The sequence below is a fragment of the Neolamprologus brichardi genome, chromosome 3 (assembly GCF_056152115.1).
Source record: "Neolamprologus brichardi isolate AB-2024 chromosome 3, ASM5615211v1, whole genome shotgun sequence".
NCBI lineage: Eukaryota > Metazoa > Chordata > Actinopteri > Cichliformes > Cichlidae > Neolamprologus > Neolamprologus brichardi.
In genome coordinates, this window is record NC_142106.1 from 35,529,989 (window position 1) to 35,601,251 (window position 71,263).

At 40.5% G+C, this 71,263-nt stretch overlaps 6 protein-coding genes and 1 pseudogene across 7 annotated transcripts in view; 4 read left to right on the forward strand and 3 right to left on the reverse strand.

Moving 5' to 3' along the window:
* Positions 1-50, reverse strand: part of zgc:194312 (odorant receptor 131-2) — a 3,314-nt gene extending 3,264 nt beyond the window's left edge. Inside the window, exon 1 of the mRNA XM_006801751.2 lies at positions 1-50. This exon is cut by the window's left edge and continues 995 nt beyond it. The gene's annotated coding sequence lies outside the window, so the exon portion shown is untranslated.
* A 17,438-nt stretch (positions 51-17,488) lies between these two features.
* Positions 17,489-27,230, forward strand: LOC148104267 (uncharacterized). 2 transcript variants are annotated; one of them, XM_087837079.1, is made up of 6 exons: positions 17,489-17,557; positions 19,003-19,191; positions 22,085-23,124; positions 23,329-23,484; positions 24,153-24,245; positions 26,360-27,230. In XM_087837079.1, the coding sequence occupies exons 3-6, from the start codon at positions 22,987-22,989 to the stop codon at positions 26,636-26,638; spliced, it is 666 nt and encodes a 221-aa protein (XP_087693205.1). In that variant the 5' UTR covers positions 17,489-17,557; positions 19,003-19,191; positions 22,085-22,986; the 3' UTR covers positions 26,639-27,230. The 2 variants fall into 2 exon arrangements, with proteins under 2 accessions (XP_087693205.1, XP_087693206.1); XM_087837080.1 differs by having other exon boundaries at positions 22,085-23,118.
* A 12,009-nt stretch (positions 27,231-39,239) lies between these two features.
* LOC148104268 (uncharacterized) lies at positions 39,240-41,352 on the reverse strand. The gene is made up of 4 exons (XM_087837081.1): positions 40,948-41,352; positions 40,558-40,809; positions 39,872-39,961; positions 39,240-39,697 (listed from the first exon to the last, which is right to left on the reverse strand). Exons 1-4 carry the CDS (start codon positions 41,069-41,071, stop codon positions 39,438-39,440), a joined length of 726 nt encoding a protein of 241 aa, XP_087693207.1. The 5' UTR covers positions 41,072-41,352; the 3' UTR covers positions 39,240-39,437.
* A 2,477-nt stretch (positions 41,353-43,829) lies between these two features.
* On the reverse strand, positions 43,830-46,149 carry LOC102796803 (cornifelin homolog B-like). Its single transcript, XM_006801752.3, has 4 exons — positions 46,048-46,149; positions 45,515-45,613; positions 44,512-44,657; positions 43,830-44,132 (listed from the first exon to the last, which is right to left on the reverse strand). Exons 2-4 carry the CDS (start codon positions 45,609-45,611, stop codon positions 44,037-44,039), a joined length of 339 nt encoding a protein of 112 aa, XP_006801815.2. The 5' UTR covers positions 45,612-45,613; positions 46,048-46,149; the 3' UTR covers positions 43,830-44,036.
* A 5,139-nt stretch (positions 46,150-51,288) lies between these two features.
* On the forward strand, positions 51,289-52,247 carry LOC102797090 (cornifelin homolog B-like; annotated as a pseudogene).
* Positions 52,248-64,142: 11,895 nt separating this feature from the next.
* Positions 64,143-69,185, forward strand: LOC102797676 (cornifelin homolog B-like). Its single transcript, XM_087837083.1, has 4 exons — positions 64,143-64,214; positions 66,029-66,136; positions 66,651-66,796; positions 68,189-69,185. The coding sequence occupies exons 2-4, from the start codon at positions 66,031-66,033 to the stop codon at positions 68,324-68,326; spliced, it is 390 nt and encodes a 129-aa protein (XP_087693209.1). The 5' UTR covers positions 64,143-64,214; positions 66,029-66,030; the 3' UTR covers positions 68,327-69,185.
* Positions 69,186-70,543: 1,358 nt separating this feature from the next.
* The window catches only part of LOC102797974 (placenta-specific gene 8 protein-like), a 7,370-nt gene continuing 6,650 nt past the window's right edge, over positions 70,544-71,263 (forward strand). The window contains exon 1 of the mRNA XM_006801755.2: positions 70,544-70,710. The gene's annotated coding sequence lies outside the window, so the exon portion shown is untranslated. The remainder of the gene's footprint in view (positions 70,711-71,263) is intronic.

The following is a 71,263-nucleotide window of genomic DNA, read 5'->3' on the forward strand; positions in this document are numbered from 1 at the left end:
GGGAAGACAGTTTGTCCGCCGCATGTTCCTCTCTGTCTGCTGCTCTGTCACTGTGGACCCAGACATCCGCTCTCTCTCTCTCTCCCTCTCTCTCTCCCTCTATCTGTCATAGGCAGGCCTACTTGTGTCACGTGTCTGTATGAGGTCCTTTGGTAAACAATAAATTCTCTATAGGCTTTATCAACCATCCTCACACCGGCCTCCTTTCTAACTCCAATCCCAGCCAAACCTCGACATCCACTCTTAACACCCCCGCAGTTTGCACGTGGCCTTTGGGAGAAGTTCAAATCTAACACAATTGCTGCACATTTACACCCCACGCAGTATTAATTACCAGTGATTAAGTTCAATTATATTAGTCCTCTTTGTCTTTTGAAACTACAGAAGAATTCAGTTTTAAAACGGATCTGCAAATTAATTTAAAAAGAGCTTTTGAAACATTTTGATATTCCAACATTTTGATATTTCCTTCGACAAAATTAACACGCGAGTTACACAGTTGCTTTCACGTACGAAGTTTCCTCGTGTCTGAAAGTGTGCAGTTTGTCATGTAAGCGCTGCAAGGAGGTGTCTGACAGCAGGCTGCCGCCACCTACTGCTGGGCTCCAAGCACACTGGCTTCATCTCATCATGTCGAATGTCCTATTGCTTTATACGAATTTTCCTCTTGTGAGTATAAAAGTCCCCAAAGTTCATAGGATAATTCTATCTGAGTTCTTACAGAGGGTTTTGTAAGTTTATATACGAGTTTATATGCCCTTCATTTAGAATTGAACCTTCTGTTAGTTTGAGCCAGCCCACTGTCTGGTGTTGTCATAAGGGTTAGTAAGGTGGGCACAGTAGCGGTTTTTGATATGGGCGACATGGGCGGTTGCTCACGGCGGCATCGTGGTAGGGGCGCGTCACGGGTTTCGGCAAAAAAAAAAAAAAAAAAAAAAAATTCTCGTTCTCATGCTGCACCGACTTCATGCCAGCGCATTTTGGGGATGGCATAGGCATCGGTTTTCTATCGCCCATTCGCTGGGAATAAGGGCGCCCTCCGAGGTGCGCCTGCTGCTTGCGGCACAGGGAGGAGAGGACGGGGCGGCGGGGGATTCTCTGGCTGGCTGGTCTAATAACCAACTCGCAAAATAAAACTAAGTAAAAACAAACCAACAAACACGAAAACACCAGGCATTATGATACAGACTTATAATTTGCAGCCCCCCCCCGAAATTCTATACACGAAAAGTGAGCGCCAGAGGCCTCGGTGCGCCTGCTTGCTGCTGAAGTAAAAGTAAACTTTATTGTCATCTCCGCTCAGTGATTCTTGAGATAAGGGACAAAACATGTCCGGCAGATAAAACCCAATTTTTTGGTTAAAAATATGCTTCCAAGTGTTAACCCAACTGCCTAAAAGACAAACCAAGGCAATGTTTATACAACAAAACTATGATTTTGCATTTGTTATTAAATATATATTTATTTGAAATGGTACTATATATTACCAGTACCTTAAAAATTCATTGTCCAGAAGCAGGTGTGATAATATTAAAATACAGAAAAAAAAAAAAAAAAGTAATGTAAAATTAAACATCATGGCTCTCGTCACTAAGTATTTAAGTCAATACCTTATATAATATCAAAATATGCAATTGATAATTTATTTTTAAATATTTTTTAAGTGATTAAAATCGTGTCCAGAGTTTTTGTCAACACCGTCAGATTTTTTTAAAAGTACAAAAAAATCAGGAATTATTGTGGGTAGCTTACACTCTGAGGACCCCTTTACCACTTCCTGTTTGATACACATGCCATGAGGTCACTGCCGTGATCATTTTTTTTGTTTTTATTTCATTTATTGCACAACTTTCTGATAAAACTCTGTGTCACAACCATAGTGCGTCAACACCAAAGTCGATGTAATCCAAGATTTAATTATTATTTCTTGTAAAAACAGCCTCATTTAGGTAGATTGTAGAGGCCATAAGTAAATGGTGAAAAACGAGATGGCTTCTGTCAGAAAAACAAGTGTTATGAGAGAAAGTCGGTTATTTTGTCAACACCATCAGGATTTTTGTCTGACGGTGTTGACCCTTTTTCTAATGGCGTTCACAAATGTCACAAAAGTGTGCTATTCACCATTTAAATTAAGTTATTTTTTTACTAATATTTCAGATATATTACTTCCTGTGTATTTTACTAATATTTCTGCTTCACAGATGTGTCAAATATTATCAAATTTGCCTTATCTTGAATCTCATTGTTTATGTATACATTATAAATCCTGTAGGAAAATGCTTAGTCCTCTGCATTTAACCCATTCACTCAGTGATGCAGTGGGCAGCTACCAATCCAGGATAGCCTCTGTTCGTTGGATTTGAATGCCCAACCTTTCGATCATGTGGTATCAACTGAGCTAACTGTGCCCCGAGAGCTCTTCTTTAAGTGATGATGTATGAATCTTGCTTCCGGGCCCAAACTACTCTGTGTTTATTAAGCCTGTTGTGCTGTTAAAATGTTTTAATGCCTTTTATCTTGTTCTATTACATCTGAACAAGCCCCTAAAAACAGCCAGTGATCACTGTCGGCCTAACCATCGGGAACCCTCACGTTAACCTTTATCAAGTGGAAAAAAGTTAGCATTCATCCTCTAGCTTCACTGTGTTTATGTTATGCTAACACAGCTGTGTCGCTAGCGATCACGTAGCACATCATTATATACCAGCTAGCCCAACTTCAGTAACCTGACAATAGTCACTGCTGTTTAGTTTTCTGTCTCCATTTATGTTGGAAGTGGTAGCAGAGCTGGTGTATCATGTTCAGGTGGAAACAAGCAATCTAACGTTAACTCTGTTAAATTTCATATATTCTGTTTTCATGGATGCCTGGATGTTACATCTGGTAGAGCCACACACTGATCATTTTATTAAAGATGAAAGAATTTAGACAGTTTGTAACTCTCAGTGATGCCGCAGAGTTCCTTTGACTTTGGGATCTGCAGCGGAGTTTGGACCTGGAAATGGCTAATAACATCAAACTGGATAGCATTTGTATTGCTTAATGCATAATTGTGTTGTGAATATTCATCCTTAATCTGTGAAAAAGCATAAGGTTCAGAAAAATTATAGTAATTACAAAATGGTACCTTTCAGGCTAGAATAGCAAAGGGGAACCTGTCAGTAGAGGAACGAAAGAGAAGGAACAGGGATGATCAAAAAAGAAAGAGAGAAAATTAACAGCCAGCCTGAGTTGAAGAAATAGTTTCTCATAAAAGAAAGGGAAAGATGGAGAAATAGAGTGAAAGAGGGAAAATAAAGAACACCAGTGATCTGAAAGGAAGAGAAAAAAGTCACAAGAGAAGGTTTTGGAAACAAGCACAGAGAGTCAAAAGGAGAGAAAGTCCAGCAGGGTCTAAACACACAACCACAGAGAACTTTAGGAATCAAGGATCAGTAGGCAGCTACTTGCTGGTGAACTATTAAGATGTAGAACTTGACATGTGCAAAAACAGAATTGTTATGATGTGTCTTATGATATTACAAAGGTTGTTAAGGTTTAATTGTCATTTTGAAAGAAATAATATCTTGTTTTCTTCTAGTGTGTCACCACCGTCAGCACCTTGTCAACTCCATAATATGGAGTTTTTGTTTATTTTTCTCCTTTGGAGTACCATATAGTTTCCTCCCTCATGATCTTCCAATAAAAATACGTGATTTTCTCAATAAATGTGTAATTTGCATGCTGCTTAATATGACTGTTTCTTATACAGATTAAATACAAGCTTCTGAAAATATGTATGACTGTAACTCTAATAATAAAAAGCCAAAACAATCTTACTTTTAAATGTGGTATAATTACTTTGAAAACATATGTGCATAAACAATAGAATACAGAAGCTGCTAATAGTCAAAATAGCTGAAACAACTTAATTTAAAATATATATTTTTGCATTTCTTTGTGTCTGACGGTGTTGACAAAAACCTTGCACTTCTCCAGCAAAAACATAAATTATTAAAAAAATGTTACACCTGGGAGATTGTACCAAACATGGTGAGACAGCCAAAACCTTGAGTAACAATTATATGTAAATATGTTTTTGAAAAATCAAAAAATATATTTTAGAAAATTAAAACCTGTTTTGTCCCTAATCTCAGGAATCACTGTGCTACATACAGTCCAGTATATAGAGACGAGACGACTCTATAAGAAGAGTAAGAAAATTTGTGTTCATACTGGAGTGCAAAATTAAAACCAATGGAAGATGGACAAGAAAAGATCAAAGCCATCAGATGCTCAGTTTAGAAAAAAGGAGAAATGAAGAGGAGAAACGAGCAAAAGATGCAGGTAAGCAGATGTGTCATTGGAAAATGGCAGATCATCCTGAAACAATCAGAATCAGAATCAGAATACTTTATTAATCCCTAAGGATAGTATGTGGGTTGCAGTTGGCCCAAGAAGAAATGATAAAAATAGTAACAGTAACAGACTAAACTGTAAACAATACATTATGTTACAGAGTTTACACATTTAGGAAATAGCACTAATATATACAGATCACTCAATTATAAATATCAAGGAATAACAGAGGTGATAATAAATATCAAGAAAATTGACAAGAATATCACAGAGTAGAAAAGAACATGTGTAAAAAGGGTGTAACCTGAGGGAGTGTTCGCCCAGTGCACCAAAGAGGGATGGACAGCCCCAGGGTGGGCAGTAGTGTGGGCTGAGCGGTGGATTGGTTTTGTGGGGTAGTACTGATTCCTGTGGGATAGGCTTTCACTTGTAAAGAGGCAGTGAATCAGAAAGGGTGTGAGAGACAAGACTCAGGACAAAGGATCAGCAATGACCTTCCTCCTGTGTGATGGCTGAACGGAAAGACGTGCAGAGTTGGACATAAATGCATCATTCATGTTTTGGATTTAAAAGAAAAGTTATTAACAATAGTAAGCAGACAATGGAGAATACACGATACAGAGAGACGGCCAAGTTCAGACTCTGACCATTCAGCTACCCTGGTTCACAGTCGCATTACAGAGTGAAGGACAAGCTTGGACTGTGTGCAGAAAAGAGAATATTAACATCTTCCACTCCGTGCTACACAAGGTGGCAGACCTGTGAGAGCCAAGACTTGGTCACAAACCAGCCGGGACCTGAAAAGAGAATATTAACATCTTCCACTCCGTGCTACATAAGGTGGCAGACCTGTGCAGCCGAAGTCTCAAACCCACCTGGAAAAGATCTACTCACCTTGTACAAGGACAACAATGCCTTACCCCAACATGTGGCTGAATGGAGTCGGTGACTGGGGGAGAACAGCTCTCTTTCACATGATGAGATCCATCTTGAGGCTGAGCAGCTTAGTCGTCTTCTGCATCTGTGGGCAAATTCTCCATTCAGTCATGCATAGGCTTCCACCTCTGACTCTGACCATTCAACTTCCCTGGTTCACTGTCACATTACAGAGCAATGGACAAGTTTGGACTCTGACCATTCAGTTTCCCTGGTTCACCGTCACATTACAGAGTGAAGGACAAGCTTGGACTCTGACCATTCAGCTGCCCTGGTTCACCGTCACATTACAGAGTGAAGGACAAGCTTGGACTCTGACCATTCAACTTCCCTGGTTCACTGTCACATTACAGAGCAATGGACAAGCTTGGACTCTGACCATTCAGTTTCCCTGGTTCACCGTCACATTACAGAGTGAAGGACAAGCTTGGACTCTGACCGTTCAGCTTCCCTGGTTCACCATCACAATACAGAGAGACGGCCAAGTTCAGACTCTGACCGTTCAGCTGCCCTGGTTCACCATCGCGTTACAGAGAGATGGACAAGTTCAGACTCTGACTATTCAGCTGGCCTTGTTCACAGTCACGATACAGAGAGACGGCCACGTTGGGTGGATCATCAATGACCTTCCTCCTGTGTGATGGGTGAACGGAAAGACGTGCTGAGTTGGACATCAATGCATCATTCATGTTTTGGGTTTAAAAGAAAAGTTATTCACAATAGTATGTAGACACTGGAGAAGCGGTGAACGGCCTTATTATTTTCTGTACTTTTTTCTCTTGTTTACTCAGTTAGGGAGTTAGGGGCAGCACTTGTCTTTTTTTGTTTTTTGTCTCACCCAGGGGTTAGGTAGCACTTCCCTTTTTGAAAGAAACTTGTGTTGTTTGTTATTTTGGCCTTTGTTAATCTTGGGGTTAAAGCTTTCAGTTTGGTAGCAATAAAATCACCTTAACTTGTAAACTGGCTTCTGGGTATGACTTTGGGGACCAGGGCGGGGTCACGTTCCTTTTAAACCCAGTGCAGTTCAGTGTAGTTGGTATATTTGCAAAAGTGTTTCAGGTTTTACCAGGACATTAGTACAATGACTGCCTAATGCACACTGCACCAATAAAGATTTCGTTTGATATACAAAGCGTTGTAGTTGATTGTGTTTCTTTTTAATTTTAGTTTTGATCAGATGTGATCAGGAAGCCGGTCAACAAAGCACAATATTCAGCAGCTACAGAGTCGGATATTTCTAAAAGGAATCATCAGGTTAAATAACAGAAGAAGAAGCAAGACAAAAGCTTGGCATCGACTCATGTTCCCGAACAAGACTCAAACTAAACGCTATCCTTTGTATGAATGTTTAAATGTTGACAGAAATGTTGAACTTATGAGGATAAAAGATGATATGAGTGTTTGCAGTGTCCGGTCAGTCCCAAAGCAGACGTTGAAAAAGACACGTGGAAACTATATTGTAAAAGCAGACGGTAGAGAAATATGAATGGTTTTTAGACGTATTTGTTCAGGAATACTGTATTAAATATGTGTGTGTGTGTGTGTGCGTGTGTGTGTGTGTGTGTGAACCGAAGAACAATCTGACACGCCAAGTTAGAGACCGTGAAATAAACGTCTTAAGCCCATGCCGCGCTGTCATAACATGGTGCGGAAGTTTAGCTCAGTGCGATAGATTGGCGACTGTAAAGGTGAAACTCGCTGGTTCCGATCCCCATTTGCCCTCTTACCATTTTGACTGCCTGACTTGGAGCTCACTTCAATGAAATGCCGTAGCACGTCGTCGCTGCTTACAATGTCAAGCTTGGGACAAATACAGGTGTGGACGTCTGCGAGACATTCCACAAAGTGGATTCTGCACATGGCGTAAACCCAACATTAAACTTACCGCAAACTTCACTACATAGAAAACCCACGGGGAGCACCACACTGACCACAGAAAAGCCAGCTACAGTAAAGAAATATTATCATCCTCCACTCCGTGCTACACAAGGTGGCAGACCTGTGAGAGCCAAGACTTGGTCACAAACCAGCCGGGACCTGAAAAGAGAATATTAACATCCTCCACTCCGTGCTACACAAAGTGGCAGACCTGTGAGAGCCAAGACTTGGTCACAAACCAGTCGGGACCTGAAAAGAGAATATTAACATCCTCCACTCCGTGCTACACAAGGTGGCAGACCTGTGAGAGCCAAGACTTGGTCACAAACCAGCCGGGACCTGAAAAGAGAATATTAACATCTTCCACTCCGTGCTACACAAGGTGGCAGACCTGTGAGAGCCAAGACTTGGTCACAAACCAGTCGGGACCTGAAAAGAGAATATTAACATCCTCCACTCCGTGCTACACAAGATTTGCAGACCTGTGAGAGCCAAGACTTGGTCACAAACCAGCCGGGACCTGAAAAGAGAATATTAACATCTTCCACTCCGTGCTACACAAGGTGGCAGACCTGTGAGAGCCAAGACTTGGTCACAAACCAGCCGGGACCTGAAAAGAGAATATTAACATCTTCCACTCTGTGCTACATAAGGTGGCAGACCTGTGAGAGCCAAGACTTGGTCACAAACCAGTCGGGACCTGAAAAGAGAATATTAACATCTTCCACTCCGTGCTACATAAGGTGGCAGACCTGTGAGAGCCAAGACTTGGTCACAAACCAGTCGGGACCTGAAAAGAGAATATTAACATCTTCCACTCCGTGCTACACAAGGTGGCAGACCTGTGAGAGCCAAGACTTGGTCACAAACCAGCCGGGACCTGAAAAGAGAATATTAACATCTTCCACTCCGTGCTACACAAGGTGGCAGATCTGTGCAGCCGAAGTCTCAAACCCACCTGGAAAAGATCTACTCACCTTGTACAAGGACAACAATGCCTTACCCCAACATGTGGCTGAATGGAGTCGGTGACTGGGGGAGAACAGCTCTCTTTCACATGATGAGATCCATCTTGAGGCTGAGCAGCTTAGTCGTCTTCTGCATCTGTGGGCAAATTCTCCATTCAGTCATGCATAGGCTTCCACCTCTGACTCTGACCATTCAACTTCCCTGGTTCACCATCACGATACAGAGAGACGGCCAAGTTCAGACTCTGACCGTTCAGCTTCCCTGGTTCACCATCGCGTTACAGAGAGATGGACAAGTTCAGACTCTGACCGTTCAGCTTCCCTGGTTCACCATCTCGATACAGAGAGATGGACAAGTTCAGACTCTGACTATTCTGCTGGTCTTGTTCACAGTCACGATACAGCGAGATGGCCACGTTGGGTGGATCATCAATGACCTTCCTCCTGTGTGATGGCTGAACGGAAAGACGTGCAGAGTTGGACATCAATGCATCATTCATGTTTTGGGTTTAAAAGAAAAGTTATTCACAATAGTATGTAGACACTGGAGAAGCGGTGAACCGCCTTATTATTTTCTGTACTTTTTTCTCTTGTTTACTCAGTTAGGGAGTTAGGGGCAGCACTTGTCTTTTTTTGTTTTTTGTCTCACCCAGGGGTTAGGTAGCACTTCCCTTTTTGAAAGAAACTTGTGTTGTTTGTTATTTTGGCCTTTGTTAATCTTGGGGTTAAAGCTTTCAGTTTGGTAGCAATAAAATCACCTTAACTTGTAAACTGGCTTCTGGGTATGACTTTGGGGACCAGGGCGGGGTCACGTTCCTTTTAAACCCAGTGCAGTTCAGTGTAGTTGGTATATTTGCAAAAGTGTTTCAGGTTTTACCAGGACATTAGTACAATGACTGCCTAATGCACACTGCACCAATAAAGATTTCGTTTGATATACAAAGCGTTGTAATTGATTGTGTTTCTTTTTAATTTTAGTTTTGATCAGATGTGATCAGGAAGCCGGTCAACAAAGCACAATATTCAGCAGCTACAGAGTCGGATATTTCTAAAAGGAATCATTAGGTTAAATAACAGAAGAAGAAGCAAGACAAAAGCTTGGCATCGACTCATGTTCCCGAACAAGACTTAAACTAAACGCTATCCTTTGTATGAATGTTTAAATGTTGACAGAAATGTTGAACTTATGAGGATAAAAGATGATATGAGTGTTTGCAGTGTCCGGTCAGTCCCAAAGCAGACGTTGAAAAAGACACGTGGAAACTATATTGTAAAAGCAGACGGTAGAGAAATATGAATGGTTTTTAGACGTATTTGTTCAGGAATACTGTATTAAACATGTGTGTGTGTGCGTGTGTGTGTGTGTGTGTGTGTGTGTGTGTGTGTGTGAACCGAAGAATAATCCGACACGCCAAGTCAGAGACCGTGAAATAAACGTCTTAAGGCCATGCCGCGATGACAGGAAATGGCGCGGAAGTTTAGCTCAGTGTGTTAGTGCGTTAGATTGCGACTGCGGAGTTGGAGGTCGGTGGTTCGAATCCACGTTTACCCGTTTCCCATTTTGACTGCTTGACTTGGAGCTCACTTCAATGAAATGCCGTAGCACGTCGTCGCTGCTTACAATGTCAAGCTTGGGACAAATACAGGTGTGGACGTCTGCGAGACATTCCACAAAGTGGATTCTGCACATGGCGTAAACCCAACATTAAACTTACCGCAAACTTCACTACATAGAAAAACCACGGGGAGCACCACACTGACCACAGAAAAGCCAGCTACAGTAAAGAAATATTATCATCCTCCACTCCGTGCTACACAAGGTGGCAGACCTGTGAGAGCCAAGACTTGGTCACAAACCAGCCGGGACCTGAAAAGAGAATATTAACATCCTCCACTCCATGCTACACAAGGTGGCAGACCTGTGAGAGCCAAGACTTGGTCACAAACCAGTCGGGACCTGAAAAGAGAATATTAACATCTTCCACTCCGTGCTACACAAGGTGGCAGACCTGTGAGAGCCAAGACTTGGTCACAAAACAGTCGGGACCTGAAAAGAGAATATTAACATCTTCCACTCCGTGCTACACAAGGTGGCAGACCTGTGAGAGCCAAGACTTGGTCACAAACCAGCCGGGACCTGAAAAGAGAATATTAACATCCTCCACTCCGTGCTACACAAGGTGGCAGACCTGTGAGAGCCAAGACTTGGTCACAAACCAGCCGGGACCTGAAAAGAGAGTATTAACATCTTCCACTGCGTGCTACACAAGATTTGCAGACCTGTGAGAGCCAAGACTTGGTCACAAACCAGCCGGGACCTGAAAAGAGAATATTAACATCTTCCACTCCGTGCTACACAAGGTGGCAGACCTGTGAGAGCCAAGACTTGGTCACAAACCAGCCGGGACCTGAAAAGAGAATATTAACATCCTCCACTCCGTGCTACACAAGGTGGCAGACCTGTGAGAGCCAAGACTTGGTCACAAACCAGTCGGGACCTGAAAAGAGAATATTAACATCTTCCACTCCGTGCTACACAAGGTGGCAGACCTGTGAGAGCCAAGACTTGGTCACAAACCAGCCGGGACCTGAAAAGAGAATATTAACATCTTCTACTCCGTGCTACACAAGGTGGCAGACCTGTGAGAGCCAAGACTTGGTCACAAACCAGTCGGGACCTGAAAAGAGAATATTAACATCTTCTACTCCGTGCTACACAAGGTGGCAGACCTGTGAGAGCCAAGACTTGGTCACAAACCAGCCGGGACCTGAAAAGAGAGTATTAACATCTTCCACTCCGTGCTACACAAGGTGGCAGACCTGTGCAGCCGAAGTCTCAAACCCACCTGGAAAAGATCTACTCACCTTGTACAAGGACAACAATGCCTTACCCCAACATGTGGCTGAATGGAGTCGGTGACTGGGGGAGAACAGCTCTCTTTCACATGATGAGATCCATCTTGAGGCTGAGCAGCTTAGTCGTCTTCTGCATCTGTGGGCAAATTCTCCATTCAGTCATGCATAGGCTTCCACCTCTGACTCTGACCATTCCACTTCCCTGGTTCACTGTCACATTACAGAGCAATGGACAAGTTTGGACTCTGACCATTCAGCTGCCCTGGTTCACCGTCGCATTACAGAGAGAAGGACAAGTTCAGACTCTGACCGTTCAGCTTCCCTGGTTCACCATCACGATACAGAGAGACGGCCAAGTTCAGACTCTGACCGTTCAGCTTCCCTGGTTCACCATCACGATACAGAGAGACGGCCAAGTTCAGACTCTGACCGTTCAGCTTCCCTGGTTCACCATCACGATACAGAGAGACGGCCAAGTTCAGACTCTGACCGTTCAGCTTCCCTGGTTCACCATCACGATACAGAGAGACGGCCAAGTTCAGACTCTTACTATTCAACTTCCCTGGTTCACCATCACGTTACAGAGAGATGGACAAGTTCAGACTCTGACTATTCTGCTGGCCTTGTTCACAGTCACCATACAGCGAGATGGCCACGTTGGGTGGATCATCAATGACCTTCCTCCTGTGTGATGGCTGAACGGAAAGACGTGCAGAGTTGGACATCAATGCATCATTCATGTTTTTGGTTTAAAAGAAAAGTTATTCACAATAGTATGTAGACACTGGAGAAGCGGTGAACCGCCTTATTATTTTCTGTACTTTTTTCTCTTGTTTACTCAGTTAGGGAGTTAGGGGCAGCACTTGTCTTTTTTTGTTTTTTGTCTCACCCAGGGGTTAGGTAGCACTTCCCTTTTTGAAAGAAACTTGTGTTGTTTGTTATTTTGGCCTTTGTTAATCTTGGGGTTAAAGCTTTCAGTTTGGTAGCAATAAAATCACCTTAACTTGTAAACTGGCTTCTGGGTATGACTTTGGGGACCAGGGCGGGGTCACGTTCCTTTTAAACCCAGTGCAGTTCAGTGTAGTTGGTATATTTGCAAAAGTGTTTCAGGTTTTACCAGGACATTAGTACAATGACTGCCTAACGCACACTGCACCAATAAAGATTTTGTTTGATATACAAAGCGTTGTAATTGATTGTGTTTCTTTTTAATTTTAGTTTTGATGAGATGTGATCAGGAAGCCGGTCAACAAAGCACAATATTCAGCAGCTACAGAGTCGGATATTTCTAAAAGGAATCATTAGGTTAAATAACAGAAGAAGAAGCAAGACAAAAGCTTGGCATCGACTCATGTTCCCGAACAAGACTTAAACTAAACGCTATCCTTTGTATGAATGTTTAAATGTTGACAGAAATGTTGAACTTATGAGGATAAAAGATGATATGAGTGTTTGCAGTGTCCGGTCAGTCCCAAAGCAGAGGTTGAAAAAGACACGTGGAAACTATATTGTAAAAGCAGACGGTAGAGAAATATGAATGGTTTTTAGACGTATTTGTTCAGGAATACTGTATTAAACATGTGTGTGTGTGTGTGTGTGTGTGTGTGTGTGTGTGTGTGTGTGTGAACCGAAGAATAATCTGACACGCCAAGTCAGAGACCGTGAAATAAACGTCTTAAGCCCATGCAGCACTGTGGAAAAACTGTTGCGGAAGTTTAGCTCAGTGTGTTAGGATTGCGACTGCGGAGGTGAAGGTCGGTGGTTCGATTCCCCATTTACCCGCTTCACGTTTTGACTGCGTGACTTGGAGCTCACTTCAATGAAATGCGGAGCACGTCGTCGCTGCTTACAATGTCAAGCTTGGGACAAATACAGATGTGGACGTCTGCGAGACATTCCACAAAGTGGATTCTGCACATGGCGTAAACGCAACATTAAACTTACAGCAAACTTCACTACATAGAAAACCCACGGGGAGCACCACACAGACCACAGACAAGCCAGCTACAGTAAAGAAATATTATCATCCTCCACTCCGTGCTACTCAAGGTGGCAGACCTGTGAGAGCCAAGACTTGGTCACAAACCAGCCGGGACCTGAAAAGAGAATATTATCACAAACCAGCCGGGACCTGAAAAGAGAATATTATCACAAACCAGTCGGGACCTGAAAAGAGAATATTAACATCCTCCACTCCGTGCTACATAAGGTGGCAGACCTGTGAGAGCCAAGACTTGGTCACAAACCAGTCGGGACCTGAAAAGAGAATATTAACATCCTCCACTCCGTGCTACTCAAGGTGGCAGACCTGTGAGAACCAAGACTTGGTCACAAACCAGCCGGGACCTGAAAAGAGAATATTATCACAAACCAGCCGGGACCTGAAAAGAGAATATTATCACAAACCAGTCGGGACCTGAAAAGAGAATATTAACATCCTCCACTCCGTGCTACATAAGGTGGCAGACCTGTGAGAGCCAAGACTTGGTCACAAACCAGCCGGGACCTGAAAAGAGAATATTATCACAAACCAGCCGGGACCTGAAAAGAGAATATTAACATCCTCCACTCCGTGCTACATAAGGTGGCAGACCTGTGCAGCCGAAGTCTCAAACCCACCTGGAAAAGATCTACTCACCTTGTACAAGGACAACAATGCCTTACCCCAACATGTGGCTGAATGCAGTCGGTGACTGGGGGAGAACAGCTCTCTTTCACATGATGAGATCCATCTTGAGGCTGAGCAGCTTAGTCGTCTTCTGCATCTGTGGGCAAATTCTCCATTCAGTCATGCATAGGCTTCCACCTCTGACTCTGACCATTCCACTTCCCTGGTTCACTGTCACATTACAGAGTGAAGGACAAGTTTGGACTCTGACCATTCAGCTTCCCTGCTTCACCATCACGATACAGCGAGATGGCCACGTTCAGACTCTGACTATTCAGCTTCCCTGGTTCACCATCACGATACAGCGAGATGGCCACGTTGGGCGGATCATCAATGACCTTCCTCCTGTGTGATGCCAGCGCATTTTGGGGATGGCATAGGCATCGGTTTTCTATCGCCCATTTGCTGGGAATTAGGGCGCCCTCCGAGGTTTGCCTGCTGCTTTCGGCACAGGGAGGAGAGGGCGAGGCGGCGGGGGATTCTCTGGCTGGCTGGTCTAATGACCAGCTCGCAAAATAAAACTAAATAAAAACAAACCAACAAACACGAAAACACCAGGCATTATACATTTCTTTGTGTCTGACTGTGTTGACAAAAACCTTGCACTTCTCCAGCAAAAACACAAGTTATTAAAAAATGTTACACCTGGGAGATTGTACCAAAACATGGTGAGACAGCCAAAACTTTGAGTAACAATTATATGTAAATATGTTTTTGAAAAATCAAAAAATATATTTTAGAAAATTAAAACCTGTTTTGTCCCTAATCTCAGGAATCACTGCACTACATACAGCCCAGTACATAGAGACGAGACGACTCTATAAGAAGAGTAAGAAAATAAATATACACTTTATACACTTTGTGTGTGTGAATGGGTGGATGACTGGATGTGTAAAGCGCTTTGGGGTCCTTGGGGACTAGTAAAAGCACTATACAAATACAGGCCATTCACTTTAGGGCTCGGGGTAAAGGGATCAATAACAATTTAAATGGTATAATTTCAAGTTTGATGATTTAAAGTCTCACACACAACCCGTCGAAAGGGGAGGGGGGCCGGCTGCTTCCAAATAGAGCACATTTCATTCATAATGTTGTAAATCCAAGCCCATTATGTATTCATGATTTGAAATAAATGATAGACAAAGCATATCTGTGAACTAAGGTGTAGGTATATTAGGTTATGTTGTGGTGATCATCGGGTTGGGAGATTTGTGTTCATACTGGAGTGCAAAATTAAAACCAATGGAAGATGGACAAGAAAAGATCAAAGCCATCAGGTGCTCAGTTTAGAAAAAAGGAGAAATGAAGAGGAGAAACGAGCAAAAGATGCAGGTAAGCAGATGTGTCATTGGAAAATGGCAGATCATCCTGAAACAATCAGAATCAGAATCAGAATAGTTTATTAATCCCTAAGGATAGTATGTGGGTTGCAGTTGGCCCAAGAAGAAATGATAAAAATAGTAACAGTAAAAGACTAAACTGTAAACAATACATTATGTTACAGAGTTTACACATTTAGGAAATAGCACTAATATATACAGATCACTCAATTATAAATATCAAGGAATAACAGAGGTGATAATAAATATCAAGAAAATTGACAAGAATATCACAGAGTAGAAAAGAACATGTGTAAAAAGGGTGTAACCTGAGGGAGTGTTCGCCCAGTGCACCAAAGAGGGATGGACAGCCACTGGGTGGGCAGTAGTGTGGGATGAGCGGTGGATTGGTTTTGTGGGGTAGTACTGATTCCTGTGGGATAGTCTTTCACTTGTAAAGAGGCAGTGAATCAGAAAGGGTGTGAGAGACAAGACTCAGGACAAAGGATCAGCAATGACCTTCCTCCTGTGTGATGGCTGAACGGAAAGACGTGCAGAGTTGGACATAAATGCATCATTCATGTTTTGGGTTTAAAAGAAAGGTTATTCACAATAGTAGGTAGACACTGGAGAATACACGATACAGAGAGACGGCCAAGTTCAGACTCTGACCATTCAGCTGCCCTGGTTCACCGTCGCATTACAGAGTGAAGGACAAGCTTGGACTCTGACCGTTCAGCTTCCCTGGTTCACCATCACGATACAGAGAGACGGCCAAGTTCAGACTCTTACTATTCAACTTCCCTGGTTCACCATCACGATACAGAGAGACGGCCAAGTTCAGACTCTGACCGTTCAGCTTCCCTGGTTTGCCGTCGCGTTACAGAGAGATGGACAAGTTCAGACTCTTACTATTCTGCTGGCCTTGTTCACAGTCACGATACAGCGAGATGGCCACGTTGGGTGGATCATCAATGACCTTCCTCCTGTGTGATGGCTGAACGGAAAGACGTGCAGAGTTGGACATCAATGCATCATTCATGTTTTGGGTTTAAAAGAAAAGTTATTCACAATAGTATGTAGACACTGGAGAAGCGGTGAACGGCCTTATTATTTTCTGTACTTTTTTCTCTTGTTTACTCAGTTAGGGAGTTAGGGGCAGCACTTGTCTTTTTTTGTTTTTTGTCTCACCCAGGGGTTAGGTAGCACTTCCCTTTTTGAAAGAAACTTGTGTTGTTTGTTAATTTGGCCTTTGTTAATCTTGGGGTTAAAGCTTTCAGTTTGGTAGCAATAAAATCACCTTAACTTGTAAACTGGCTTCTGGGTATGACTTTGGGGACCAGGGCGGGGTCACGTTCCTTTTAAACCCAGTGCAGTTCAGTGTAGTTGGTATATTTGCAAAAGTGTTTCAGGTTTTACCAGGACATTAGTACAATGACTGCCTAACGCACACTGCACCAATAAAGATTTCGTTTGATATACAAAGCGTTGTAGTTGATTGTGTTTCTTTTTAATTTTAGTTTTGACCAGATGTGATCAGGAAGCCGGTCAACAAAGCACAATATTCAGCAGCTACAGAGTCGGATATTTCTAAAAGGAATCATCAGGTTAAATAACAGAAGAAGAAGCAAGACAAAAGCTTGGCATCGACTCATGTTCCCGAACAAGACTTAAACTAAACGCTATCCTTTGTATGAATGTTTAAATGTTGACAGAAATGTTGAACTTATGAGGATAAAAGATGATATGAGTGTTTGCAGTGTCCGGTCAGTCCCAAAGCAGAGGTTGAAAAAGACACGTGGAAACTATATTGTAAAAGCAGACGGTAGAGAAATATGAATGGTTTTTAGACGTATTTGTTCAGGAATATTGTATTAAATATTTGTGTGTATGTGTGTTTGTGAACCGAAGAATAATCTGACACGCCAAGTCAGAGAATGTGAAATAATCGTCTTAAGCCCATGCCGCGCTGTCAAAGAATGGCGCGGAAGTTTCGCTCAGTGTGTTAGGATTGCGACTTCAAAGGTGAAAGTCGCTGGTTCCGATCTCCATTTGCCCTCTTCCCATTTTGACTGACTGACTTGGAGCTCACTTCAATGAAATGCCGGAGCACGTCGTCGCTGCTTACAATGTCAAGCTTGGGACAAATACAGGTGTGGACGTCTGCGAGACATTCCACAAAGTGGATTCTGCACATGGCGTAAACGCAAAATTAAACTTACCGCAAACTTCACTACATAGAAAACCTACACTCTAAAAAGTAATTAATGGGACCTTTAGTCATTACTTACATATATATGTTGTTGTGAAATGAAAAATCAAGTTCATAAATGCTGTTAGACTTCCTAATTAAAATTTTTATTTTATTGAGTTCGGGTGACACATAAATTATGCCTCTTTACTCAATATATAATTGTGATTTGTCTGAATTTAAAATCTTCTTTTAATCAAAAAACAATATAATTTTAAGTTCTGTCAATGTAAAATACAACTTGATGACGTGTAAACAGCTCACAGTTCCCTTCTTCTACTCAAGCGGACATATTCAACAGCACGTGTTCAAGGTTTATCAAGAGCTGTGTTCGTGGCGAACGGTGAGTAATTTTATGCGAAATTACACATATTTGCAGTCGCTCTGGATTTTGTTAGTTTACTTTAAAACAACGACGTAACATACATAACATACATCTTAGCTTGCCCCCGCGTTTGTGTGTTTTAATATACACACAGCAGCTAATTCCGCGATAGCATAAATTATTGGGCTCTTTTTGGAAAATTTAACACTGACGTTACTCTAATGCAGACCACTGTAATTGTCTTATAATTTTTAAAAGATAGCGGACGTTGTTAGCCCCGGCGCAAACTACTATGCTAACGTAGCTAGCCAAGCTAAGTTGTGTTCACTGTGATTTTATTTTTGAAATGTGAAATTTATTTTTTGAAGGGAAGCATTTTATGTTAGTAATTGTTAAGAAACACTTCTAAATTTTCGTAACGTTGCGGGGTGAAGTTCAACCCAATTGGCTTCTGTGCAAGAAGTGCGGTCGCCATTAGTCCGGTGTGTCTGTTGACCGCTAAGAGCGGTTCTTCACCGTCTGCTCGGCCTATTTTCACAGGTAAAAGACCAGACTTAAGTGCACTGTGCCGCATATGGTAGGGTAGTTAGCTGTCCCTAATTTTTGGGGACTTTCCGTGTTTTGTAGAGACGTAGAGGCGACGTGCATTGGCACTGGCTGTAACATTGATATGCCTCAATAAAGTTTGAAAGTAAGAAAAAATCAATAGCGGGCCGCCATCTTGGTTGGGTCCCCATTCGCCGCCAGTGCATTTTTTCTACTGAGGAATGTATTCACCCATGGTAAATAAGGAAAATGTTTAAATATTTTTCCAAACAGATAAGGCAAGAAAGGTCAATAATCCCACATATGGTTTCAGTAGTATGCCAGTTTTTGCAACACTAGGGTGCACAAAAATGACCATAGCTGCTGACTCAGCATTGATTCCAATTTGGTTTTGGAGAATGAAATGAAAACAGATCAAGTGGGATTATTGACATTGTAGCTTGTGTATAAAAAAGTTTTTTTGTTTTTTTTTCGTATTTACTGTCAGAAATGATTCTGTCCTGTCATGCCACACCTTATGTTTGCTTTTGTTGATAAAAAAAAAACTATATATATATATATATATATATATATATATATATAGTTTTTTTTTTTGTTTGTTTGTTTTGTTTTTTTGTTTTTTTTTGAGTTAACACATTCCTCAGTAGAAATACATGCACTGGGGGCGAGTGGAGACCCCTCCGAGATCGCAGTCGGTGGGGATACACGCTCCAACAGACTGGCCCAGTCCATGTCACCTCTATGTATATTTGATCTATGGAAAGCCACGTTAGGCTTTCCAGCACCCAGTGTATTCAGGTCTATGTAGTTTTGAATGTTTGGTTCTAGCTCACACAGCTTTGACAGGTGAAACGTATTCACTGTATTGAAGACTCACAGGTGAAGTTGAAAATACCATCTTTTGTATTTTTGTGCAGGCACGACTTTCTGGTGTTATACACTGTCCTGGCGTTGCAGATCTAGCGGTTCCAGTTAAGACGTGGTCAGCCTTCTAAAGAAAGTGGGAATCTCACCGAAATATTCAGTTACTTTGCTGTGTTTCTTGCCAGGACAAAGGCTCAAACCATCATCTTCTCCTGGTATCGAATACCAAGGGACCTTCTGAAGTAAGCTTTAACAAGTAAGCTTGAATTGAGTAATTCAGAATCATGAAGTATGGATTGGCCTTGCAAAATCTGTAAATTTGCAACCTCCACTAAGGAAGAGCTGATGAAACATTATAGGTTACGCCATATCCCCAGTGTACAGCCTCTGCCATGTCTTTACCTAGATTGTTTTTGTTCATTTAAGTCATGGGGTAGCCTAAAATCACACATATCAAGGAAACACTCAACTCACTCAACAGTGAGAACCTCTGAAATACTCAGTTTCTGTTGCCAGTTCTGTAATGTGGGCACATTTTCCACTGAAAAAGAGTATTTTGAACACCTTCGTCAACATTTGAAAAAGCAAGAAACTGTGTCCTGTGTTTTCAAAAATTGTAGTTTCAAAACTAACATTTATGGAACATTTGCGTCACATAAACATCGCAAGCACACTCCCCACTCTTTAGATGAGTTTAAAGAAGACGTTTTAAAGAGGTTTGAAAAGCCTTTACAAACAGATCAGTGCAGCGATGTAGTTAATCAGGAGGGTGAACAATCTGACATTGAGGAGTTTAGAGATGATGATGTGAATGTACTGCCAAAGTTGATTGAAAGAAGCTTGGCTCATTTGATGTTGAAATTAGAGAGTTCATTTCATGTTCCCAACCAATGCATTGATGAGCTTGTAGAGTCGTTGCATTTTATTTGTCATTCAGCTTCCGCTCCCATCATGAAAGACATTTTACAGTCCTGCTTGAAGAGACACAACTGTGAAGTTGATGAAGCCATTGTGTCTGAAATGGTGAACAACATATGTGTTGCTAACCCTGTTAGCGCTGCCCTTTGTGATGGTGGTCCTCTCTCTTCTGCCTTCAAAAGAAGAAAGTATTTTAATGAACACTTTTCTGTCGTGGAGCCGAGTATATTCTTACTGGAGAGAGTAGCTTCCAGTATGTTCCCATTCTAAAGTCTTTACTTCAGGTTCTTAGCAGGAAAGATATACTAGACCTGATCTTGAGTGAAGCAGAGGCGCAGAGAACTGTGTACAACTCATTTCATGACGGCACCTTTTACAAAACCAACGAGTTGTTCTCAAAAAATGACCTTACAATTGCGCTAAATCTCTATGTGGATGACTTTGAGATTTGCAATCCTCTCGGTACATCCAGGAAAAAACACAAAATCACATCTGTATATTGGGTATTAGCTGATGTCCCTTCATTGCTCAGATCTGAGCTAAACTCAATCTTCTTAGCAATTCTTTGCAAGGCTGAGGATGTAAAGAGATTTGGTTACAGTGCTGTGTTAGAGCCACTGCTCAAAGATCTTGTGGTCTTAGAGGAGGAAGGACTGTATGTTCCATCACTGGGTAGAAGAGTCAAAGGCACAGTGTTTAGTGTAGTTGCAGACAACCTTGGTGCCCATTCTATGGGGGGATTTGTTGAGAGCTTTTCCAGTTCATATGTCTGTAGGTTTTGTCTTGGTGAAAAGTCACAATTTCAAGATGGTGAAGTGAGAAATAAGGCATTCCCACCCAGAACAGCGGAACAACACACACTGCATGTCCAGGCTTTACAGGAAAATAACAGTTTGATGCATGTTTATGGAGTGAAGAGACAGTGTGCACTGACGGCAAAACTTAAATATTTTCATGTTTTGTCTGGATATCCACCTGATGTGTTGCATGATCTCTTTGAAGGTGTAGTGCCCCTAGAAATAGCACTGTGCCTAAGACTATTCATTCACAACAAATACTTCACTCTTGAAGAGCTGAACAAATGCATCAAAGAGTTCCCCTATAAATGGTCGGACAAAACCAATGCACCACAGCTTGTTCCTGTGAACTTTGCCCAACGGAAAAGTGTGGGGGGCAATGCCCACGAGAACTGGGCTTTGCTTCGTCTCTTGCCACTCATGGTTGGATCAAAAATCCCTGAGGCTGACCCAGCATGGGAATTGCTTCTTGTCCTTCGAGACATTGTTGAGCTTGTTGTGAATCAAGTGCACACAGAGGAGACCATTTGCTTCCTGGACAGTAAGATATCTGAGCATAAACACAGGTTTCTCATGGTTTTTCCAGAGCAACGCCTCATTCCAAAACACCATTTCCTAGAACATTATCCAGAACTTATCAGGGCTTATGGTCCTCTGGTGTCACTGTGGACAATGCGGTTTGAGGCAAAGCACAGCTTTTTCAAGCGAGTTGTCAGACATACTCGTAGTTTTAGAAATATTCTGCTGTCACTGGCCATGAAGCATCAGTTGTTGCTTGCTTATAACCAACATGATTCCAGAGCTGTCAGACCATTACTACAGGCTACAACACTGTCTACAATGGATGTTAGTGTGCTGCGAGAGGATATCCAAGAAGCACTGCAGGCTAAGTTTCCTGGTGAGACATGTGTCCAGATAGCCAAAAGTGTGTGTTACAGAGGCACCAAGTACACTAGTGGAATGATCCTGGCTTATGGTTCCACTGGTGGTCTACCAGATTTTGGGGAGTTGATCCAGATTGTGGTTTTGAAAGGCAATGTGGGATTCATAGTGAAAGGTGTAACTGCTTGGTCAATTGAACATCTGAGGAGCTATGTGCTTGAGAAAACTGGTCCGGTGAAAGTCATAGAGGCAGCTGAGTTATCAGACACTGTCCCCTTGATTTCTTACATTTGTGGCGGAACAACCATTATGACTCTTAAGTGCAGCATTTATGTTCCATAAATGATTTCCATACTTTGTGTGGAGATTTTCAGCTGAAAAAAGACAAACCCAAATCTCAGTCTTTCTACTATTTTCAGAGATGGCATATAGTTAATTGGCTCCTAGTTTCCATACATGGAGATCAAATTTTATTATATTATGCACTATTTAGCTGTTACTAAGAATTACAGAAACATGTCAAAAATTTGGTCTACAGGTTACCTAATGTCACAACCGTCTCAACTTCGAGTGATCCTTGCAGATCATGATGTCCGTAAAGTTGTACTACCTTCTGGAATCCCAGAAACGGTGGATGACCTTTATTCAGCCATCCGTGATACCTTTTCCATTACAAGAGACTTCTGTCTTCACTATAAAGATGCTGATTTTGGTGATGAGTTTTTTACCCTTGTTTCGACAACTGACCTTAAGGACAAGGACACAATCAAGATTGTGTTTCTCCAGGACCAGGAGCCTACAATAACCTTGACCTTAAGTGATGTGACCAACGTGACTGATAATCCATCTGAGGAGGACTCTGTTGACACCTCATCTGTGTCAACTAATGACACTCTGATTCTTTCCGCATCTGAAGATAGTCCAGGGCACCGTTACCAGCGCTGGCCTGTTCAGTTTCAGATTCCCAGCTTTTCTGACCTCACAGAGATCCAAATTCGGTCAGCCAACGAGCGCTTCCAAAAAGATGGGACTCTTCTCCCTACAAAAGATTTAATTCCACTGCTTCCTGACATCCTTAGAAAACTAGCAGAAGCTATTTATAAGTATACTGCTTATCCATCCAGTCTGCAGATCAGTGAGGTTGCAGAGGTCCTGACTCTAAAGCATCCCTGCCTGAAAGAACCAGGGTCCTTCAATGGATGCTATGGGTGGGCGCAGCGTCTAAAGTACAAGATGAACAATTTCAGAAGCAAGCTTAGAGGTCTCGGCTGCCCTGAAGTTGAAGTAAACTCACTTAAGAGGAAAATGACATGTGACCAATACCCGGCAAAGAATGTCAAAAAACCAAAGAAGGCTGAGGTGAACTACCTACCCCCTCATGCTTAAGGTGAAACTAGTGAAAGTTTGGAAAAAGAGATAATCGAGCTACTGAGTGAAGTGATGAAAAGGGACAACTCCAGAGTGGTAGCTCAGAAAATGGACAAGACGTTCAGCCTTCGTCGGGAGGAAATAGTGAAAGAGGCCCCTGCCATCAGTGACTTCATGAAGCGCTGGCCTGCTCTTTTTAGCGAGGTACAGGTGAGATAAAATGTTTATTAAACCAGTGTTTTTGTGTTGTGGATTGATGAAATTACAAATTGAAGTCAGATAAATAAAAAATTTAGAAATGCATATATTTACACCTAATACATTTAAATGTTTACAAATGCACATTTGGATTTTCATTTATGAATTATTTATACTTATGTCTCTTGTTGTATTTTATTCTGGTGTGCCCTGCAGATATGTGAAGAATTTAAGAGGATAACAACAGTCAGCCTTGAATCAACCTTTCTGGCCAGGCTTGACCAATGCACCCCAAAACTGATGGCCTTGACCCTGTCAAAAGGAGGAGCTGCAGGTCTGAGAATGAGGCAGATTAAGGACATGCTTCTGCAGGTATAATGAATAACTTTATGAATAGACCTTTATTTGCATCTGCCTTACTTTTTTCATGTCAAATGTTGATATGGCTGCTTTGAACAAGGTCCATTGTATACTAACACTATTTTTTTCCAAAATTGTTCATATTTTGGTTACACTTGCATCTAGGGCAGGGCAAAAGAAGAAAATATGTCGTCTGTACAATATACACTGTTTATTATTTTTAAATAAAGCTCTATGATTTACATAAAGTGTTTCACACGCGCAAGCACGTTAACAATACATAACATGGAGGAAGACTGTATCTGTGCCAGTTACATTGTAATTGAATGAATGGATATTTATTGTTATTATACAAGTTCAGAGCACAAGTACAACAAAATGTATCTTTATTTTAGTTTTTTTACTTATGAAGAAGGAATGTCCAGGTGACAAGCGCAGCGTTTGTCAGATCTCCGCAGAGTGAGACAGCCATGCCCCCCACTGTGTGCGGAGTAAGCAGGTCCCAAACAATAAGAAACTCAGGAGAATAGCCAGATCACCTTTTCCACCTTATTCCAAATTAACTTTTTTATTATTTAATTTAAAAAATGCTATATCATTATGGATATCATTTTCAGTATATGAAGTAAGCTACTTACATCTGATTTTTTTTAACACATCTATTTTTTTCTATCAATCAGGACAACACAGTTGAAAAGCGCAGAGAAATTGCTATTCGCTGCCTCATAGTCTATCTTGGAGAGAAGGAGGAGGATCTTTTCAAACAATACAGCGTAAGTACTTGAGTTGGTTTTTAATTTTTTGTTTAGTTTTGAATGCATGTCTCTGTAGGGTCTTTGTGTTTTGTTCATTGGATTTTCTGTTCAGGGTTGAGTATTTAAGTCATTCAGTGCCATAGACGTCTTTAGACGTCAAAATGAATCCGAACGCTCAGTGCCATAGACGCCTCTTGAGCTTTTTATTGAATTGAGAAGGTGGTGGAGTTGATTACATGGATAAAATCCCACCAGCGTGACAGTCGGCTTTACTGAGAACGAGTATTGTGGCGCGATTTTTGATCCAGCTCGTCATTTCGAGCTTGAGATGTCTGCAGCCTGACGTCATGGTTTTTCTAGCAATTCCAGTGAACATGAACCGGATTTATCTGACCAGTATCTCCTGTTAGAAACTCACTTGTGCACATGCGGGAGTAACACACACACACAGACTCTTTGAATCATAAATCAGTCGCTTTTTTCTTATATATTTTTCAAATGTTGAAAGTGTCTATAAACAACTATTTTTATACACAAAATAATCTGCCAAAAGTCCATTTTTACAGGTGATTTTTTTACTTTCATAGTAGTAAAACATAGTTGAGATGTTGCATGAATCATTGAAACATGAAATATTTACATCAAAGTCACTGATCTGCTAGAAAAACCTATTTACACAAAGCGCTTTTGATCCAGAAACAGGTGTTTTGTCATGAAAGTTTCTCTTTTCTACTGCAGATTTCTAAATAACAGAGGTAGAAACATTTTTTTTTGCTGCTGAAAGAAGAGAGACTCATTTTTGTCATGGTGGTTTCAGAATTCACATAGTCATAGAACAAAATATTCTGTGAGCCTTCAAAATCAGTGAAAAAGCTAAATATCTCTGGCACTGAATGAGTTAAGGGACATTCCAACCCTAAATGAAGATATGTCTATTGCCATGTATAAGTGAGAAAAAAGCATTTCAGAATTACAATCCGAAGATGTTTATTGCCATTGTCATTGAACATAATTTGCTGAATAGAAACCTGTTTCCGTGATAAGGTGCAACATAAACACACAGGATAAAAAATTTTGTAGCCAGCGCAGTCGTTTTCCTGATCTGGTAGCAGCTTTAGCAGAGCATAAACAATGGAAGTGAATGGCAGGTACTAGCATTTTGTGTGCAAAAGTGATTAAAATCACTCAATAATGATACCAAGTATTCCTGGGGAGCTCAACAATCATGCTGACTGCAAATGAAAAGTATGAATTGACATGAAGGATTTTCAGGAGCCGATTTAGACTTGGGACTACATTATGACAAAGCACTGCTGTAAGCCTCCACATGGTTATAACACAGCAGTTGAAGCCACTGCCGACCAGTGTCTATAAACCAACATGCTATTTGTGCAATATTTCTTCAACAAATCAAAGACCCATCCATTGTTACTGCAGCTTACTATGCTTGTATAGTAGTGGCTGTGTGTGTTTGTTTATGGAAGCTGGAGGCTTTTTCAACTGTTGCGTTATATCCATGCACCATGCAGTGGATGTTTACAGCGGTGTTTGTCGTAACTGCAATGTAGTCTCAAGTCTAAATCAGCTTCTGCAAATCTTCCGTGTTACTTTTGCACTTTTCATTCGCCATGAACATGATTACTGAGCTCCCAAGAAATATTTGTTTTCATTACTGAGTCATTTTAATCACTTTTGCACACAACATGCTAGCACCTGCTATTCACTTCCATTGTTTATGCTCTGCTAAAGCAAATGGATTGCTTCCGGATCAGGAGAATTAGTGTGCTGTTTACAAAAGGCTTGTTTCTCACTTTCTAACTGTGGCAATATGGCAATAGATAAAATTTCACTTAGAAGTGGAATAACCCTTAAAAATGATTTATTAGATTTTCTTTTCAAAGTGGAAAAACAAAACTGTGAAAAACAAGACATTTTTTATTTTAAACGTTGGATTATGGTTTAATTTAGCTTTTAAAATTACAGAATAACAAAGTAAAATCACTGAAAAACACAAAAGACAACCTGTTTTAGCTTATTTTCCTACCTGTAGTAGTTCATTCCCTTATGCACGTCATCCTGAAGTGCTTGAGCTATGTATTTTATACATCCTAACATTTAATTTCTCCTACAAGGATGAGGAGGAGCTCAACGCAGACCTTGCAATGCAAATCATGAAGATTGCTATCATTGGTGATGGGCCTGCAACCATCATTGTTGAGGGATCCAAGATCCTGGAGAGGATTGATGTTGCCAGATCCTGTGCTTTGATGATGGGAGTAATCTACGCTCTGAACCTTACCTATCCCAAGCAGCTGAAATTTACCTTTGAGGTATTTCAAAAGCTATGCCTTGAGCTTGATGGACAAAAAGCCAGCTCTAAAGTAATGAATCTTAAGTTTGGTATTTTCTAGAGCAGACTTGATAGACCATTCGTGAGTGAGTTTCACAAAAACCTTATTCCTGCATTTCTGGCACTACTTCATTGTGTTTTACTAAATTTTAAAGTGCTGTTCTTAAGTCTTCTGAGTTAATGTTTTGCCGTGTCTTAAATGCTGTTATTTGCATATTTTTAAGGAATGCGTTTAATTTCTCCCATGACCTGTGTTCTGAGGGTACTGGTGTGTTTTAAAGTTTGTGTAATGCCCTCTTTAGCTGGCCTTAATCTTGAAGGTGAAAAGTCAAATATAGAAGAGAATCAAGAATACTTTGTAAGAGTGCTGACAAAGTTGAATGAAAGAAGCTTTGTTCATTTTATGTTTAAATTAGTGCATTTAATGTATAGCAGCCTGTCATCTTTTGTTTTGATTCACTGTCACATGTTAAAGTAAAAAAAAGAGGATTCAAGTAGTAGGTTGTATTACAATTTTAATACACAGTTCCTTAAGTTTCAGCGGGCAATTTGTGTTCTAGGAAACTGAAGCCCACAAATCTTGCACTTCGCACGCACGTTAAAGAATTGTGATGTTTGTTATTGTAATTAAATGGGTCTAACTCATTTGAATACATCTGTCTGAATTTCTATTCTTTCTGAGCACCAGGTACGAGTCCCTTAGCTGATGTCCAGGTATTTGGCATCACATCTGCCGCATTCAAACAAACACACACAACATCCATTTCTTTTTCTGAAGGTCATGACACAAGAGCACACACAGCGCATGTTAAGGCTGACCTTCGTTTGGGGAAAAAAGTGATCGACAAGTTTCTAAGGTCTTAGAACCTTGACTTCTTTGTGGGCAGGCACCACCATGCATGAGCCTGCCCACGCGGTAGTCATGGTTATAAGACACAGCCAAATGATCAAGGTTGTATTTTGGAGCGACTTAGCCTGCTGGGAAACAGGTAAATGCCCTTATAGAATCTCCTGTAGGACCAAAAAATTACTACACTGTAACCAAAATATCATATTTGACCAACATAAATACTATTTATGCCGACAGTTAAGTTCATTTTAATTATAAATGTGTTTTATTTTGATCAAAAAGTTACTTCACCATACATAAATATAATCTTGGATCAACTTAAATTCCTGTGTATTTGTTGACAATTATTAAGTTCATGTTACTCAGAATGTGGTTTTTTTTGTGGCCAAAAAGTAACTTCACTATACATAAAATTCACGTTGGATCAACTTAAATTTTTGTGTTCTAGTTGAAAATTATTAAGTTAATTTTACTTAAGAATGTGTTTAATTGTGGCCAAAAAAGCTACTTCACCATACTCAAAAATAATGCTTTGAATTAATGTTATTCTGCCAGAAGTTGGCTTAACTCAAAAATTCTAGTGGAAAACGTTAACATGTTTTTTTAATTTGAACCAATGTTTTATTTATTAGAGTGTACGTGGAGCACCACACAGACCACAGACAAGCCAGCTACAGTAAAGAAAATGTTATCGCTTGTCCAGGCCCAGGCTTTAACTTCTTCTGCCCAGGGCCGGACACTAATTTTAGGGGGTGTAGCGGCTATATTGTTTCTTCTTGGAGTTCTCTATTTTCTTATATCTAAAATAAGAGTCTGGATAGACAAGAGGCTTTTTTACGTGTCGGTTCGTGCAACAACGACGGTAAAACCATCGTGTCGCTCCGCCATTCACTTGTTTATTTCTCACCAACCTTTCACAACAAAAAACACCATATCCTTTTCAGGTTTTTCAAAATAAAACATGTAATTACTATAAATGGCGCTAACATTCCAGCCCCTAATTGTTACTGCTAAGGCATAACAATTACATATTAACACAATAAAGCGTCATTTAATATCAACACTCAGAATCTAACTTAACCAAACATTATATGAAACATAAGTCATATGTGTTGAACATAAATCTGTTACACATGAGGCTGAGATTTAAACTGTTGCCTCCATTTCAAGCAATAAACATAACTTGTCAATAGGCCTCTCCAAAACGCTAGTTTTGGTTTTGACAAACACACGTCTGACAAGTCCATGTGAGTCTGGAACTGTTCTCTCAACCTTTCCCATTAACCAGGAACTTCTTGGTGCACTGTCATCAACTATGAGAACATAGGTTGGTCTCAGATTCCTCCTAGTCACTAACCACTCCTGTCTTTCTTGTAGAAGCGGCAAATACGCTTTAGTCCAACGCTTCCAAAAAATGTCTGACAGGTACTGCACTGGTCTCCACCTTTTTTTTGCATACAAGTCCTCTCTTTGAAACAATCCAGGTGGCAGTACTGGCTGCCCTTTAAGAAGAAGTAGATGATTGGGTGTAAGTGCGTCTAAATCATTGGGGTCATTAGACACTCTTGTTATTGGCCTGCCGTTGACAATTGCTTCAACCTCACATAGCAATGTCTGCAAGCATTCATCATCCAGAGGTTGCTGCTTTAGGATCTGGTTAAGAATTCTCCTAACTGAGCGAATTTGCCTCTCCCAGATTCCTCCAAAATGTGACCCTGCTGGGGGTCCAGGTGATGCCCTTTTGCATGAGCATTTCTGAGATTTTTGAATGATTCCATCCCTTGATTGCTTCACGCGTTTTCTTTTCTGCACCCACAAGGTTAGTGCCATTGTCTGATCTCATGACAGACACTTGACCTCGTCTTGCAATAAACCTCCTGAATGCATTTATGCAAGAATCAGTCTCAAGTGAGTGGGCAACTTCTATGTGTATTGCTCTAACAGCAAGACATGTAAACAATACACCATATCGCTTAACTCTGCTGCGCCCATGCTTGACCTCAAAAGGTCTAAAATAGTCTATGCCCACATTTGTGAATGGAGGTTTGTCAGGAATCAGGCGATCTTGTGGCAAGTTTGCCATTCTTTGTTCACCAGGTCTCGCAGATGTCCTTCTACATGTTACACACTTTGACAGGATCTTTCTTATTGCTGAATCTGCCTGTGGAATCCAGAATCTTTCTCTCAGCCTGGATAATGTGTAATGCCTTCCTCCATGACCTGTTTCTTGGTGAATATGTCTCAGAATCCAAGTAGAAACATGATGACCTTTAGGGAGAATCACTGGATGCTTAACATCGGCTGGCAGTGCAGACTCATGCAACCTACCGCCAACCCTTAAAACTCCATCCTAGACAAAAGGATCCAGCTTCACAATGTGACTGCTCCTTTTAAGCTTGTCACCTTTTTGAAGACTTGCAATTTCTTCTGCGAACCTTTGATTTTGACAAAACTTAACAATCTCAGTTTCTTCTTTTGCAACATCTGCAGTAGTAAGTGAAGATCCCTTAATACATGTTTTGAACTGCTGCATTTGACCTGCAACCTTTTCAGATTTCCTTTTGCTGCTTTCACAGCCACTTGCTTGTGACATGAGAAGCTTCCGATGTGCACTTAACCTGCGAAGCAGCTGCTTGAACATAAGTATCCAGGAAACTGCCTTTTTTAGACGGTACCAGTCTGAATAGTGAGAGATCAGTTTGTTTACTGGATTTTCATGTAATTTTGTAACATCCACACTCATCACCTCTTTGACTTCGACATCATTTTTTGGTGTTTCTTTAATGTCCGGTGGAATTGGCCAGTTTTTCTTATCTTTTGTCAAAAACTCTGGCCCAGCAATCCAGTTTGAACACTTCATGAATGTGTCTGTGTTCATTCCTCTTGAAGTGTGGTCAGCAGGGTTTAATTCAGAGTTCACATACATCCACTGACTTGGTTTTGTGTTGTGTCTAATAAGTGACACTATTTGCTACATATGTCTTAAATCTGATGTTCTCGCTGGAAATGTACTTTAAAACAGTGGTACTGTCAGACCAAAACACAGATTCTTCTTGTGGCATTTGCAGCTCCTTTCTCATGAGCTTGTCCATTTTTACAGCAACTGCAGCTGCTGTCAACTCGAGACGTGGAATTGTTATCTGCTTCAGAGGAGACACTCTGGACTTGCCAATAATGAATGAGCAGTGAGTTTCTCTTTTCTCGTTTGTGATACGGGGGTAAGTAACGACTCCATAACCTCTCTCACTGGCATCAGCGAAGTGGTGCAATTGTGTAGATATGACCACTCCAAATCCAGCAGGTTTCAAACACCTGTTGATGGTAAAGCCATGAAGTTTTGAAAGCTCTGAATGCCAAACTTGTGACCTTTGAGCCAGTTCAGCTGGGATTTCCTCATCCCATGAGATCTTCCTGCCACATAGCTCTCGGAGGATGATTTTTGCTGGCAGAATGACAGGAGTCAAAAAGCCCAGTGGTTCATATATTGCACTTACAAATGAGAGGATGCCTCGCCTAGTCTTTGGCACAGGTTTTTCAGTTATCCTGATCTTGAATACATCTGTCTCTGTGCACCAGTTCACTCCTAGGACTCTTTCATCCTGTAGTGCATCATGTCTCAAATCCAAATCTTAAATCTCTTTTGCTTTTTCCTTTTCAGGAATGGAAGCAAGGACAACTCTGCTGTTGCTCATCCACTTTGTTAAGTGAAATCCTCCACTCTCACACAATGCAGTCAGGTCCCTGACCATAGTACATGCCTCTGTTTCATCTGAAACTGACAGAAGACAATCATCTACATAAAAGTTGTTCAGAACAGCGTTAACTGCTGCTAGTGGCATTTTTTCTTTAGCATCTTCTGCAGCTTTTTTTAGTGCATAGTTTGCACAGCTTGGGGAGGATGTTGCCCCAAAAAAGTGCACCATCATTTTGTGTTCTTGCAGAGGTTCATTCAAGTTCCCATTTGGCCACCAGAGAAAACGCAAAAGATCACTGTCCTCTGGAGGTACTCGCACCTGGTGATACATAGCTTCTATGTCTGACATCAAGGCAATGTGATCCCACCTAAACCTTGTTAGTACTCCAATCATTGTGTTCGTTAGGTGTGGCCCTTGCAAGAGTTCTTTGTTCAGTGATTTCCATTGAAAGGATGCTGCACAGTCAAAAACTACAAGGAGTTTTCTTTTCTGGGGGTGGTACACCCCATGGTGTGGTATGTACCAAACTCTCTCATTTTCAGGGGTAGTCTTTGTGTTTGGTACCTGAACTGCATAGCCTTTATTCAGCAAGTCAGGCATGAAGCTCTGATACTCCTTGTGAAACTCTGTGTTTCTGATTAATTTTCTTTTCAGATTCTCTGCCTTCTGCATTACTGCACTGCGGTTGTTTGGCATTTTGACAGCTTTGTTTCTCAAAGAAAGACCTATGCTATAATGACCATTAATCCTTTTAACTGTGCCATTGACAGAATCCATAAACATGATGTCTTCTCGTGACATTTCCTGTTTTTCCTCAGAAGCTTTCTCAGGAAAATCATAGTTGAGCTGTTACATCAAAAGATTCTCAACATTAGTGACAAAGATGCGATTTACTGAAACAAGAATCTCTCTTGAGAGGGCCATTGATAACCCAACCCAGGACTGTTCGAACAGCATATGGACCGTTATCTTTACTATGAATAATCTCACATGGTTCCATAGCCTTGTGCACATCACATCCTATCAAAAGTCCAATGTCTGCAAGGTGACCTTTTATTTGCAGCTTGTGTTACACTTGTAGCAAATGTGCTTCCCCTTTGCCTGGATGATCTAGTCATTCTCACATTTGCAGACGACTTTGCTTTATCTTCAGCATCCTTAATGTCACCGAACAAAGGATCTGCAGCTATTTTTGCTTGTCTGTTTATGAATCTGACCAGATCTGAGAACTTTGCTCTCCTTCCACTTGTTTCTTGAATGTCAAAAGCAGAGACTCTCCACATTTCTCTCATTTTGTATGGCAGTTTAGAGACAATAACTTTGAGATCCGTGGAGACCTCCATCTCTTGCAGTTGACTGATGTTTTGCATTGCATTGTTACAACCAGTGAGAAACAGTGAATAGCTATGAAGGGCCTTTGCATCATCTGTTTTAATTTGTGGCCAATCAAATGCTCTGTTCATGTAGGCAGTTGCAATTCTCAGTTCATTACCATAATGACAAAACAGCAACTTCCTCGCCTCATTGTAGCCTTGTTGAGGATTCATGTGCTGACAACTTCTTACCAAATCTCTGGGCTCACCTCTGGTGAACTGTTCAAGGTAATATAACCTGTCACTGTCACTGTCAGTTTTTATCATGAATTGTATGGTCAAAGGCTCTTATAAATGGTATGAACTCAAGTGGATCACCACTAAAGATGGGAATGTCTCTTTGAGGCAAATGTGACAGTCTATGTTGTTTGACTAACATCTCAGTGATATCATTTTGTTTCAACATGACTTCACATAGATTCATTGGAATAACACTGGCATCAGTTTGGTGTAAGTCATCTTCTTGTTTTACACTGTGACTGTTTACCTTTGACTGCCCATCATGTTCACCTTGTACTTTTGGCTCTTGGGAGCTGAACTGCTTAACAGCTGATTCACACTGTTCCACATCATTTTTACTGCTCTCATATTCACAGTCCTCTAACACTTTTATTTTGGCTGTAGAAGCAGCAATAGCTGTCTCGATCTCAAGCTGTTCTCTTCTTGCCTTTAACTTACATTCTTCAATGTCCAAGGCTTGTCTCTGTTTCAAGGAAGTTGCTCGAGCGAGCAGAGCAGCACGCTCTACTTCTTCTTTCTGCCGTACAGATGATATCGAAGAATCTCTGGATGACCTCGATGAGCAGCTACTGACTGAGCTTCTTCCAACGCTGGTACCTGATTTCTTTGCAGTTGGTCTAGCCGTCACTGACACGCTGTCATCTGGGCTCACGTCATCTTGATGCTGACGTCTTGTTACGATGATCCATTTCTCAACTTCAGTCATAAACGCACTGAACTGCTCCTTTTTTGGATTGAACCAGAGCATCTGGTCCACATTTCTTTCATCTTCTGGCAACAGCGACAGTACATCATCATTTGCCCGTAAGAATTCTTCATGCAGCTTTGAAAAGTTACTTAAATGTTCATCAACAATGTCAAGGCTTTCATTCTCTTTCATCAGTCCGCTAATTTTATTCATTTTTTAAGTTAATTGTGACAGCTTGGACCTTCTTGCGTTTATGTGCCTGCTGAGCTGTTCTTCCAAACCTCTTTCGGTGTACTTTTGTGCCCTCTTGTGGCCAGTCCCGCTACTGCAGCTCTGTGCCCTGGGCCTGGAACCTTGCGGGTTTATCTGCCATCTCTGCTCCTTTTACTCAACGTCTTATTCAACAAGTGTTCATGAAACAAATGGTCTATGACACAAAGCTGAGGCTTTCGTAGTGAATGTTATCTTCTTAAGACCAAAAACACTGTCACTGACTTATTTGTAAGAAGTTGAGAATCGCAATTGTTCAATTTTAGCACGGCTTGTAGCTTGGCAGCACATCATAGTCCAAAACTTTGTCCATGAAAGCTTATTTCTTCTTTTCTTAGATTCTTCAGACGGTGAAACACGTAATAATATCTACAAATACATCTTAAAGTTGTTATATTGGCACTTGTTGTATTACTAACATAACCATATTAACATTATTGACACTCGCTGACTTTTAATAGTTATTCTATAAATGCTGTCCGTTTAAATGGTAACACTGCTGTAATCAACCGATTCCAGCCAGAGTGGCTTCTGGAGTCTTCCCACGCTCCTAATGATCCTCCATCTGGATGGATGATAACAACCTTCTGAACAAACTAGCAGGTGGAGATGGTACTGACATCTGCTAATAACGCCCAATGTATCGACTGATAACGTCCAAAGCGGGTGAATAAAGTCACCCAGTCGCTAGCTGTGCCATTACCCAGCCACATACATCACTGCCTCCATCAATGTAATAAACGATGCAAAAGTAATAGACTGTATTTAATTTTTAGTGAGGTCTATAATATTTAATAAGTGTACCTATCCGGTGCATAAATCAAAATTTCAGGTTAGTATCTTGAAATTTCAGCACACTACGAAACATTCTCATCATTTCTAGATGGCCAGTTAATAAGTAAGAAATTTGAGCCTCTGTGGCAGGCACGTGCAGAGGGGGGGGGCTAGAGGGGCTTGAGCACCCGCCCCTTTCCTGATGGGTGCCCAAAGTGCCCTTTTGTTGAGGCAACTTTTTAAAAAAATTATTTATTTATTTTTTTAATGTGTGTGTGCGTGCGGAGTCCTGTCTGTTCCCCTCAACAATAATATTTAACTATTAATCACAGTTTTGCTAAATAAAAGGATCTGGCTTGCATCAGTCACATGATCACATTTAACCAATGATCGCCCTTGACGGCAGAACGCGCTGGTTACGAGCCGGGAACGAGCTCACAAAGAGCACGCGCATTTTTTGCGGTGCTGTAGGAGAAACACAGGTTAACTCAGAGACACAGACTGATGCAACAAAACCAGTAAGTAGGTGTACAGCGTACACTGTAGTGTAAAGCACACAGGAGTATTAGCTTATTATGTACACGTTGGTAAGTTGAAGCAAACGAGCATGCTGTGTGTGCAACAGCGCGACAAACATTACCTGTCCTTTTATTAACTGCACAAGTAGTGCTGGTCATAGCTGCTGGCTACCTGTGTAAGGCTGTCATGGGTCTGTAGCTCTGTCCACCGTTTTAGGGAACATATTTAGTTTTAAAGTAAGTTTCCGGCCTTTTCCTGCCTTTCTGGAGGGATTATATTTCACTAAAAAACGATCTAATATGCATGTCCACATAATTATGCAGTATTATAATTATAATATATTAAAAAAAAACACACGCTGTATTTTAAAGAACATACATTAAGAAGCAGATTATATTAGATTTATATTTTAAATAAGACAAAATTTGGATTTTACTGCAGTAAAATTATTGTATCTCTACAGTTTAAAAATGTCATAAGCTTTGCCCCTGCACAGAGTGGATAGTGAAACAAATGGAATCATCATAAATACATTATTTCATATTTATTACTTCCCCCTCCTCATTGCTTTATTATTGTAGCTCTAGTAATAAATAATAATGTAAGGATTCTGGATCAGCACAGTGATGCCCATAGTATATACAGTATTCTGAAGAAGGTCTAAAATGTCACTGTGTGTGCGTGCATGTGTGTGTTTTATTTAGATGGATTTTTAAAAAAAATATTACTCATGATATAACATTGTCCAGACATGGCTGGTAAGGACATGAGGAGGAAACAGTAGGAGCTGTGTGAGGCTACTAAAGGCAGGGCTATAACATTTTTCTGTCATCATTAAGTGCAAGAGTTGTTAGGTGTGGATAATTAGATTATAGTTTATTGCAATAGCAAGTTGTGCCTTGTTCTCAGATAGACAGCAAGTGGAGAGTGATATATGAAATGATGGGATGGAAGGAAGAAGAGAAGCAAAGAGTGATTCACAGGCAGAGCCTAAATTATTTCTCACAGTTTTTGTTGCCTTATGGTTCCAAGCGCTGTCACCAATCTCTGCATTTTGTTATTATCTCATGACACTTGTTTAATCAGCTACCATCTCTCCTATGGACTTTTTAATGTCTACAGTCTCAGATCAACACAGCCCTGCCCTCCAGCACTATCCACAGCAACCCCTCAACAGCAACATTGTACCCATCAGGTAAAACATCGGCTATGTTTTCTTTGCCTTGTTGCCCATATTAGATTCTTAATGAATGCCTGTTGTTGTTATTCAGCCTGGTTCAATGTGCCCCTTTTTAACTTTGAGCACCCGCCCCTTTAAACCTCTCTGCACGGCCCTGCTCTGTGGTGTTTATCACCTCGGAGCGTTAACAGCAAAATTGTGTCACAATTGACACAAGCTTTGGTTTTCCTGTAGAGGGCAGTGCTAGGCTGAATAAAGGAGCCCTTCAATAATTTATGTTTAATGGACAGGATGATAAATCTGCCCTCTTTTTTTTTTTTTTTTTTTTAACCGTTTTTATATTCTTTGTGCTGTTATGTTTAATCCAGATATACTTACTACAGCATTATCTTTTATTTCTACATGCACTATCATAGTACAGTCAAAAATCCATAGTGCACACTAAAAATAATTTGTACTGGAACTACTTGAACTACTTGATAATATACCCCCAGATAGAATCAAAACACACAGCACCTTGTTCCCATTTCAGATTTTTAAAACACAAAGCTTTAAGTTGCAGGGTAAAATTGTAGGTAACTTTGCTTCAACAGAAAGTCAGTTAGCAAACAAACACTTGGATCTCTGTACAACATCCATAATCAGCAGGAAGTGCACCAAAATAAAAGGCTCATTATGCCAAAAAGTAACTAACAAACAAAGGTTTTTGAAAAGTTATTTGCAGTGCTATAGAGTTTTCTAAAAGTCATCCTCGTGATCCAAGGGCGTATTTGGCATGGACGGAAGGACATGTCCCCACCAATATCCAGCGATTATTGAATTGTCCCCACCAATAATTTAATCTCTTCCAGTTAAGAAAAACAAAACCGATGGCAAGAAAAAAAAAACGATCTGTCAACGTCTCATTCACCCAGCGGTGCACAAAGCGTTAAATTACGTTCTCTACTGGAGTCCTACGTCATGTGACAAATATGGCCAATATGATTGGCTGTGCCTTTCAGCGTTTTAGCAGCGGCAAGCCCGCGCTGCGAGGACTGGCGCTTAGATTAACTGGATTTGGTGGAACAGATGTGTGGCAGACTTGCGTTTCAGGAGCTGCTACCGACAAACCAGCAAAAAAAAAAAAAGTCAAATATGTCATCTGTGACACTTGTGAGGTTATCTCAAACACACTCCGTCAGTCTTGATGCTGTTGAACAACAAAATATTTAAAAATGTCGCGAGTTTACCTGGTGATATTGTCATGCGCGACGCGATCACAAAAAAAAGCAAACAGTTAACACCACGCCGGTGTTATTCACAGGACAGCAAGAGTAAACGATCGGGAGACTCTAGTCGTTCCCCTCGTTCGTTTTATTACTCCGGTTTCAGCGTTTTCGCTTCACAACTTACGGTGTGTTCACACCGAACGCGATGGACGCGAACAAAAACGCCCCAAACGCCCCTAATTTGACGCGTGCACATTCGCGTCTCAACGCGTGTCCAAGAAAAATCCATCGCGCTTCAAAATATGATATTTTGACGCGCGTGAACCGGAAATGTGGGAGGGATGTGGGAGGAAATTGTGCCAGACCGGTATCTTTGCAAGATGGCAGCTGTCGAGTTAGCGCTTGAAGAGAGAGTCTCCCTTCTGTATGTACTGTGGAGAGCAGAGCAGCGGCGTACAAGACGTCCTCGCCGTACCTGGGTCCATCAGGTCCTCCAGAGGCGTGAGCAGTTTGGTGAGTTTCACCATTTGCTCCAGGAGCTGCGCCTGGATGACGGCCGATTTCAGCGATATCACCGTCTTTCACTCGGCCAGTTTGAGGACCTGCTTTCCCGCGTCGGTCCCAGAATCGCCCGCCTAGACACCAACTACAGGCGCTCAATCCCACCTGCAGAGCGCCTGTCCATCTGCCTGAGGTTAGTAAAAGTATTTAATATGGTAGTCCTTTATTGATACCTGTGCTAATATATGCTAAACTATCCATTTATACACTGCTAACGTGGATGTGCTATGCTAACAGTGAATGCTCTCGGTTTTTACTGATAGCAAACTGTGGTACGGAGACGACTGTTTATAATATTTCTAGTGATACTCAGAAGGTCTCATCAAGTCCCGATTTAATTCGATTTATGCTGTTATCAGTGTTTGCAATGATAGCATGGCTGTGGTGTTATATCAATGTATGCCTTCGGTGTCCTCTCCTCACAGTGGAGGTTGTATCGGCGCTCCATGGAGCTCCGTCCTGAAATTGCGGAGAAGTGTGTGAAGGCGACGTGTGTTCTCCACAATTTTCTGCGCTGTGTGGACGAGAGAGGGGCACCTGCTGTGAGGGGTGTGGCACCTGCTGTGGTGGAGCCGTTGCAAGGCCTGGGTCGTATGGCAGCAAACAACTCCTCCAGAGAGGCTGTCCTGGTGAGGGAGAAATTCATGGCTCACTTCTCGGCGGAGGGAGCTGTGTCTTGGCAACCAAAGGAGTAGCCTGTTTGAAGTCCGAGTGACTTCCCCACAACGGCTCTTTTAAGAGCCACCCACAAACCTCTAAAGAGTGTTCCTGTCCTTTTAATTTTTTCTTAATAAATGGAGCTCTACTCCAAAATAAACTAACCTCTTTTTACTCTCTTAAGTAACTTGTCTTCACTATGTTCCTATATACAGTGTGGTGCAAAAGTTTGGGCAACCTTATTAATAGTCATTATTTTCCTGTATGAATCGCTGTTACAATGAAAAATGTCAGTTAAATATATCATATAGGAGACACACACATTGATATACAATAAATATTTATTTCATTTCTCTTTTTTTGTGTCGCCAATTTATGCACCTGCTTGATTTAAACAGTTATTGCACACTTTCTGTAAACTGCATTTCACTTCTCAAATATCACTGTGTGTGTCTCCTATATGATATATTTAACTATTTTTATTGTGACAACCAATGATTTGTACAAGAAAATAATTACTTTTCACAATGTTGCCCAAACTTTTGCATCCCACTGTATTAGTATGTTTTGTCATTAGTATAATATGAAATAAATTCTACTTGTGTCAAGTCGGGTGCCAATATTTGCTGTGTAGTAGAACAGAGACATTTTGTCATTATAAATGTTTATTTGAAAAAATATAAATTCATTAACAAAAACATTTATCATAAATATATGAAATTTAACTATTTACAGAGAGACAGGAATAAAAAGGACCCAGCTTGGAGTGGAAGAGCCTCAGGGAGAAGGAGGAGAAAAATAAGAACATTGTTTCTGCCCTGGAGAGCTGCTGCCTCATCAGAAAACTACTGATCATTAGGGTCCAATGTTTCCAAATTTAACACAGCTGTGCTGTTTTCAAAAACTAATTTATAAATTTGAAATTTCACGAATTCTCGTGTCTGAGGCGGCATGCTCTCCAGAGCAGGAACAAGGCCGAGGAGGAAATGTTCAGTTGGAGACGGGCGTGGCCTCTTTAGGGACTCCAGGATGGCCAGCTCCACCGCCGATGGACCGTCCTGGGACCCGTCCCTCGCCCGCCTTCGAGCTGTCCTCCTCTGTGGGCCTGTAAAACACAGCACAAAACAACACAAAGTAATGAGAAGGCTGCTACTAGATTTTCATTTTCAAAATTGAAAAAAAAAAACAGGATATAAACAGATTGGTTGTAGATATTTAGTAAAGGTGATCACAAGGGAATTCAAGCAAGTAAAAAGCTGTCAGTGCTTGATGTTCATACCTGTGGGTGCAGCAGCAGGAGTGGAGGGACCAGGGACTGGAGAGCCAGGAGAAGAGACAGCTGAGGACTCTGCTGCATGATTACTTGACTCTATGAAGACAATATTAAATGTTAATATTATTATTAATGTTAATATAGGTTGAAGACAATAGTCATAGAGAATATTATATTATTATATACTTATATACTTATTATTATATACAGTGGTCTCTCATTTATTGCAGCACATGAACAGTAGTCACAGTTCTCACAAGTTGATTCTCAAAGTGAAAACCTTTGTCGATTTTAAAACGTAAAAGTATTATGCCGCGCTTTTTCTCCGTCTGCGGCGCCACTTTTGTGCGCCTTTTTTGCTCCCGGTGCAGGTGTCTATTTCCGAATGAGGGTCATAGTTATGAGTGTTTTTGTGCTGTTTTTTTCTATTGGACGTGATGGTTATCAAAACCAAACATGATAAGTTTGGCAAGCGCAGGAGACACAACACGGAGGAGATTTGTCATTTGGGCTGCAGAATGCAATGCGCATTGTTGAAAGCTGTACGGTGCAATAAAAAAAATCAGCGAAAAGGCGAGGCGGTCACGGATGAACAGCGGGACTACTGAATACTGTTTATTAATAAACAAAATATGTTCCTGTATGACAACACGCATAAATTAACTGCCTACATTAACTCAATGTAAACATACCTTCTGACTGACACTCCCCTGCTGCCTCTTCGGGCTGTCCCTGGTCCTCGGGGGAGAAGTTCTCCACGGTCCGCACCATATTGCCGCTTGTCTCCCGCGGGGTGAGGAAGGGGTCCAGAAACCCCATGACCGCGAAGAACTTCCATCTTCTCCCCGATCCTGCTGCAGACCCACTCCTCTTCTCCTTCTCTGCCTTCTTCTCCTTATTATATGTGTCCCTGAGGCTCTTCCACTTTCTCCTGCAGATGTCCTCTGAATAAACGCATTATCTTGTTAGCGGAAAGGTATTTGTACATCAGTGGGAAAATAGCGGGACAGTGGGCGGGCTTGCTAGCTTTTGCGCGGGTTCATCGGGTCAGTCTGAAAATTAAAAAGAAGGAATGAACTTACCAGGTTGCCCGATCTCCTCACTTATGTGTCTCCAAGCTAGGTCCTTTTTATTCCTGTCTCGGTAGAAGTAGCAGCTAGCATCATATAGCTCCGGGTGATTAGCACTGATAAGCTTTTCCTCCATACTGAATGAAGAATCAAGGGCTTTGGCTGGACCTGCCCCTTTGACCTAGGTCAGAGCCACGTCACCAGGCTCCTGATTGGTTGTCGCGGCGCGATTTGACGCTGGAGTTCAGATTTTTCCAACTCGAGCGGTAGACGCGAAACGCGCGTATGCACAAAATGCAACACAAAAACTCACGCGCGTGGTTTTATTCGCGAGTCAAACGCGCCAGACGCGCTACACTGACTCGCGTTTCACGCGTTTTGGCGTTTTCGCGACGCAAATCTGCTTCCGAATTTTCGCGGGACCCGCAATCGCGCGTCATCGCGCTTTTCCATTGACTTTACATGTAAACCTGACGCTCTATTCGCGTCCATCGCGTTCGGTGTGAACACACCGTAAAGCTTGCAGTTTACTTTGTGTGCACTAACATGGACTCGAGTCAACCAGCGCCACCTCTGGCCAAGTGCCACAGCCTACAGCCAGATCAACTTGTGACACACATCTGCACCACGTTTGAATTTGTGTCATGCACAACACATTTGTACCTTTCAATTGTGTGTTTGTCCTTTCCTCTAAAACACCTCAGAGTTACATGACACTTATTACTTAATTGTTAACCCCTTATTCTATTATACCTGGCAGTAAACATTTAAGATAATTTTAATTAAACCCTAATTTCCATTAGGGTTACCATTCTATTGCTTCCAGGTTATAATTTTGTTGCCAGTATATAACAGCACCGTTATTAATTGGTTTTGCCTCACAGGCACGTGTTTTTTAACCACATTATTCCCACTACTAGGATTTCATTATTTATAAATATAAAGTTACTAATATTTTCTTATTATAGTTTAAGCTACCCAGCAGTATATCATTAAAATCAGTTAATGATTTGAAGTGATGCACACACTGACGATCCAGTACATAATGCATTGGGTTCTGTATAACAAGTACTTTTACTTTAGTTGCTAGCAATTGAGGGAGACCAGTAACAACTCACAATAATGTGAAAAGATAAAAGCATGTACGATCATGTTCGCTTCACAAAGAGAAACGGTAAGTTTAAGATGAGCAAAGTTCCACAAAACAAGTTTGTGCAATACAGCGTGGCACCAAATTCATGTCAAGATCAAAACGTGAGCTGTAAATATTTAATGTGTCACAAGCGATGGCGGGGAATCAAGCGCAGAGCAGAATTCAGTTCCAAAAACAGAGTTTTATTTACACAATCACCAGGTGCAGAACATATACAGTGGGGTAATTTGGGAGGTCCAGGGGGGAAATCTGAAAAGGAGAAGCTCTCTCACACACGCTCTCTTCTCTATACGCGTCCACACAGCGGGTAGGTTACAGGTCCAGGGAAACTATTCACAAGAAAGATCGGTTCAGCTGAATCACAGATTTACACACGAAAACTTTACTGAGGCTAGAGGCTCACTAACGTGTCTCGCACAATCATACAGAGATGAGACTGTCTGCGCCCCGGCCTTAAATGGCAAACACATAATGGGCAACAGGTGTGTGGGCCAAAGGCAGGAGCCCGCAGTGAGCTCCGCCCATGTAAAGAGGCGAGAGAAAGAGTAAACAAAAACACATGTAGCCTTGCGGGGCCGGCCGGGCAGACACGGGGACCATGACATAATGACCATTCAGAAAGATTCAAGTCAGAAATCTGTGTATCTTATTATTTTTTGTGTATTCTGTATTCTCTGTGCATTTACATTTTCTAACTGTTTCCTGCTGCAGATCTACCCACAGCAGAACTTCAGATGGTCTTCATACACCAGGACTCGTGTGCTGAGCTGTGGATTCTGGCACTTTGTTGTCATATGATGAGAGCTGAGTGCTGGCTGACACGTTCATTGCAGCATTGAAGCACAAGATTCTCCATGAAAGGAACACTGGACCCTCAGGGATTTCTGTATTCGTGGGATTACAGGAAATGTGAGATACTCACTTGTTGAGGCATGCCAACCTCACTTCTGTAGAAATGTATTGTATTTCTTCACATGCCCCACTGACATTTAGATTTCGTTTTTCAGAATGTAAAACTTTTGGGGGTATGTTTTCTTTTCTTTCTTTTTCTTTTTCTCCTCTTGCCACTGAAAATCGAAAGCGGGTGTTAAATAGGTGTAATACACAAATTTCAACTTGCAGTTTTTTCTGGCTCTGCTTCACATGAACTTACATCTGAATAAAATAATAAGACCTGCGATTATCCAAAGTTTCCCATCAAGTGGAGGAGGTGCTGTCATTTGGTTTTCTATCAAAACACTTGAAGATTATTAAGGATTTTTTTGCTCAAATAGATGTACTGTAATCCAATTATAGTTTAAACTGTGTCCAATCCTCACATATCTCTCTCACCCTCATCTGTAGGATGAAGATATGCTGAACACTCTTCATTGATAAAGAGGCGTGTTAACAGCTCCTCGATCCCCTCAAACCTGAGTCTGTCTGTCGTTTGTTTCTTCTGTGTTAAGCAAAAGAATGTTTGTGGGTTACGCCATCACACACAATCCTTTCACTTTAATTTGTAGGTGTGTTTGAAAAGTTACAGAAATGTGCAGTGTGCCTCCTACGTGTCCCTGAGGCACCCCACCCTTCACACCATGGTGCTGGGTGATTTGTTGTGATGTTATTTTGTGCCAGTAAATAACTAAATTGTATCAGTTCTGAATACATCTTATTTATTTAAGACAATGCATCCTAATGAGTGAATAAGAATCGTTTTTTTTTTACTTTTTATTTTTAAACTCAAAAGATTACAACAACAGGAATCATGTTACATGAAATAGAAAGATTTTATTGGTCAGATTAAAACCTCTATAACGCTATTTTAAAATGAGCTTACATTTTCTTATATCTTTTATTATTACTACATTACTACATGTAGGTTTTATCTGAAAATCATGACATAGGCCCTGAACCATGAGCTTAATCCACAGGTAACGTGCACCGTGATCAGCATCAAGTTTGAGGGCTACTGGCGTTCCCTGATCACCACCTCACGATACATCTGGCACCAGGCACACGAATAACAGCAAAGCACATTGATGACATCATTAGTGGTAGAGCCCTACAGGATGGAGAAGAGGAAAAAGAGAGGGCTGTTCAGACAGATTTTTAATTATTTTGGAGTATCTGATCTGTGAATGTGAACTAGATATTTATTCTTTGAGCTCTGCTAAAAGCTCCATGATGCTGGGCATTACATTTTACAACCAAAAGGTGAATAAGGCAGTCTTCAGTAGTAAATAATATAAATTTGGGGATTTTTTGGGGTGTGTGTGGATGCAACTGACTAATGTGATTTTGAACTCCACCCTCTTGGTCACCCTTCAAATATGGTTATTTCTGGCTATAATGCTCAAAAGAAAAGCTTTAAAATGCAGAGTGGCCAAATACATCTCTTTTATGCAGTGCATAGTCCCGCTCCATATCAAACCCAGCCTTACTTCGATGTTGTGGCGCTCTCTGATGGACTGTCGGAGTAAGCAGGCCACCACACCACAAACATCCAGCAGTGGCATTGCCCAGCACCATCCATGCTTACTGGCTGCCTGACACTGCATACAGGGGAAACACCAAAGGCCGTAGCAACCTTGAGGGAGGAAAATGTGCAGAAATACAGCATCAGAGTATCAGTGTTTACTGTAGTTTATAATCACTATATATCAAATGTCAGCGTGATCAAGGATTGTTTTCTAAAGAGGTCATTTGTTTTAGAACTTTCTTTGGCTTCTTTATTTTTGTTTTTCCAGGAATTTTAGTTTTCTGATGCCACCAATGAAAATAAAAAAGTTGTAGTTTGGACCTCGTTGAGTTTGATGCAGGGTGTTAATGCAAAGTGTTTCATGCACATTATTACATTTCTTGCTCTCATATGAAAATCTGACTGGTGCTCTGAGCGGTGTACCAAGACGGGGTACACATTCCTGTGAAAACCTAAGTACGCCCTCGGTGCTTCAATAGGGTGAGAAGCAGCCAGGTGTTGTTAATCAGATGTGCTCGATTAACTTATCATCAGTAAGACTTTACCAAATTGCACTCTGATAGTCGTGTTTTTGTGGCCTAAATGCTGCAGTGTAGCTGCTGTGTTGCAATTCTAAAAGGCCAATTTAATGTAATGCAATGCCTGGAAAGCATTATGTTGGTCCTCAGGCAGCCAGACTCCTTTTCAGAAACCCATGCAGTCACGAAACGAAGCCATCAGAGGCCAAAAACTACTCGCTATAAGACAACATTGGTAATCACTCCACAGCTGTGCTGCCTATGCTTTTAAATTCCCATAGCAACAGGGAAACTTAATCTTCTGTATGTATAAGTGGACAGTTTTATAATTTAGATAAATTTAGATATTTTGTCAACATTCTTGACTTGTCTGAAATAAAGCCTGAGGATATGGTAGATTCAGAAATTACTGCTGTTTGTTTGCTTTGGTTTGCTGGGTAGACTTACAGGTTTTCATATCAGAGGTGCAATCGAAGAGCTCGGTGCTCCATGCTCCAGAGCGGGGGGATAACATCCCCTGGGTGGGCTGCTGGCGGACAGCCATAACTAGAGGAAACAAGCCAGGAATGGAGACACAGAGTGAAACTTTATAGCAGTCACAAACTAGCGCTAGAATACAATAGAGACAACAGACTGGTTTAAAACATTAGTGTCTACAGTGTGGCCATTATTACACGTATATCAAGATGTTTTCTGTTTCATGCAAATCATTACAAATACCTGGAGTGACATGTACAAATAATTTGTGTGCAGTACAAAACAGTTCAATATCCAATGAATTACATGATTTACACATAAATATTTTTTTCTTCCTAATTTTGTCTTTTTTTGTGCATGTGGGTCTGGAAGGCTTTAACATTTCCTTTAGTTCCAGCATCTCATGCATAAACTGTTTCATTACTTCAGGTTATACTGAAATAGTAAAATCGATTCACATAGTTTGCTGTATTTAGCTCATCAGTATAAAAAGCTTCTCTTACCTCTTCTCTGGTTCTCTGAGCTTTGAAGAGAAAATGGGGAAAAAAGGGCTGAAACCCAGAATTTAACTCCAACTAAGGGAGGGGAGGGGACACATACATAAACACACCTCTAGATCAGCAGTGTCACAGCCCTTTTAGTTTAACAGTTAAATTTGATGTTAAATGGATACTGAACCAATCAATTAAACCAGCTAGAGCTTTCAGCTGTCAGGTCTCTCTTCTGTGGAACCAGCTCCCAGTTTGGATTTAGGAGACAGACACTCTCTACTTTTAAGATTAGGCTTAAAACTTCTCCTTTTGATAAAGCTTATAGTTAGGGCTGGATCAGGTGACCCTGAATCCTCCCTCCCTGCTAAGTGTCTCGAGGCAACTGTGGATATGATTTGGCGCTATATAAATAAAACTGAATTGAGTTGAATCTGTTAAAGCAGCCCAAACATTTGAGTATAACAGGCAACCACGTATACTAGATCCTAGTTACAGACAGTTCAATGAGTTAACAAGGCTGCATCAGCATGCAGAGACCAGGCCCGCGTAGATGACCAGACAGGTAGCTCACACAACACTTATCATGAACACTTATAATGAACTTCACCTCCTGTCATTTTATCCCAGCTTACAGCTTCTCGAAACCTGGGATGTCCTCCTCTGACCTTTCCCCTTCGTTTTCGATCAAAAACATAATCTATAAGAAGTTTGTATTTTTTGAAGTTTCGTTTTGGCCAAATACAAAAAATAAATAACTATTAACAAAATGATGTTACATGTTTCTTTCATCCACAGTCCTTAAATTATCTAAAAAAACCATCTAAACATAAAAGCCTTGTTTTTTCTGGATCTCAGAAGGTTATAAATGTGTAGTGGTTGATGAGACTGTGCAGGCAGTTTTACTGTCTGGTGTGGGTAATGAGAGGCTCACAAAGTAATTTCTGCAGAACTGGAGAAATGAGGTGGGCATGTTTCAACGAGTGGAAAGTCTCCTTTCAGTAAATCCTGACAGTGACAGTGTCATGGTGGGTGGGTGGATGGTGGTTTTTCTATATATGATGGTGACAGATGAAAACATATTAAATGTAAATATATTAAACTCACTAACACATCTTACATCTTGTCATTTCCAGTGTTTTTTCATAGTAACTCTCTGTTGTCTTTGGGTCACAAAGGTTTTCAAGCCAAAGAAGGTGTGGATTCATACAGATACCCCTGTGTTTGACAGAGTGTGATGTGAACTGAAAAATGTCATGAGGTAGGCCAGGTTTGAACTTGTCATGTAACAAAATACGCACGCACACACACACACACACACACACACACACACACACACACACACACACACACACACTCATCTAAGTGATGCATAGCCAATAGGCCCTCATCCCGGGGCCATCAGGCACCAATGATGGTTGACCAGGTAGAGGTCTAAAGGTCAAAACCAGGGTCTTAAAGTAACAATGCAGTTGATGGAGGAGCAAGTAGCAGCTGGATCAATGACAGTTGAATTCCCAGGAGAATTAGTCAGCAGCCTTGCAGCGTCGATCAGAACAACCCACAGACGTTTTAAGGAAATCAAAAAAGAAAGTCATAAATCTAGTAATCCAGATGGGAATTAATAAAGGCGTGAATAACACCATTCTCTAGTTTAGAGCGTGATGCAAAGGTACTCGGAAATATTCTAAGCTTCCTGTTACACAATACTACTTACAGTTCTCCTATTCATTCACTCTCACATTCACACAGTGGTGCAGGCAAACCACAGTTGTAGCCGCAGCTGCCCTGGGGCAGAGTGAGAGAAGCGAGGCTGCCAATGTCGCTACCGCCTACTTCTGGCCAACACCAGTAGGCGGTAGGGTAAAGTGTCTTGCCCAAGGACACAACGACCAGGACAGAGAGAGCTAGGGATCAAACTGGCAACCTTTCGGTTACAGATAAGCTTCCCAACCTCCTGAACCATGGTCGCCCCGATAATAAGTCACTTTTCACCACTGCTTCTATCCGGAAATGTATGAGAAAATATTTTAATAACATTAAACTTTTTGTGGTAGTCCTCACAAAAACATGCTAAGACTTGGGGAAAGCAAACATGCTAAGACTTGGGGGAAACAAACATGCTAAGACTTGGGGAAAACAAACATGCTAAGAGTTGGGGGAAACAAACATGCTAAGACTTGGGGAAAACAAACATGCTAAGACTTGGGGAAAATGCGTACCAAAGTTGGCTAAGCAACCATGGTACTTGTTGACCTTAAAAAAAGAATTGATGCCATTTCCTAAACACAACTCAGAACTGTTCACACTTGATGAAACTGATGTAAGCCAGTTCAGAGTGCACAGCAAGCGAGGGCGAGTGGACAACAGTCACCTCTGACAATTTTCTCATACGCCAGGTTCGCTTGTTGCCTGCTGTGTTTGGGTGGGCATAAAAAAAAATATTAAGTGGGTCTTGGGTGAGATAGTGATCTCTGACAAAATTAAGCATAATAAAAAAAACTCCGCTCATTTGTTACACTCGTAGCAGCTTCATGATGACTTCTGGAAGGATGAAGACAGCAAACACTGCAGGATTTAAAATCTGTAGCTGCTTTTGTACTTTTGCTTTTTTCAACATGTCAGTTAATCGAGTGCATCTGATTAATAACACCTGGCTGCTGCTCACCCTCGTGGTTCCTATGGAAGCAGCAAGGGTGCACTTAGGTTTTCACAGGAATGTACACCGCTCAGAGCACCAGTCAGATTTTCATAAGAGAAAGAGTAATGTAATAATGTGCATGTAATAATAATAATAATGCGCATGAAACTTGATGAGGTCCATTTTAAGCTTTGCTCTTCAGGAAGTTGACTTCTTTCTTGTCACGGCGAGTGGGATGAGCCGTGTGGAGAAAAATCAAGGAGGATCCAATTGCAGGCACTCGTGGAGGTGCGAAGGAGGTTTATTGTAAAAATAAAATACAAGTAGAAAACAGCAAACGGGACTGAAGATAATCTAAACTGAGAACAACTAAACATGAACAAGAACATGAATATGAGGGCGGGTGAGCAGAGGCAGATGACGGTGGACAGCAGGGAGAACACGCGGCTGAAGCACGGTGGATACAGAGACAGACCAGCGACTACAACATAAGAAGACACAACTTAAATACACACAGAAGAACACGGGGAGATTACAAACAATGGGGAACACAGCTGGAAGTAATAGGGCTAACGAGACAGGGGGAGAAGTAAAACTGAACACGCTGACATCACACATGAACATGAACCTTCAAAGTAAAACAGGAAACAGACACACTTTACTAAGACACGGACTAGAAAGGGAGAGACAGACTAGACACTGAACTAAACCTGCAATAATAACAAAATACAACCAGAACATTGATCATAATACATATACCAGAATAACTGAAACATAGATTTATCATAATAATCCATAAAGCACCAGAGAAACAGAAAACAATCCATCATTCAAAAATAAACCAAAACATAAGAAACTCAAAATGCTGGGTCAAAATGACCCAGAACCGTGACATTTCTCCTTGTTTATTCTGTGACTTTGTATCTTCTCTGTCGTTAAATCAAAAAGTGTGTGACCCTTTGCAGGACTGAAAGAGTGCAGAGCCTTGTTCCCTCACAACACCCCTCCCCTCACAAGTTTTAGTTTTAAGTAGCACTTCCTCTGATTTTTATCAAAGCTCAAAGAACCAGAGAACAGGTAAGAAAAGCATCTTGAAGCAGTCAGCATTCTTTCTGAATTTGTGATGCTGTTTGGTGTCATTTTTCTCAGATGGTGACATGTAGAACTTCTGTTAATGAAACTCAAAACAGAAAGATGCTGTGAGCTTACATGTGCAACAACAGCATTTTATTCCATCAGCGAAACAGGAATAAAGTAGACATTAAAAAAACAATCTTTACTGTGACCACAGGAAGGTTATAAGCATTTAGGATATAACTAATGTATTTTAATGACTTTGCATTAGTATGTGGTCAATTTTATGCAAATCCCTAAATTTTGTATTAGGATATTTAAAAGAAGAAGTATGTAATGAAAGACATGCACACAAAAAAGCTTTAAAATTCAAACAGCTTTTTGACCAAAGAGCAATAACACTGAAATTACCTTTACATGCCAGCATCTTAGTTATTCCATGAGCTAGTGAAAGTTTGTGTTTTTTTGTGCTTAATTAAGTAATTTAAATTAGGAAGTCAGAAAATAATAACACGTCAAATTTAAGGCTCGATACAAATACAAAGCCACTCCTGTTCTTGCTGATGTTTGGGCCGATGCTAATATTAACTCAAAGTTAGCTAAACTCTCAAACTGTGAACAATGTGCTGTATAACAAAGAAACTGGACCGAAGGCCACCTTCACCTTTCAAACACGATCTCACGGAGCTTTGTCTGCCTTGCAAGCACACCTGCAGGTGTGCTATTGGCTGTATACCGTCAATTTAATATCAACAGTGAACCTCAAATCTGTGTCTTTGGACTCTGAGAGGAAAGCTGAGCAGGCACAGTGAGCCCATTAAGACTAAAAAGGCCAAGTTCTGCATCACATAGTGTTTTGGAGTTACTACATAGACAAAGGATGCTTGATTATGGAGGAAATATGAGTAGAAGTCCTCTTTGTCTGCTTTTCCACTCATCTTTAGTCCATCTCTTGTACCTGACCATTTTCAAAGGAATGCTTTTTGTTTGTAAGCCACTTCACACTGACCTATGAATCATTTAAGCATAAAAAATACACCTAACCCGAAGGATGAACCAGTGTTATGTCTACACAGCCTAATAAAACATGTCAGATCCAAACCCAAGTATGCAGAGATGCATCTGGCCCTTCAGTTGATCCATCTACGGTTCACCGAAGCCTCATCAGAAATGGTCTGAGTGGAATTGAGGCTGTTAAGAAGCTGTTCTTAAGGAAACAAAACAGACAGAAAAGGCTGAGGTCTGTCAAGTTACACAAGAATTGCACTGAAAATCAGTGGAAACAGGTGTGTTGGAGAAATTACTCCAAAATAGTGGATCTTATGTTGAGGTCTGGACTCTGAACAGTATTTGGTGATATAGGTTCTAGACTTTAGATAGTCAATGGCCGTCTAAAGCATGCAAAGATCCTTGTAGAGGGTTCCCTGCACCAGGAAACACCGTGCTGTGCTGGTTTCGGAAACAGCGCTGTAGACAGTAATGTTTTACACCAGTCTGTTGACTTTTTCAGATTCTAGCTTTGGCATTTCTATCTTCTAGCCATGGCCGCTGTCTACCAGCAACCCATCCAGGTAGTGATGGTCGCCACCACTAATAAAAACTCCGGGCGATGGAGCACCAACCTCTGTAATTGCTGCTCTGATATGCGCACCTGTAAGTGAAGCCAGCAAATTTTACAAACAGCAGTGATTTCTGCATCAACTCTGTGCTATTTTGAAAACACAAGATGCAGGTTATGAAAGGAGACGTTAATGAAAACTGTTACAAACTCAAGCATATCTTACAGCTCTGTGAGTTTTTCTTCCCTCAAGGTTTCTATGGCCTTTGGTGTTTCCCCTGCATGCAGTGTGAGACAGTCAGTAGACATGGATGGTGCTGCGCCTTGCCTCTCCTGGATGGTTGCTGTGTGGTGTCCTACTTATTCCGCAAGTCCATCAGGGAGCGCTACAACATCCCTGTAAGGCTGGATGACCAGTAAAATTGAAAGTGAAACCTATTTTTACTGGAAATAAGAATTAAAGTTAAACTTAACAAGCCCAAAGTGAGATAATATCACAGCCCCTGTTTTTGATGTTGTATCCAACAACATTTTAAACTGTTGCAACCACGACAGCTTCAGAGAGACTACATTAACTCCTGCTGCTTGATCCTCTCTCCTTCTTCTCTTCTCCTTTGCAGGGTTCATCCTGTGCCGACTGCTGTCACAGCTGTCACTGTGTTACGAGTGTGCTTGGTGCCAGATGCCTCGTGAGATGAAAATCAGGGCCAGGCAGGCACCTACCATCTTGACGGTGGTCACCACGCAGGTCATCCATGGATAGAATATCAACCTCGTGTGTCAAGTGCATGTCACTTTTTCTTAATTAAACCTATTTGTCATAATATTGCAATTAAAATATTGCAATTAAAAAACATTTAAGAAACATTTAGTTGTTTTTACAGCTTGAAATGAAAGCAAAGAAATGTAGCCCCTTTGTATCTGCTTTTTCATAGCATTGCAGAGCTCATTGCGAGTGCTAGCATGGTGTAGGTGATATGTGACAACCACATTAGTTGCTTTACTTTTAGAACATTTTTATTATGAAGATGTTTGAACTTTTCATAAATGCTTTGTTAGTGCATTAAAATTGAGGATATATCATGACATAGCGTATAATAGCATCACTTTCTTCCAATCGTTCCCCAACTGGGTTTAAGCTATGCTAAAATAAAGCATTCATAGTCACCTGTCTAATGCATTCTTTCACCTTTTTATACAAATGTATGAAAACACGTCTTCAAACCTTTCACCCTTTTCTCAAACCCTAAATACAAAAGCCAAAATGACCTGCATCAAAACTGTTTGTCTGTGGCCAAAACCACACAGTAGTTTTAGATCAAGACCTTCTTTGGGCAGCCCAACAGTGCCATCTACAGTAAAGTTGGTGTTAGCACAGCCTCACCTTCTTTCTTTCGCCATTATTTTGTTTCTAACCTTCAGTAGCTTGGGGTAAAATGAATGGTTAATATCAGATCTCCCCATGAGGTGATAGATAGATATTTCCTGCAGTATTTTATGGGTTAAAGTGTTTATAGTCATATCAACAGGCTGACAATCTTTGTACGAGCTGTTTCATTAAACCAATTTTTATTTGTGTTTCTCCATCAAATCAAAGGCTTTGTAGAACTAGCCAGCTGCAATTCTTCATTTTTAATAGATTTATGTTGGGCATTTCTCAACAGCTTTCTGGGTATGGAGGCCTACAAGTGTCAAAATGAATAAACCGCATCAATCAAATGAATTAATTAAAATGGGAACTAAATAAATTAATAATGTATCAGATGTTTTCAATGAAATGAACTGATATTTAATTAATTACTTAATAGTGTGTTTATTTTATTCATTTTAGTATACGTGTCTTGGTTAACACATTCATTCTTAAGTTTTTCAGTTTCATGTAGTCCAAGCTGAAGTTTCAGCAGAAACCGATCCTTCATTTAATTGAAGAGATTTTATATGAACACAGGTTAAACTCAAGAAAAATTACAACAAGAGCAATCAAGTTTTATTAAGCACAGAGATTTTATTAGTCAGATTAAAACCTTCCCTGAGATAACATCCACCACCTGATATGTCAATGAAACCTTTAAAAAAAAAAATCAAATTTTAAAGCTTAAATGTTTAAAACTGTATGAAAGAAAACTAACATGGAACACGGAACCACACTTGATGGTCGGAGCTAATGACTACACTGTAGTAATGAGCTGTGCAGGGCTCTGAAAATGAAAGCGGATAGGACGCTATGCTACAAACTGAACTAATCCCTTCTTACGTGCAAAAAACTAAACAAACCCCAAAACCACAACAGGCCCTGAACATCAAAAGTGGTTGTATCTTATCCACGGACCACCTGAGTGGTGACCACTGATGAGTTAGCAGGCTGCTGGTTTTCCCTGATGTTCAGCTCACGATACATCTGGCACCAGGCGCATGGGTGACAGAAAATCACATTGCTGGCATCATTAACAAACGAGCCCTGCAGGATGGAGAAAAAGGAAGAAGAGAGTGAGGGAGAGGATGAAGCAATGAAGCAGAAGGAGTTACTGTGATTTAATTGCAAAAAGAAAAACAATCTGTATAAACAGTTCATCAAAGTAAAAACAAAAGAAGTGGAACAAAGATATAAAGCATATAGAAATAAATTGACTGATATTATAAGAACGAGCAAACAACTTTATTATAGAAGAAGATTATATGAAAATAAAAACAATATAAAAGGAACTTGGGATGTGTTAAACAACTTAATTAAACAAGGATCTTCTGGAACATCATATCCTGAATATTTTACTGATGCAAATGGTGAAAATCACAACATGAGTAATATTGTTGATGGGTTTAATAAATTCTTCATAAATGTTGGCCCTGAACTAGCAGCGGACATCCCGTGTCATAAAAATGAAAATATCAGTAATATAAAATCAAATCCCTCTTCACTGTTCCTCTCAGCTACAAATGAGCAAGAAGTAATAAATATCACATTAAAATGTAAAAGTAAGTCTTCAATGGATTATCATGACATAAATATGTCTGTAGTTAAACAGGTTATTCTGAATATTGCTAGTCCCTTAACATATATCTGTAATTTATCATTTCAGTCCGGTTGTTTTCCAAAAAAAAAGAAAATTGCGAAAGTAATACCACTATATAAAAGTAATGACAAACACAGTTTTACCAATTATAGGCCTATTTCTCTACTGCCTCAATTCTCAAAAATTCTAGAAAAACTTTTTAATTCAAGACTAGAAAAATTCCTTGAAAAACATCAAATAATTAATGTTGGTCAGTATGGTTTCAGAACGCAAAGAACCACTTCATTGGTGATAATTGAGGCAGTAGAAGAAATTACTGATACACTGGATAAAAATAAATATGCAGTTGGTATTTTTGTTGATCTCAAAAAGGCCTTCGACACAATTAATCACTCAATTTTATTGGATAAATTGGAAAGATATGGTATTCGAGGGAAAGCTGGTAACTGGTTAAAAAGTTACCTAACGGGTCGGGAACAATATGTTAGCATAGGGCATTACCATTCAGAGAAACTTGGTATTACATGTGGTGTTCCCCAAGGGTCAGTGTTGGGACCAAAACTTTTCAATATATACATAAATGATATTTTTGATGTTTCTCAAGTACTTAAACTCATACTGTTCGCAGATGACACCAACATATTTTTCAGTAGCGATGATTATACTGATCTTGTAATGACCGTAAACAGGGAGCTAAAATTAATAAAAAAATGGATGGACATAAATAAATTATCATTAAATATAAATAAAACTAAAGCAATGTTTTTTGGTAATTTAAAATATAATATAGAATTACCAATTATCATTGAAGGTGTACCAATTGATAATGTGAGTGAAAACAAATTTTTGGGAGTCATAATTGATAACAAAATTTCATGGAAACCACACGTCAGACACATAAAAACCAAAATTTCCAGAAGCCTTGCAATTTTGAACAAAGTGAAACCATACCTTGATAAAGATGCACTTCGTACTCTGTACTGTACCCTGGTTCTTCCATATCTTACATATTGTGTGGAAGTGTGGGGAAATACATATAAAAATACAACTAATCCATTAGTCACAGTACAGAAACGAGCACTGCGTATTATTCACAAGGCTGGTTATCTAGATCATACTCACAAATTCTTTCTTCAGGCAAAGTTACTTAAGTTCCAGGATCTGGTTAATTACAATACGTCCATAATTTTGTATAAAGCTTTTACTAAACTTCTACCGGCAAATTTACAAACTAGATTTGAAATTCGAGAAAAGGTTTATAATGTGAGAGGCTCTGGAGAATTCAAATTACCCAGAACTCGAACAACCCGTAAAGGTTTTTGTGTGTCTGTATGTGGTGTGAAAATCTGGAACAGTCTGAGTTTACAATTGAAACAATGCAAAAATATTCATAGATTTAAATTCCTCTACAAACAGTTGGTCTGGTCACAGTATACTCAATGATGGTTTTTAGTGTGCTCTGTAATGTCTGTTCTCTTACCATTGCTGGTATGGATTCCAAGAGGAAAAAAAAAAAAGAAAAAAAAGAAAAAAAAAGAAGAGTGTGTGTATGTATGTATATATACGTGCATGTGCGTGTAGATATATATGTATGTATGTATGTATGTATATGTATGTGTGTTTGTTACTTGTAATTATTACTGCCTGTTACCTGTGGTAATACAATTTATAATTTATATATTCTGTATTCAGTTATGAAGGCTCTAATTGTTGTTTGCGAGCTGCCATTGAGATGCTTGTATGTGTCCGGGGCTGTTGATGGGTCTGTATGTAATGATGGGCGTAGCTGCGGGAAGTTTTTTGATGATGAGTGAGTATAGGGGTGGGATTTAATAAGTTTTCTTCGTCCCACTCCTTTTTCAGGCAATTTTTGTTTTTTGTTTTGTGCATTTTATGTTCAATATAGGTATTTGTTGTGCCTGAAAATGAACAAATGAATGAATGAATGAATGAATGAATGAATGAATGAATGAAATTTAATGAAGCTGTCATGCAGGCATGTGCGGTGTGGAGTCCTGCCTGGGCCCCTCAACAATAATATTTAACTATTAATCACAATTTTGCTAAATAAAAGGATCTGGCTTGCATCAGTCACATCACTACCATTTAACCAATGATTGCCCTTGAAAGTAGAACGCGCTGGTTATGAGCCAGGAATTAACTCACAAAGAAAACGTGCCTTGTTTTTGCCTCCTGAGCGGTGTGGAGTTGTAGGAGAAACACAACTTAATTGGGAGACGCAGACGCAGATTGATGCAAAGGAAACCAGGTGTACAGCTCACACTATAGTCTGTAGCACACTGCAGTATTAGCTTATTATGTAGTGGTCAGTTGTTCTTCTGTGGCAACTGACGAATTGAAACAAATGAGCATTTCTACAGGGCTTATATTTCAATAAAAACTAACTAATATACATATCCACATAATTATGGATTATTATAATTACAATATTATGAAAAACCCCCCACTGTATTTTCAAAAATACACTAAGAAACAGATTATATTAGATTTATATTTCAAATATGACAAAATGCTGAATTTACAGCAGCAAAATTATTGTATCTCTACAGTTTAAACATTTAATAAGCTTTCTGTCTGCACAGAGTGGACAGTTAAACAATCACTGAATCATCATAAATTCATTATTTTATTCTTATTACTTTAATACCAGAGCACTAGGAATAAATAATAGGAGAAGGATTCTGGAAGAAAACTTGTGGCCATATTGGACTGGAGACGGTATAAAATGTCACTGTATGTGTGTGTGTCTATGTGTGCATGTTTTATGTGTATAGATTTTTTTAAATTATTACTCATGTTATAACATTGTCCAGACATGCCCTGTAAGTATATGAGGAGAAAACAGTGTCAAAAGGAGCTGTGTGAGGCTGCTAAAGGCAGTGGATCCTTCACCAGCTGGATTAAAAAGAGCACAGGTAACAATAACACACGGACCAGTTGTTGCATTGCTGGTACAAACACAGTTGCAATGTTTTGGTTCAATAAAATTTTTCTATTATTACTTTATTATGGATTAGGTGCAAAAGTTGTTCAGTTTGGATAATTAAATAATAGTTTAAAGCAATAGCAAATTGTGCCTTGTTCTCAGATGGACAGCGAGTGGAGCTCGATAGCTCAGATGAGGAGATGGAAGGAGGGAGAGAGGCAAAGAGTGAATCAAAGACAAAGTCTAGTTTATTTTCATCTGTTGCCTTATGATTCCATTGCTGTCACCAATCTTTGTATTTTATTTTTATCTGATAACACTTGTTATCAGCAGCAGAAGCAGCAGCCACCTCTCAACAGCAACAGTGTACACCATCAGGTAAAAGGTAGGCCATGTTTGCTTTGCATTGTCCCCACCTGATGACAATGATATAGCATGATGCAATTCCATATTAGATTCTTATTGAATATGGGCTGTTGTTCTTCAGTCTGGTTCTATATGCCCCCTTTTAACTTTGAGCATCCGTCCCTTTAAACATCTCTGCATGGCCCCACTGTGATGGTTGTAACTGTTTAAAATGTGGGGTATACTACAGTATCAGCAACAGCACCGACAGCAGGCTGAAGATGTTGGTTTAAGACTGTTCACACTGATTGTTAATTATTCTGAACTCAAACCAACATGACTAGAAAGAGAAACATGCAGATGAGGTTTTCCTGTGATTTACTGAAAGTAAATTTCACATCACAACATTCACATCTGTTTTATTAAGAATAAGATGTAAACGAACGCGGCAGTCTCTTTCTCTGCTAAAAGCTCCACTGTATCCACTATCAGGCATCTGATGCTGGTAGGAACATTTAGCTGCTACAGCTGCAAACAGGCTGATGACAGCAGTGAGAGTAACTTGAACAGTAAAGCTGTGTCCCTTTAAAATGCTGTGCAGAGCTGGATAACCAAATATCTGAGAGTTTTTCAAAACAAGCAACCACAGATGCAGTTTTCTTCCGTATGCAGATAAATAAGAGAGTTCAAATTTGGATAACTTTCCATTTCCTCTTTTTCTAATTTGGATGCAAGCTAGTCCCTAAAAAATGTCATCCCACTCAGTTTACTGATGCCACTGACTGATAAGGTGACTTAACCTAACTTATCTTCAGCTCGGCCTTCTGTTTTTCTATCAGTAGTTTTGTCTCCAAACCATCCACCACAGCAGGTCTAACTATCATCTTGTAAATCTTCATTTTCACTCTTGCAGCAATCCTTCTGTCAACACTCATCTCCACCCACCCCACCCTGGCTGCACTCTTGTTTTCACCTGTGTCTGTTGCTTTGGATGGTTGAGTACTTAAAGAGGACACGAAACAATACAAATATAAAGTATAATACATCAGTGAGCCCTTCCATCAAAAACTGAAGTAGATGTAAAACCTTCTGTGATGCTGGAATTAAGAAATAAGTGCTTAAGCATGTGCAGTGCCATCTTCTGTCAGTATGGAACATGATGTCATGTGGTTGGTTAGCTGCTTCTAAGAGACTTTGATTTTAAGCACTTATTTCTTAAATTCAGTTTCACAGACAGTGTTACATCTGTGTAAATTTTTGAGAGCAAGGCTCCATGGTGTAAATGATTAAATGTATCCCTCTGTAGTTACTACAGCTCTGCACCCTTGTTATTGGAAATCAGTACCAGCACACACTTCTCCACTCCTCTAATAACCTCTCACTCTCCGAGATTATGTCGCACACTCGGGTTAAAAAGTCCACAGGTCTGTCACCAGCACCAACTACCCTACATTCATCATCCTTCATCGTCTCTTGATTCAGTAACTCGAATATACAAATGTGCACATTTTACTAATAAAATCCCACAGAAATCCTTATAAATTAAGGCAGCGGTCCCCAACCTTATTTGCGCAACGGACCAGTTTATGTCCGACAATATTTTTACGGCCTTTAAGGTGCCACAGATAAATACAACAAAATAAAACCAGCACCGGTACCAAAAAAGAACATTTATTTATAACACAAGGGAAAAGACGATAGTTAACGATAAAAACGATAAAAACCATGAAAACCATAAATTTCACACTTGAGCATCAACTCTCGCGGCTCGGTACTAAACGACTCACGGACCGGTACCGGTCCGTGGTCTGAGGGTTGGGGACGGCTGCATTAAGGGATGCAGTTTTGCTAATGTGAAGTTTTAACATCGAACCGTTTCTCCACCCCAAAAACAGGCATTTCTGGATCCACAAAGCAAAACAAACAATAGTGAAAACTTTAAAATGGTTCACAAACTAAGGCTTGATGTCCCAGTGGGGTCATCAATCTGTTACACACTGTTTAACATACGCCCCTCCATCCCTAACCCAGACTTACAGGAATGTTGTAGCGCTTTCTGATGGACTGACGGAGTAAGCAGGACACCACACAGCAAAAGTCCAGGAGTGGCATTGCGCAAAACCATCCATGTTTACTGGCTGTCTGACACTGCATGCAGGGGAAACACCAATATCCGAAGCAACCTAGAAAAATACACAGAGACATTTGTGTTTCATTACTAGTTATTACATTACACTCTGCTACCTTATTGCAAAAACAGTCAGAGAAACTGCTGTTTGTAGGATTTGAATGATTAACTTACAGGAGCTCATATCAGAGCAACAGTCACAGATGCCGGTGCTCCAATTCATTGCACTCATTCCTGGAAGAAACAAGGCAGAAACATAGACACAGAGTGAAGGGTTAATGACGTCATAAAGATTATCACTGCTAGAATATGAGAAATGTAACAGACTGGTTAAACTATTGCTCTCAACATGCTGCTTGTGTTACAGCTGGAACTGGACCACGTAATTCACTACAAAAACCTGGAAGCAGATGTAGAAATGATCTGCGTGCAATACAGACAAAAAAGTTTGCCAACAAATTGCAAAGAATTTACACACAGATGTACGTACACACATGTACATGGCAAACATTATTGTTCATATATATCTTTTAATGTAATTGTCTGGTAATAGTCTATGTGCTTTTAATGGATGTTGTGTGGCTGTGTCTTCAAACCCTTTTTGTATAACTTAAAAAAAACAAGCAAATGAAATGATTAAAAACAAAGTTTTGCAATAACCTGAAAAATGTGTTGTTGTACTATAACTGCAGGTGCAGTATCTACTGTTCAGCTGCGCTCTTATATCTAACAGGCAGGTTAATGCACGTTGCTAGACTGAACCATGTGCTGCAGCCCTGCTTTCAGTGACATCGTGGAGATACGTGTTCAGTAATAAGAAAATATTCCACAGCCTGCTCACACCTTTTCTTGTCATTCCTGTGACGCGTCCATGGTGCAGCTGTATAGTTGAAGTTTTCAGTACTAGTTTCAGTACTTCAGCGTCTGGCTAGACAGCTACAGAATAGGACGCAGCATGAAACTTCTTAAACTGGCAACTCACTCTACTTTAATATCACCCAACTCCCAAAAGGTCTCTGTGTAGTGTGTCACAAAATGTGTCTGTGAGCTAAATGAACAGCTGCTGTATAAATAAAACCCACTAATGTGCCACACAGAAAAATAAAGGTGTAACAAAGAGAGGACGGGAGAAGAAAATAAATCATTATTTTCAAAGATAACTTTATACACTGAAGAGGTCAATTTTACATCTTCATTTTAGGGTTTCTTTATCAGATATTGGATTGGAGTGACTTCAGAAGCTATTTGAACTTGTTTGCATATCTTTCAGTACAACCTGTCATCAGTCTCATTCTTTTAAATATCTTGCGATAAAATTGTTACATACGTTACTTAATGTTCATCCTCTCTTTTACTGACCCATGAGTAATTATGATAAGTAGACTCCAGAATTTTCTTTCTAATTCTGTGAAGATATGAAAACCTTTGAAAATCCCCCTTGTTTTACTCAGCATCATTTGAGTACACTGGTTCATCAGCTCACTTGAAAATGACTGAGAAAAACGATACAACAGTGCAGTAAGCTTCAGAAACATTGTTGAATGTTTCAAGCTGTACATTTTTATAGGAAGTCTTTCTTACCTGATCTCTGGTTTGGTGAACTTTGAAGAAAAATGAGATGAAGGGTAGAAAACCCAACATTTAACTAATACGCACACACATAGACACACCCCACCTGTTCACACAGGGAAACACAGAATTCACGATACACAGTCATTCAGCTAGTGTAAATGTAAAATAACTAGTTTGCATGTGGTAACACGGAAACATTGTAGCAAAAGTATTTGAAATATGGATGAAAAAGATAAATTTGTCCCCGGGTAAATGTCCCCAGGCAAAAAACACCACCGTGACTAGATATTTGGTCAGACCGTCTCTTACAGAGGAAGGAAAAACCCAGTGACTGTTGTTGTTGTTGTTTTAAAAAAACAAACAAAATATTTGACTGACAGCTATTTTGGTCATTAAATGGTCGTGAACAGCCACTGAACCATCTATCAGCTTACGCACATTAGCATTTTCACATTCATTAACATGTTCTCTCTCACTTGTTCAATTAGGTCATGTGATGTTACTGATTAAACCTTTAGCTCAGGGGTGTTAATGTCATTTTAGTTCAAATACTCACTTAAAGCTATTAGGTGAGCCATCAAATGACAAGCTAACAAAATCTGGTAAAAAATAAATAAAAATAAACCATCCTTAAGATGAACAGGTGGAGATGTTAAGAAACATAAATGCTATATTTTGCAAAAATATATGGAAATTTGGGAAAAATATAGCACCTTCATTTTCACATTGGTAGAACTAGTGACTCGATCTATGTAATGAATTATTCTTATCAAATCTTATTGAAGAAAATTGAACTTTAATACGACCAGAGAGTTGGATTATATGAGATAGCTTCTGAAAGGAGAAAACAAAAACTCGTCAGTAGCATCATCAGATGGCGCTTAACTTTTAGTCTGGTTGAGCTCAAGTGGGAAGGGCTTCCTGCTTGGTTGCTCTGTGGGATGGTTTATATGATAAAATATGTCAGGTTTATTTTGTTGGATTGTCATTTATGTTTAGAAATATATATTTATATATTCTTAGAAGTATATAGTTGATTGCATATTGGAAGAATGTCTCATCCTAGGAGGTCTGTAACAACTCTGTGTAGCATGAAGAGGGGAGTGCGTTCACTCCTCTTCAGAGTGTTCTGGCATGGATCACACACCTCCTAGGAGAGGTTGTATCTTCTCTTGCTGATATATGGTATAGCAAACACACGTATATCTGTTTATCTGTTAAGAGCCCTTTGTTTAAATGGACCGCTAGACTCCTGGCAACAGCTTTGGGGAGTCTTCACAGGGTCACATCTTGACCCCACACATACACATACACATACCTACACGACACACAGACAAGGTATTCTTTGTCCACATGTATATCTATATGAAACGTCATATGTTAATGAACTTATGCATATTCATGTAACCTCAATGAAAGAGCAGTGTTACGAGGGAGTAGACGAGAGCAACTGAGGTCCAGTCCTCTCCCTCGTGCATGAGTAACACAAAGAACTTTGCCTACATGGTGTTTAATGCTTTTGGTGTGTAGTTAAATTGTCTCGTTCCAGTGGTGGGCCTGTGCTAGACAGACCCATCAAAATAAACCATTTCAAACATAAGAGGATGCCTGAAAACCAAAATCAAAAGTATTCCACAGTTAACAACATCCTACACCAGCACAGATTTAAACATATATACAGTAAGCACACTGTCAGCATCACGAGATGAAGTTCAGCTCCGTATGACAATGCATTGATGACTGACGCTTGGTATGGATAGTGTGTTGCACTTGCTAAGCTGGTGACTCCATAATGTGTAAACCCCACTAGTCAGCAAACTAAAGCTTTAAAAGAAATAGCATGGTGTACAGTAATTGCATCCAGAATACAGCGCAGTAAAAGTAGAAAGCAACATAACATCCATCCCATCTCCTTTTCAGGGTCGCGGTGGGCGCTGGAGCCTATCCCAGCTGTCATAGGGCGAGAGGCGGGGTACACCCTGGACAGGTCGCCAGTCTGTCGCAGGGCCAACACACAGGGACAGACAACCATTTGCGCTCACATTCAATCGCACATTCACACCAATTTGAATTTTCCAATTAACCTATCCCCACAAGCTGCATGTCTTTGGACGGTGGCAGGAAGCCGGAGTACCTGGAGGGAACCCACACAAACACAGGGAGAACATGCTAACTCCACACAGAAAGACCCCGGCCTGATGTTGGAATTGAACTCAGGACCTTCTTGCTGTGCAGCAACAGTGCTAACCACCGTGCCACCGTGCTGCCTAAACATAACATAACATAACATGGACATACTTAAATAGTACATTACAACAAAGTAAAGTGCTTGAGGAAATGTACTCAGATCCATGCTGCTCCTGTCTATGCACTCATCTAGTGGCGTTAAGGACCGTGAGACTAATAGTACTCATGCACAGTGCTGTGTGGTTAGCACCATTAACTCAAAGCAAGAAGGTCCTGGTTTCAATTACTCTGGCCCTTTGGGGCCTTTCTGAGTGCAGTTTACATCTTTCCTCATGACTGTGGAGGGGGTTCTCTGTGTACTGTATCACAGTCTATCACAGGGCTCTCTGTGTTAGCTTGTCCATGGGCTGTACCCTGCCTCTGGTGCTATAGCAGCTGAGATACACTCCAGTCATGGCTGCAAAATAGATAAGTGGAAGAAAATGAATGGACAGTCCAATGGCTTTAGTCAGGGGACAATAGGAGGATAATCATATTTCATGGCAGGAGCTAGTACCCTCACCCCCCCCCCCCCCCCCCCCGCCCCATCCCCACGTCCTGCTTCTGGCCCCACCCCTAGAAGCTAGTGTGTCCACACCCCCCTCTCTCATTTCCAGTTTAATGCTGGGATTTCTCACTTTCATCTAATTTTTTTCAACGCTCAGAGAATCAGAGAAACGGTAAGACTAACTTTTCATATTGATGAACAGCTTAGTATTTCTGTGTAGTGATTAACATGTAAAGCTTGTGGGGGGGGGGGGGGGGGGGGGGGGACAACAAGACATCCAGCTTCAATGCTTTTTTTCCAGCCTGGTTTAACCATAGTTTACAATATAGTCTATCTATTCTGTCAAATCTATTGATTTGTCTTGCTTGACACTAATTATTGATGTTTGGTTTTTTGGGGGTTTCTGGCCAAGCTGGGTCAGAAGCTAGTGTACACATAATGCTAGTTCCAAGTCTGGGTTGAGGGAAGGGTCATCTGATGTAAACTCTGTGCTTGTAGGAAATAAGGGAGCGGCCAGAAATGCCTTTCTTATCTTAATCAAGGACACGAAACAGAATTCTGCCCCCCGCCTTTATTTGTTAATGCATATCTCTTACGCATGTTTTGATTGTTTGAATAAATCATCAATGTACGAAACAGTCCGTAGTGGTCATGAGCTTGGCCACTAATGAACTGTTCACATTTAATATGCAAATAAATGTGAAATGCACATAAATCTGGACAGTCTGAAATCTCCTCTCATTTCAACCCTCATTTCTTGTCACACTGTGATTTTTAGTTCACATATTCTTGCCATTTACCTCACAGAAAGACCTCCACAAGAGTGGAGGACATACTGTAGGCTATTAGCCTACCTCCTGCCCCATACTGCTTTTAACCTGTCAGGTGTTGAAGCTCATCAGAAGTCAAACCAGATCGTGAAGGGACACCAATAAATGTAAATAATGTAGTTATTGTGATATCTCTAAAAGTTTACATAGTTTTAGTGCATATAAGAACTGACGGCTGACTTCTGAACATACTGCAGCATGTCCAGAAATTTGAGATGCAGAACAAATGGGATACTGTTACGATAGTCCAGGCGGGTGGTAATTAAAGCATGAGTGAAAATTTCAGCTGCAGAATTTGAGAGTTATGTCCAGAGTCTGGAGTGGAGTCTGTGTCAAAGCTGCTGAAAAGCCCAGAAGTATTAGGATGCTAATGTGGAAATTTTCATGCTGTGATGTGTGCTGAAGTCGGATTTGCAAAAAAGTTTGTGACTGCTCTTTCCAGGATCAGGCAGTAGTTATTGAGGTCATCCGAGCCCACACTAGTTTTTTTTATTTTTGAGAATGGAGGAGACAGCAGGTGTTTTGAGGACTGAGGGTAGCAGGGGCCTGTACTAGGAAGCAGTAAGATCCATCTGGGTAACTCCAAATCTGGGTTTTGCCATTGTAATATAGAGATGAGCAGGTATGACGTCACTGCCTACCGACCAATGAATTCTCCAGAAAATGGTGTCACCTTTCCTGAAAAATCCCATGGACCTCTGTTGGGAGCCTGGGATGGTGTAAAGTTTCTCACTTGCGTCAGTTGGATAGCAAGTTGATAACCAGCTTTGTGCGACAAAGCTCACCTGATCCTAATCGCCTGTTTCAGGGTAAGGGAATGCAGATAACAGAAAGATACTCTGGATATGCCGAACTGTACTTCATAGTACAGGGCTCCGCTGGTTTCAAATGATGTCCACCATGTTGGTACACAAAGTGCATAGGTATGATTTGAGGATGGTTGGTGGCATGGGGTCCAGAGGACAGAAGAGTGCACTGCATGCACATCCTTTGCACATCTCACTCCAGCTATTTGTAATGATTTAAATGAATCAGGAAACATCCTGTTATATGCGTAACAAACCAGCCTGTTACCTTTCTCAAATTCTACCCTTGGATTTCTCCATGCGTAGCAGCAATAACTTCTGTCACACTTCACGCTGTCTGTTTCCTCCAGGCATGGCTGGCCACCAGCAGACAAACCAGGTGGTGACAATCACCACCAATCAGAACCCTGGGCAGTGGAGCACCGACCTCTGTGAATGCTGTGTTGATATGAACAGCTGTAAGTGAACACTCAGCAGTCATTTCTGCATCAACCATCTCCTCAGGTTGTCCAATCAGTTGCATTATGGAGCCTTTGATCATATTATGCTCTTCTCCAGAAATCTGAGATTCTCTAATTGGCACAGGAACTTAAATGCAGCACTTTGTTGGAGTGCTTAGCACTGTTGCATGTTCTCCTGCCTGGTTTCCTGTTGTTACTCTGGCTTCCTCCCAGAGATCCACTGGTAAGTTATTATTTGAACCAACGGCAGCTGAATATTCCAGGGTAACGAATGACCCTTGCAATGAAATGACCAAACGAAACATCACCAGATCATAAGAAGAAGAACAGAGGCACACGCTCAGGAAACAAGAAGACAGAAGTGACAATGAGCAGAAGGGGAAGTGTTTGAAAACCCAGAAAACTACCTGAAACCTAGTGAAATGTATGAGGATTATATACTGGCAAGATTATTCCCTTCATTCCCTTCTCTTTTTTTTTCCCATTTCCTCTTTTTCTGTTCTGTTTCAAGGTTGCTGCGGCTTCTGGTGTTTCCCCTGCATGCAGTGTCAGACAGCCAGTAAACATGGATGGTGCTGTGCAATGCCACTCCTGGATGTTTGCGGCGTGGTTTCCTGCTTACTCCGTCAGTCCATCAGAGAGAGCCACAACATCCCTGTAAGGCTGGATTAGAGATGAAGGGCAGCAGGCGTGTTGCTAGGATTTTGAAACATTTGAGGGCATATGTTTTATAGTGAAATTAATATAAAATGTCAAACATTGTGCAGTACCTAGTGGCTGAATTCACAGAATGTTACTGAAATAAATTTTGTTCTTAGCTTTTTTTATTAAACATCCAAACTTTTTTTAAAAAAATTAAAATGTTGATTAAATATGTATTTGTAAGACAGTATGCTGACAGCACTTTACCAGCCCCGGTCTCATAACTTTTTCTTTTATTGTGCCATATCACCTCTTCCTCACCTTTCATCGTCTTGTGGTGTCTCATCTGTCGGCTGCCCTCCATCCAGATCTCTCATTTTTGATGTGATTATTAGATATTTAATACATGTTATTTCTCAACTTACTCAACCAACTATTCAACAAACATCACATTGCATAAAAAGCAAATTATTAACTATAGACTGGCTTTACAGTCACATGACTTCCTGTTGATTTATGTTTTCTGTTTCTGGAACCAGGGTTAATGACTCACCCTGTGGCTGTGGCCACTGTGACATCACTATGATGTCACTCATTGGTTTGAGGAAAGCTTTAGCTTCATGTTCCTCACCATGTTGACTATTTGGAGTCCAAAATGACAGTATGTTGATGATAGGGTAGAGTAGAGATAAAAGCTAACATTAACAAACTATAGTTGTGGGTAACACATTCAGCTAACAAGCACTAGCTCAATCCTGGAAGGAGACAAACATCCCATTAGGGTTGCATCAGGAAGGGCATCTGGCATAAACTAATTTTTATTCATAAACAGAGAGAGAGAGAGGCATAGAGAAGTGCCTGCTGACCAAATTAGAGGAAGAGGAAATGGACAGCTATTTTAATCTCTAACTCTCATAGATGTTTTGCCACCCAGTATTTTTTTTACTGTTCATGTTACTCTCACTGCTTTCATCAGCCCTGTTTGCCAATATTTAACAGTTGACAGTAAGTGAATATAGAGGATCTTTGAGCAGGTAGAAAAAGACCAATGCAGAGCTCATTGAAATTACTGTAAATCAGACTCCATCTGTTATTTTCCTCTGTCTCACTGAAGGAAAGGAAACCTCTCTAAATCCTGCTTGTGTGTCGTCCTTCACTGACATCCTGACAGTTAACAGCAAGGAAACTGGCTACAGACAGATAAAGTTTTGAGGAAATAGAGAGGTTGTTTTGAGTTGCATAAAGATTTGAAAAAATCGCTCCTCCCTGTTTCTCTTTCTAGTCGTGTTAGTTTCAGTTCAGTTCAGTACAAAGCAGCGTGAACAGGGACATTTAAACAGGTGCAATCACGACAGCTACAAATTAAATCCCGATAACTCTTGCTGCTTCCTCTTCTCCATCCTGTAGGGCTCGTTCATCGATGACTGCTGCAAGACATGTTGGTGTTACTCGTGCGTCTGGTGCCAGATGCATCGCGAGCTGAAGATCAGAGAAAGCCAGCAGCCCGCCACCTCGACTGTGATCACCACACAAGCCATGCTGTAAACAGTTTTGCTCTGGATCAAAGGCATGTGTCCCATTCAAAGCCACATGTTTCAATTCGCTTCTGTATTATCTGCATGTAACAGTCATCTCAAAGCATTTTGACCTCAGTTGAATTTTGAGAGCTGTAAACTAACCTTTAATGTAAATTAACCTGTAGTGTGTTATTTGCCTCGCTCACTGTCATTCATTGTTTGCAGAGCTAATTTCATGTAACAAGTAATAAGAATGGTTATGCAGAGATCCAAATAACAGTGCTAGCTCACTGTATTTTTGTGAGAAGCTTTTTTTGAAGTGACGAGTTTGACCTGATCTCACCAGACATCACCACATTTATCACTTTACATCTCATCCTGGGAATCTCCGAGACACACCCAGGGACTCGTATAACCTCACCTTGATGACCTGAAAGCCGCTACTGTGACCAAAACAAGGGGGAACCTTTTCCTGTGTTTAATAGTTTAATAGATGTGAGTTATATCTTTCATTTATAATGGTTCACATTTAAAAAACATACAGCCCAACGCTGCCCTCTGCATCAGTACATATGTTAGCACAGCCTCCACATTTATGCAACTCTTGTTATGTTCACTGTCCAGGCTGCATTAAACCTGTTATTTTACTTTTAATTATGGAGACAGTGGAAACAATCTATAAATCTTTGTAGTATGTAAACCTTTATACGCATATGTTGAACTGAGACTTAGTGTTTAAACTGCCCCTTTTTCTTATACTAAGATAGGATTTGGTGTATAGGAAAAAGAAACATCTTATTTAAACACCCAGCACCCAAATATTAGTATTCATTTAATGGCTCTCTTGTACTCTTTAAAATAAATAAAAAGTCTTTTGGCAAACATGAGTCTGTCCCTTTACACTTTTACAAGAACAGATTTTTCACCCCCTCACATGATGACACAAATGCAACTGAAAAATGCCAAATTTAAGGTTTATTCATTCATATGTTTACACTTATGGAAGCTGTACTACTTAGTTATAGCTGAATGTATAGCAATCAAATAAATTTCATTTGACCAGATACCATTAGATTAAACTTTTTACAGCAGCCAATAATTTTGAAGGAACTTCATTGGCAGTGAAATGAGGGAAGAGTTTATAGGCAACGTGAGACACCCGCTTACACAAACTCCTTACTCCTCTCACCACTGTGTTGAAAACCGCTCATCAATTAACAATGCTAGTACACACCATGAGCACCTTTCATAGCTAATCGTATTATGCTTTTCGATCTACTGAGCTGACAGGCAGTCGTACAGACATTACACAGACCCTTCATTAATATTTTAAGCATAACAAAAACTCCTCAACTCTCCTAAAAGGGCTCAAATGTCTTTTATATTCTGGTTCTGATAAATCCATTGTCTTCAGGGACAAGACCAAAGAAGAAATATTTGGCACCCACTTAGATGATCTAAATCAAACTACATCCAGCTGTTGTATTCAGACCTTGTTTCCATGGTTTCATTGAGACATCCCTAAATTCTGCTCTACTGCAGTCATTCATTTACATTTAACGTGTTAGTAAAATAAATTTGAATGAGGGGATTTTACTTCAGCACTTGACACCACACAGCTTACTCAGCTTGGTTTGCAGTGTTTACCGACCAAACTAGCCATGGGCCCGAAGAGACCAATGACGACTGAGGGATTTGAGTAAATCAAAATGTTGCTGAACTTTCTGGCTGAGCTGTTTTAAACCATTTTAATTCTTTAATCTACAGCAAAGCTTCATGTTGAAAGGACATTTTGCTTGTGGTTTGTTTACATGGGACTTTGCAACTTTTATCTCTTGTGTTTCTTGCAGTTTCTCTGAGCATTGCAAAGTGTGTCCTTGGGGTGAATTGTTTTGGGACATCCACTCCTGGGAAAATTGTGACATTATGTTAACAGACATCTGAATGCTCCGCTACTGCTTTTATAGAGGTGCATGACCATAAACCCTCTGTTACAGTCCATAGCACTTTTGCCTGATCTTTTCTTTGTAGTGTGATGTTATCATTAGTCAGAAATACAGACAGGCACCACTAGAGTTCAAGTCAAAAAGTTCACAGCAAGGTGATTTTCATAAAGTAATAATAAATGATGCATATAAACTGCATAAAACTTGACACGGTCAGTAACTCTCGCTTTTAACTCTCGTTTTATTGGAACTGAACTTTTTTGGCCTTGAGTGTTTCATCTATTCTTATCTAACCTGGAATGAAAGCGTGTGTAACTGTTCGTCTTTCTCTGTCAGAGAGGTGGTTTCTTTGAAAATTGAAAGTGAGCAGAGCGTTCAACCCACACTTGACCACTCCTGTCACAATTTACAGTCAGAGGTTGGACTTGCTCTCATTTTACTCATAACTCAGAGAAGCAGAGAAAAGGTAAGGACAACTTTCTATACTGACAAACATCTTAAAGCAGTTAGCAGTCTTTGTGACCTAATAGTACAGTTTGCTATCATTTTCCCAGTGTGGTGTTGTGAGCCAGTCAGAGGAATACTTGCAGCACACGGGGTCTACACGCACTTCATACTGCCTCAAGAAAAATAGCACAAAAAACTGGACATCTAATTATTATAAGCACAGTTTTGCAGTTTATACTCATAAATTAATGAATCTTATAGGACTGTTAGACTAGTTGGCATTAGACTATAAATAAATTAATGTTAGCTAGGAATTTTTTAGTATATTAATTAAGATATTATTTCTAAGATATCTGAAGTAAGTTTATAATATGCCCCATAACCAAGGGTGTAATCGCCCTTGTATTAGGTACATGGAATTTCCATGTATTGTCTTGTGTTCACACAAGTTCAACATTTCTTTATTCTATTCTATTTTTGGTGTGTTATGTTTCAGTATAGGGGTGAAGGTGGAGCTCAGGGAGGTGGTTGACTGATCTCCTGATTGGGACAAGTGTGTTGGGTTTGACCTC

Excerpts from the sequence above, each read along its gene's own strand:
- LOC148104267 (XM_087837079.1), top strand. The coding sequence starts at position 22,987 with ATGAAAAGGGACAACTCCAGAGTGGTAGCTCAGAAAATGGACAAGACG. Across the intron at positions 23,125-23,328 it reads CTCTTTTTAGCGAGGTACAG|ATATGTGAAGAATTTAAGAG; the intron begins GTGAGATAAAAT and ends TGTGCCCTGCAG. Across the intron at positions 24,246-26,359 it reads ATCTTTTCAAACAATACAGC|GATGAGGAGGAGCTCAACGC; the intron begins GTAAGTACTTGA and ends TTCTCCTACAAG.
- LOC102797676 (XM_087837083.1), top strand. The coding sequence starts at position 66,031 with ATGGCTGGCCACCAGCAGACAAACCAGGTGGTGACAATCACCACCAAT. Across the intron at positions 66,137-66,650 it reads CTGTGTTGATATGAACAGCT|GTTGCTGCGGCTTCTGGTGT; the intron begins GTAAGTGAACAC and ends TTCTGTTTCAAG. Across the intron at positions 66,797-68,188 it reads GAGAGAGCCACAACATCCCT|GGCTCGTTCATCGATGACTG; the intron begins GTAAGGCTGGAT and ends TCCATCCTGTAG.
- LOC148104268 (XM_087837081.1), bottom strand. The coding sequence starts at position 41,071 with ATGGAGGAAAAGCTTATCAGTGCTAATCACCCGGAGCTATATGATGCT. Across the intron at positions 40,810-40,947 it reads TGAGGAGATCGGGCAACCTG|AGGACATCTGCAGGAGAAAG; the intron begins GTAAGTTCATTC and ends GCGTTTATTCAG. Across the intron at positions 39,698-39,871 it reads TCCTGCTGCTGCACCCACAG|GCCCACAGAGGAGGACAGCT; the intron begins GTATGAACATCA and ends TGTGTTTTACAG.
- LOC102796803 (XM_006801752.3), bottom strand. The coding sequence starts at position 45,611 with ATGGCTGTCCGCCAGCAGCCCACCCAGGGGATGTTATCCCCCCGCTCT. Across the intron at positions 44,658-45,514 it reads CACCTCTGATATGAAAACCT|GTTGCTACGGCCTTTGGTGT; the intron begins GTAAGTCTACCC and ends TCCTCCCTCAAG. Across the intron at positions 44,133-44,511 it reads GAGAGCGCCACAACATCGAA|GGCTCTACCACTAATGATGT; the intron begins GTAAGGCTGGGT and ends TCCATCCTGTAG.